This window comes from Magnolia sinica, chromosome 7 (assembly GCF_029962835.1).
Source record: "Magnolia sinica isolate HGM2019 chromosome 7, MsV1, whole genome shotgun sequence".
In the NCBI taxonomy this organism is placed as follows: domain Eukaryota; kingdom Viridiplantae; phylum Streptophyta; class Magnoliopsida; order Magnoliales; family Magnoliaceae; genus Magnolia; species Magnolia sinica.
This window is the reverse complement of record NC_080579.1, coordinates 70,208,533-70,280,621: the sequence shown is the minus strand read 5'-3', so window position 1 is coordinate 70,280,621 and position 72,089 is coordinate 70,208,533. Positions and strand designations below refer to the sequence as shown.

General features: G+C 39.7%; 1 long non-coding RNA gene across 1 annotated transcript; it reads right to left on the bottom strand.

Annotated features, from left to right (window-relative positions):
• Positions 1-32,440: 32,440 nt before the first annotated feature.
• On the bottom strand, positions 32,441-39,686 carry LOC131251433 (uncharacterized). The gene is made up of 7 exons (XR_009173860.1): positions 39,507-39,686; positions 38,893-39,465; positions 35,843-37,186; positions 35,528-35,677; positions 35,163-35,279; positions 34,105-34,224; positions 32,441-32,586 (listed from the first exon to the last, which is right to left on the bottom strand). It is a non-coding gene; the product is annotated as an uncharacterized LOC131251433 (long non-coding RNA).
• Positions 39,687-72,089: the final 32,403 nt, after the last annotated feature.

Genomic DNA, 72,089 nt, shown 5'->3' with positions numbered 1-72,089 from the left:
ATCTTACGAAGTCACTTTCTTTAATAAAATATTTTCCCCCATTAGAAATTAAATCCGAATCTAGTTATCTAGGTTATGAGCAATGTCCCTAAAATATAATGAAGCCCAACTTCCATGATCGATCTATAAGGAGTAATGTTGGTAATTGATGCCAAACACCTTTGCAATGAATTTGACAAAATGAGAAGATTTATTTCATTTCTTTAAGCAAAGGTCCAGTCAGGAAAATAAGGAAAGTTATGGCAGGAATGAACAAAAAATTGAATTTTAGAAACCAATTATTAATAGTTTTATGTGTTACTGTTGATAATAAAATATCCTACTAGACCTAACTTATCTAGGCATCCAAGAGGCTCATAGGTTGGAGGTTTTATCTCTTTTGAGTAGACACATAAGCAAACATAAGCCTCTTCATGACACCCCTTAACCAATCATTATACCTCTTGGCCAATTTCAATTTTTTCAGCACAACTGATAAGTAAATGTAACTTCACTTAATGGTATCACTAAACCCACCACATAAGCACAATCAATCACCACCTAGACATCACATTAGTAGACTTGTCCATTAGTCAACCTAGACACCATCCACACCACTTAGCCCCTATTTAGTGTCATGGTTCATACCATGGATCCATCCAGTTCTAGGTCTTATTGGTAAAATTTAAGGTTTCTCATGCTCCGTGACAACGGGCACGTATAAAGTATAAAAAAAAAAAAAATGTTATTAAGGGCCTGTTTATTTTCTTATATCCACTGTAAATACCATTTATTAGTTACATAATGTAAATGGAGTGAAATGTCATATTTCATTGTTTCTAATTTTAGGTGTTTGAATTTTTATTTATTTTTTAAATAGAAATTATATCATTATTATCTATTCTCACCATTTGATTTTTCTAGACATTTCCAACGAAGGAAAGTTGGAATCCATTTAGTGGTTCAACGGACCCACCATGGTATGCAGATTGTCTATTGACAAGGTCAATTGTGAGGTCTCTATTGAAGGGGCTATGGACCCTACCATGATGTATGCAACTTATCCATGCCATTTAGCCACTTTTCCATATTATTTAATTGTAATAACCTAAAAATATGGTATATCTAAATTGATTGGTGTACCACTTCACTAGAAATCAGTTCGACTTGAACGTCTACCATTGAAAATTTCTTATGGGGCCAGAGAAGTTTTTGATGAAGGTGATAGTCAGTTTTTTCCATCGACCATGTCTGTGTGAACTAAGGAATAGGTTGGATCTCAAACAAATATCATGGGGAGTCCTAAGAAGGAATCAACAATGGGTGTCACTGTCCACGTTGTTATCTTTGGTGGGGTCCACTTGAGCTTTAGATTTGCCTCATTCTTTGACTCATGTAATAAAAAAAATATCTCTAAATAGGGATGTACATCGAGCCGAGTCGAGTCGAGGTGGGTCAAGCTTGGCTTAGCTCGTCCATGCTCTCCTTGAGTTCAAGCTTAAGCTTGGCCTTAAGCTTACAATTGGAGCTTAGCTTATTTGCCAAACCTTTCGAGCAAGCTCGAGGCGAGCTAGTGGATCGAGTTGAGGCGAGCTGACCTCGAGTCAAGTCGAGTCTTCTCCCAACCCACCACCTAACCCGCAACTAACTCAACCTAGCAACACAACCTAACTGACCCAACCCCCAAATCAAATATTCAATTAATAATGTATATATATAATATTAGATAGAGCCAAAGAGGAGAGCTCGAACTTAAGGAGAGAGAGAGAGAGAGAGAGAGAGAGAGAGAGCTTGAGCAAGTGTAGGCTGTATGGCTGAGATAAGTCGGGCAAACTCTAAGTCGAGCTCAGGCGAGTGGCTGAGAGAGACTGTAAATGCTATCTTGTAAATATAGCACCCGAAGTTGTCAAATTTTGTTGTGTCAAACTACTTAGAATCTATATTTTGTTTTGATGAGATGGATAGATCGACTTCATGCATTGTGAGTCATATTCGTCATCGCTAAACTTTTCTACGTATTCAAGTTGAAGAACATTGTCGAAGTTTAGGGATTACAAGTTCAAGTGCAAGAACAAAAGTTCAAGGCTCAAGTTCAAGTTGAAAGCTCATTGTTGCTACTTTAAAGAATTAAGAACTTTAGCCCTAGCTCAAGCTCAAGTTTAAGATTTGGAACACAAGCTTCATGTATTTCAAGTGAATGAGTCACCGAAGTGATCGATGTTTCGATGGTTCAAACTCACAAACAAGGTATGAATGACCCTAGATTGATCATAGGCTAGGTCATATTCATTGCATATTTTATTTGGGTCATTACATAAGTTTATAAGTCATTTCCTCGACTAGTCCTAGTCTTTGTTCGACTAATCCAAGCACTAGCTCGACCAGTCTAAGATTTGTTGTGAATTTTTAGAAATTTCTGTTGGACCCTCGACTAGTCGTGGAGACTGCTCAACCAGTCAAGTGAATAGTGCTCGACTCAAAGTCCTGCAAGATTTTTTGGTCCCACTCGACCAGTCGAATGCATTATTGCTCGACCAGTCAAACAAGCCACTCAAGCAATCGAGTAACGATCTTATCTTATCGTGCTAGAAATTTTAAAATTTGGTTGGCCCTTCGACCAGTCGAACCGACCCTTAGACCAGTCGAGTGAACAGTATTTTCACCTATAAATAGAGGACGAATCTAAGAGTTTTTTATTCATTCCAAGAATAATCAAGCCATCACTCTGAAAGATAAGTTCCTACATTTTTTAAGCTATATTGTGTTCATTTTAAATTTTCTTAAATAGCTTTTTGTATTTGATTTTGTGATCTTCATTCAACTCTATTTCATTAAAGAAGGGAATTTTGATTTTATCCTCTTTGATATTAAAATCAAATCAAGCTAGCCCAGGTTGATTTAATCTAAAAATCATTTAGACTAGAACATTTTCATTTGTGAGACTAGACATTAAACATCTTCATCTACATCAGATTGGTTCATCGGGTTTCATCACAAGGAGAATCTTCAGATAAGTACAATTAAATTTTGTATATCTTTTGTGGTTTGTGAGATTTAGCCAAGAAAATCTCATTTTTGGTTTTGTCTGAGATAAGTTAAAAAATATCAAAGTGTAGGGTTTTTGTAATTGTGTAACCCTTTCTAAAAACACAATTGTGAAGGTTTTAAGGTGAACCTTGGAAAACCTTATTTGATAATGAAAGTCAATATCACGTGGGCAAGGATATTGGGAGTGGAGTAGTTGTGTGGCTATTTTTCAAATAGTTGGTGTACACACATGAACCACTATAATTCTCGGTGTTTGGTGGATACGTGTGGTGATGTATGTGTGGTGCTGAATGTTGTAATTTTCTCTTATGCACTTGTGGTGAATGTTGTAATAATTTAGATTATTTCCTTTGCCTCCTTCTAAGTTTGATTTTTTGATACTTACAAACGCTTTAGAAATTAGGTTGTCCTACCATAAACCTTAGTTTTTGGTGTAAGGTTATCCTTAGAACTCGGTTTGTATCAACCTCCCAATACTTGTGCATTTAAGGTTGCTTATAATGGTGCTATCTATCTTTGTCATTAAGAAACTACGTGATACAGATAATATGAGGGTTAAAGAGCTTGTTGGTTCTTTACAAACCTATGAGTTAAATTTTAAGGCTCTTAAAGATAAGTCCATACCCCTTAATTCTTCTAAAAATATTTCTCAAGATAATGCTGGAAATTCTAATTGTGAAAATTTTGAAGATGATATGACACTATTTAGCCAAGAAGTTTTACAAAATTTTCAAAAGCAAAAGAGAGTATATTTTTAAAAACCTTCTGAAAAGAAAAAGAGTAGATCTAAAAATTGGAAATCTATTAAAGACAGTCAATGCTTTAACTGCCATGAATACGGGCATCTGACATACAAATGTCCAAAGAGGGATAAACCTAAAAAGAAAGGTATGTTGGCTACATGGGATGAATCGTCTTGCTTTGAAGGTTCTTTTGAGTTAGATGATTCTGAACCTGAGTCTACTAATGAGGTTAAGGCAACTCTAGCCAGAGTCACTTTCTCAGACAATTGTAATTCAACTTATGATGAAAATCTAAGAAGCGACCCTGAAAATGATGATAATTTACAAGTTGCCTATAATTCCCTATACAGGGAGAGTTGTAAGAGAGTAGTAAAACTAAAACTTAAAAAAGAAAAATTTTAAAACTAAAAGAAGACTTTGATAATCTAGTTTTAGAAAAATCGCATCTTTCTGATTGTTTTGAAAAAACTAAGTGTGAGTTAGATTTCAAAACATCCCAAATTGAAAATCTAAAATATGAAAATGAAAAACTAAAACTAGAAGTCTCTTCTCTGTTAAGTTTGAAGGATACTTGGAGGTATGCCCAGGGTGATCCTAAACTAGAAAAATTGCTAATTGGATCAAGAAAATGTAGCGATAAATTTGGTATGGGGTATAATAAGAATACAGCTCTTAAATGTAAGTCTACTCCTCATAAGTTTGTTAAAGGGGAGTCCTCTAACTCAAAAGGTAAAAGTCTGAATCAAAATAGTTTTAATTCTAAAACTTTTCTGGCTATGAAACCTAAAAACAACCATATCAATTATAGAAATTAGAATCACAACCACTTAGCTGAGAAATTTGTAGATTTACTCAAGGAGCTTCTAAAATCTAACTCGAATGGTAGAATATATAACAACTACAAGCATAGAAAAACCAACAATGCTCCAAAACCCAAAAAGGTAATGAAATGGGTCCCTGAGGTTGCTTGTCTTGTTACCCACACCGTTTTTAAGGCTTCAAGTCAATTAAAGTGGCACCTAGACAGTGGTTGCTCTAGACACATGACAGTTGAGAAAGATTTGTTCACCAATCTCAAAGATATGACTGATGGTTTAGTCACTTTCGATGATGGTAGCAATTGCAGAATTGTTAGCCAACGTACGGTTCAACTATTTAATCTTCCTCCATTTGAGAATGTTTTGTTTGTAGAGGGCCTTAAACATAATCTCTTAAGCATTTCTCAAATTTGTGATAATAAACATAGCGTCAAATTCACCAATCAAGGGTGTGAGATTTCTAATGAGAATGGTTTTGTGATATTGACTAGTCGCAGAACATCTGAGAACTGTTATATATTTAGTAATTCAAGCTCATCTAAGTTATCGTGTTACATGGTCCAAACCAATGAGACCGATCTATGGCATAAACGACTAGGACATGTACACTACCATAATCTTTATAGACTGAGTAAAGGTGAAGTAATAAGAGGTCTAGGCAAGTTGAAGAAAATGGATAAAATTTATGGCGAATGTTAGATTGGAAAACAAACTAGTGGTGCTCACAAGAAAGTGAACTTCAGTGCCACATCCAAATCCCTTGAATTCCTCCACATGGATCTCATTGGAACTACTAGAACAGAGAGTCGAGATGGTAAGAAATATATACTGGTAATAGTGGATGACTTGACCAGGTTTACATGAGTAGTTTTCATGAGAGAGAAATTTAAAACTCTTGATGAAGTGAAAAAGATACTTAAGCGTATCTAAACTGAGAAGGAATCACATGTTACTAAAATATAAAGTGATCATGGATCCAAATTTGATAATAGCAGTTTCGAGGAGTTTTGTAGCAATCATGGGATATCGCATGAATTTTCTACTCTTAAGACACCTTAACAGAATGGGGTTGTTGAAAGAAAAAATCGTGTGCTTCAAGAGATGACTAATGTTATGTTAAATAGCATAAAACTTCCTAAAAATCTTTGGGTTGAAGCTGTGAACACTGCTTGTTATATTATTAACCGTGTATATACTAGAAATTCAAATAATAAGACTGCATACGAACTGTGGTTCAATAAGAAGCCAACAGTCAAATACTTTTAAGTTTTTGGCAGCAAATGCTATATTTTGCATGACTGAAAAATTTAAAAAAATTCGACACTAAAAGTAACAAGGGTATTTTCCTAGGATATGCACTAAATAGTAGAGCATATCGTGTTCTCAATAAGAAGACCGGTGTAATTCAGGAATCCATTAATGTGGTTATAGATGATCACCTGAATACACCTGTCTCTAGTTCAGAAGATAATGAAGTCTCTTTATTTGATAAACCAGACTCTTCATCTAGTCAAAATGACACTGAACTATGGTTAGTTAAAGACCATCCAACTGATCAAATACTTGGGAACCCTCTCACTAGTGTGCGCACTCATGGGCAACTAGAAAACGTATGTAACTATGTGTGCTTCACTTCCTAGATTAAGCCTGCCAATGTAAAAGAAACACTTACTGATGGAAACTGGATTATAGCTATGTAAGATGAACTTAATCAATATGTAAGAAACAATGTATGGCATTTGGTTCCTAGACCTGATGATAAGCATATAATTGGAACTAAGTGAATCTTTAAAAATAAATCTGATAAATTAGGTAACATTATAAGAAACAAGGCTAGACTGGTTGTACAAGGTTATACTTAGATAGAAGGCATCGATTATGATTAAACCTTTGCCCCAGTGGCTTGTCTTAAATCTATCAGATTGTTCATATCCATTGCTTATTACAAAAATTTCAAAATCTATCAAATGAATGTCAATAGTGCTTTCTTAAACGGGGATGTGCATGAGAAAGTATATGTAGAATAACCTAAGGGTTTTGAAGACCCTAAACATACTGATCATGTTTATCACCTGAAAAAGGCACTCTACGGATTAAAACAAGCTCCCAGGGCATTGTACGAAAAGTTGACTAAGTTTCTACTGAGTCATAATTTTGTAATGGGGAGTGTTGATAAGACACTGTTTGGAAAAAAAACACCATGATCACATTCTAATAGTACAGATATATGTTGATGACATTATTTATGGATCTACTAGTTCTAACATGTTTGTTGAGTTTGCAGAATTGATAAAGTCCAAGTTTGAAATGAGCATGGTAAGAGAATTGAACTACTTTCTAGGTCTGTAAGTGAAACAACTTGCTAATGGGACTTTTATTTCTCAAACCAAGTATGCTCTAAACTTGGTGAAAAAGTTTAAATTTTAGAGCAATAAAACCTTCGATACCCTTATGAGTACGACACTTAAGCTCTTTAAGGATTCAACAGGTAAAAGTGTAGATCCTTAGTTATATCGCAGTATGATAGGTAGTTTATTATATTTAACTATAAGTCGACCTAATATAGCATTCAGCATAGGTGTCACGTCCCAAACTCGGACATCGTGCTCATAAAATTCTCAATCACCGAATCCGGCACCGACAGCCTCCGCAGTACCCCCTTCTCGGCTCTTGACACCCATACATCAGGTTCCGATCCTGGGATCCTAGAAGGAGGATTTCTATAACATAAATCTGTTTCATAATCAGCATAACCAAGATCATAACCCACAAATAATAACCACAGGAACATTATCACAAAAATTCACTAAGAATAAAAACTTTTACAATACAAGGCACACAAAGGGAAAGATACAAGGGCTATAATAAAACTCCAAAAGAAAGCTCTGCGGCATGGTCCTGCTCCTGCTCAGCTACTGCCTAGCGTCACCTGCACGCATCAATTGTGTATAAGCTTATACAAAGCTGAGAGGGTGGTGTAAGTGTGTGTAGGACAGGTGCCAAGTATGCAATATCAGAGTATGTGGAATATGCGAGCAAGACCACGAATACCACCAGCTGTAACAAGGCTATGCAATACAAGGCAAGAATGCCATCAACCATCCTAAGGCTATGCTACACCAAGCATGAATGCTATTAACCATACCAGGGCTATGCGATGTGGGGCCGATATAGCCAAATGCCATATGTAATATGTAATGCAATCATGCCAGTCCTCATATCAAGTTCACATATCAGTACAGTTTCTCTCTGGAAAATCACTGGGGTCAAAGATACTCCACATTGACTATTGCCTCTCTAGTCACTCAGCCCAGCGAGCAGAAGAGACCTCACTACCCGCCTATAGTCTGCTAATAACTACTTGACTCATCGATAGTGGACCCATTTGTGAGCTAGTCAAACTCAGCCTAGCTTACAGCCCCCTCATTCGGGCGAGTAAGGCCACACCCACTTCCAACCGACCATGACACAGTGGGAGACATGGCCTAATGGTATTCAGCACCAATGCTCATATTTTCACTCAGTCTAGACGTTGGAGCATCTTTTGGTATCAAAAAAGTTCTAGGACTTTTACCCAAGGACATCCTACGTGCCCATAGTGCTAAAACCAAGCATTTTTGGTGTCTAAATCTGGTCGTCCACAATGTGCCTGTGGAGGCTACAGCCCTAATGTCGCTAGGGCAAATGATAACCATGTCATGTAAATGTGAGATGCATGAATCATACCAATCAACCATGCATCAGTCTTGCGCATACAGCGCACTCATGTGGGGTAACTCCATCACTCAGGGAGTCCCATAAACAACCTGCCCAATGTCTCATGCCATAATCAATCACTCCTCAACCAAGCATACATATGATGCACATGGGAATAAATCATGAGGATAAACTAATCATAACATGCATTGATGTTATACTCTCCTCTTAACAAGGTCAGGTCTAGGTACTTAAACGATTCTACATGGTATGGAAGAAGCATAACTAATAGTGGGGGCCCAACGGTTTGGGGTAGCCCACAAAGTCTAGATAAGCAATACTACCGGCTTAATAGATGAGAATGGGCCCATCAAAGGGCCTAAATTGTTTCACAATGTGGACATTTAACTACCATTTGTTCCCTAGAAGGTAGCCCAACAAGGAATCTAGCTAAAACAAGGCCCATGGCCCTGATACAACTATGATAAGAAAATGGGCAGTAACCCATGACATCTCATACCACATGATGGGCCTCAAGAAATGGCCCATAGCCTACATATATCCACGTGAGCTCAATGGGGCAAACCATGGCCCAAGTATCATGGCCAACGAATACATGCATTATGATGGGCCTCATGGGTAGCCCACATGCCCAAATACATAGGTAATATCCAAGACTCGCTAAGATAGACCTTATAATTCAGCCCAAGACTGGCAAGATAGATGGACAACAAGGATCCAATTACATACAACATATCAGCCCACGAGGTCTAACACAATGGGTAAGCTGCCCATACACAACATCGGGCTCAAGGCTAGATGTCCAATCCACCTGGGCCTGCTGGACATCCAAAGATCTGAACTGTCTTGGTCCTCAAAAAAACAGCCCAAAGGCGAGCCTCACAAGGCACTAATGGGGCCAAATATCCTCATAAAATACAAGCATGGTGAGTGTGTACAACACTCTCAATCTTGTGGGCCTCACATCTTCACAACATCTAGCTACATGCAGAAATTTCTTTAAGGCCTTGCTGGACATTCAGCTCACCCAACTTCCTGGGCCTGCTGGGATCTAGCAGATGGTAATTCTGAATAAATTAGATACTCCATGATGACCTATACATGTCACATTGGGCCCCACTAGATGGAAGGTGAGAATACAACACATAAATCAAAGTGGGACTGCTGCTGGAATGCAAGTCCAGCAGCACCCCAAACAGTCTGGGCATTCCAATGGGGTTGGACAGCTAGCCCTGCAAACACCCAAGGTAGGCCCCACTTGTGGGCATCCCACCAGCGGGTGGAGCACATCCGAGTGGGTCACACAAAGGGGAGGACGGCGTGGACAATACACATAATCAAGGTGGGCCACATCGGAGGGACGGCTAGCCCCTACTGGACGTCAACCTAGCTGGAACGTCCAGCAGGTGGGCTACTAGCCCAGCCACAGTAACCCCCAAAAATGGGTGGTCCGAAAGGTCCATATACACATGAGGTGGGTCCCGGCAAGGTGGACCACAAGGAAGGTAAAGGGAGAAGCATAAATACATACATATAGGAAATAAAAATTTGGACAACAAGGTTTATAAAATAAAATGTTGCTGGAATTGTTGCTGCCCCTGATTTGTACACCCAATGGAGTGGGCCCAGGCCTGCCCAATCAAGGGGAAAATGGGTGGATTGCATGCACCCATGAATGAACAATAAGTGTGGTCCACATGAGTGGCTCAGCATCCCCAAAATCAAGTTAATATATATGTTTTTCCTTAATGCAGAACTGCTAAACAGTCCAGAAACTTGGACCATCCAGCCCTCTTGGGCCTGCTCCATAAGGCTCTAATCAAGGGTGGATGTAAGGGGTTTCATCACACATCAGGGTAGGGTCCACATCTCAAAGGAATACCCAAAAATCAAGGAGAAAAAAGAGCTATAAACAGGGCTTAAACTTCATACAAAATCATACAACAATGGGCCAGAAATCTTATTGTCCATTCCAGCCCATAATGTAGTTGATTGGGAAATTTATCTCAGATTCAAAAAGGTGGGGTCCACCTAGATGGGTCACACATACTCCAGACCCAAGCCCCATTCAAAACAACCATACAATCAAGCCTAATGGCCATCCAAACCATGCAAACAATGATGGCCCTGGACGTCCAGCAGCTTGGCCCTGGACATCCCTACAGCTGGACGGTCTGGATGCATGGATACATCAGGTGGGCCACACACATCAGAAAACCATAGAAAGGAAAGAGAGAAAAGGAGAGAGAAAGGAGATCTTAGCTATAGAGAGGACTCTGCCACTATAAGTCCTCCTCAAGCAAACATAACCATATGATCAAATGCACATGGGTCTTATGCATGCATGGGCCCTACAATAAAAAATCTGAGGTGGAGATACCATCCCCACCATGGATCTAAGGTCTAGATGACCTAACAAACTATAGATCAAAGGAAAAACATCATGATGTGGTCCATAGAGAATGGCCCCATCATGGCAACATGCATGCACAAAGTGGGCCATTGGCCACAGTCATGGAGTCATGTAGGATCTCCACCATTGATTGGTGGGTCCTACACACTCCCATGAAGGAAAACAAGTTGTAATGAAAGAAAAATAAGAAATCTAGTCCTAGGAGTGCACCCACCTCAAAGCTCTTCCTTCTTCTTCTATCCTTGGGTTCTGTAGCTCCAATGGGGTAGTTTCAATGATGGAGATCGGTGTAGGAGGGTTAGATTGATGGGAATTAAGGGAGAAAGGGGCTGGAGAAATGGGGGAGGGTTGGATGTCCCAACCTCTCAAGCAATGGAGAGAGAGAAGGAAATGAGGGAGAAAGAGAGGGAGATGGAGTATTGTAGAAGTGTCATCATAGCAATGTAAGGTGATCATTCTTTTTGGGAAGAAAACTCATTATGTCTTGTAAGAGAGGGTAGGCTAGGCTATAGGTAATAGGCTAGGTAGATACATGTAATGATGGAACTAGGGTGATGTCACCCATATAGGAAAATGTACACAAGCACCAGGTGGGTCCCACATCATGATCAATGGTCCAAATATTGCCCAGGGTACATCTTTTGATCTACACCTCGGATTGGCACACGAGACGCAATGTTGAAACCGCGGCGACGATGAAGTTGTAAAGGCACAGGTTTCGAGTCTAATCAGTTTGGATTTATAGGGCAGAACTTAGGGATGATCGCAAATGCTACCTATAGGTCGCGAGTTGCTGAAATTCTACTGGAAGGACCACGGGACCTAACGGAATGGAATGGATACTAGGTTATGGGTCTAACAGTAGATATTTGTGCTAGGTATCAATCTGATCCTAAAGAATCTCACCTGATTACTGTCAAGCGTATTTTGAGATATGTCGCAAGTTTGGCCAATCTTGGCCTTTGGTATCCACATGATACTAATGTTTAATTAGTCGGTTATACGGATGCTGATTGGGCTAGTAATATGGATGATCGCAAGTCTACCAGCGGTGGATCTTTTTATGTTGGAAACTGCTTAGTTTCCTGGCATAGTAAGAAACGGAGTTTCGTATCGCTATCCACAGCTGAGGCTAAATATATTACAGCTAGCAATGCGTGCACTCAGCTTGTGTAGATAAAGAGGATGTTAAATGATTACGGATTTATGCAAGATTCTATGGTTCTGTATTGCGATAACTCTAAAGCAATTAACATCTCTAAAAATCCAATCCAGCATTCACGAACTAAGCATATTAACATTAGATATCATTATATTCATGAATTAGTGGAAGATAAGATTATTCCATTGGATTATATTCAAATTGAAAATTAGCTTGCAGACATTTTCATAAAACCACTTGACAGAAACAAGTTGGCTAGATTGAAATTGGATATTGGTATGTGTTATATAATCTGAGTTAATTGTGTTTGCTTGTACGATATTACATGTTATTATTTTTTTCAATTTTTTTTTTAAATCAAAAAACAAAAGTTGTTGAAAATTAGAAATTTTTGAGGTTGCATGACCAATAGATTTCTTTCAGTACATTTCCAGTAGATCGTCACTTGATTTCTAACTTAATGAATATTCCTGTTAATGATGAAAAGATTCCAATTACCACATTGTCTGAGAGATTAAATGAATTTGAAAAACTAATGTTAACCAAAGTTTTATGCAACATGAACTCGGATTGGAATTTCGGTTTTGCGCTCAGTTCCAAAAATATGTTACCCAGATACAGAAATCCTCATCGAATCTTTATTTCAAATGTATATACAAGATCTGGTAACAAGACTGAATTAACTTCTTTCATAGTGCACATTCTTCACTCTATTGTTTCTGGTATTCAAGTGTGTCTTCCATCTCTAATTTATTATATGATAATTCAATTTCGTCTCCATCTAGGCCATAGCGATATACCTTTTGCTTATTTGATGACCGCCCTTGCTATTCATTGTCTTGTGGTCATACCTACTAGAGAAGCTCATATTACCCATCTTCCTTTCAACAATTCCAACATTAACAAGATGAATCTGAAGTTGGCTCCTGGCCAAGTTGATAGGGATGTTGGAGAAGCTGCTAAAGAAGCTAGAGGAAGATGCTTTGCCTCCTGATGATGTGATTATGGATAATATTTTTTATGAATTAGAATCTAGCTCTGAAGCTGATTCTGATTTTTTGTCATCTGATTTTGATGAGCGGTTAAGAACCTTGGAGGAAAAGGTGGAAGGTTTTCATGTGTCCTAAGAGATTCACTTCAAATATATGTGCAAATACCTTTGGCGCATTAACAAGGGACTACATCAAATTAATTCATCTATTCCTGCTCCATCTTTTGGTTCTGACTAGATTTTATTGTCAATACTGAGTTTGTAATAACTCTTATCTTTTCTTATGCTTAGATAGTTCTTGAACATGTGTGTTTTTATGAACATGTTAGTATGCTTAATGATGATATTTGGCTACTAATTTATAAACATGTTTATGCTATTCACTCTCCTATCTCATATTCTTCTCATATCTTCTTACTTAAATCATTTATTTTTTTTTCTTTCCTTTGTCATATTGTGACAAAAAGGGGAGAATGTGGTATGGATATATTTAATGCTATATGATGATTGTTGAGGAGATGTGTGATTGTAGAATATATGGAATTGTAAATATATTTTTTTGGGATATGTATTTGATTAATATAGGTTCTACAAATAACCTCGCCTGGATTGAGGGGAAGTTGTAGTAGCATGACTGGTTCATGATTCTTTAGTCAGTTTTGTCACAAATTTGACAAAGGGGGAGATTGTAAATGTTATCTTGTAAATCTAGCACCCGGAGTTTTCAAATTTTGTTGTGCCAAACTACTTAGAATCTGCATCTTGTTTTGATGAGATGGATAGATCAACTTCATTCATTATGAGTCATATTCATCATCGCCAAACTTTTCTACGTATTTAAGTTAAAGATCGTTGTCGAAGTTCAAGGATTTCAAGTTCAAGTGCAAGAACAAAAGTGCAAGGCTTAAGTTCAAGTTGAAAGCTCATTGTTACTACTTTAAAGAATCAAGAACTCAAGCCCTAGCTTAAGCTCAAGTTCAAGATTTAGAACACAAGCTTCACGTATTTCAAGTGAATGAGTTACCGAAGCGATCAATGTTTCGATAGTTCAAACTCACAAACAAGGTATGGATAACTCTAGATTGATCATAGGCTAGGTCATATTCATTGCATATTTTATTTGGGTCATTACATAAGTTTATAGGTCATTTCCTCAACTAGTCCTAGTCTTTGTTCGACTAGTCCAAGCACTGGCTCGACCAGTCCAAGAAGTTTCTCGACTAGTTCAAGATTTGTTATGAACTTTCAGAATTTTCTATTGGACCCTCGACCAGTCGTGAAGACTACTCGACCAGTCGAGTAAACAATACTCTACCAGTCTAGAAATTTTGAATTTTGATTGGTCCTTTGACAAGTCAAACCGACCCTTAGACCAGTCGCGTGAACAGTATTTTCACCTATAAATAGAGGACGAATCTTAGAGTTTTTCATTCATTCCAAGCATAATCAAGCCATCACTCTGAGAGATAAGTTCCTACATTTTTAAGCTATATTGTGTTCATTTTAAATTTTCTTAAATAGCTTTTTATATTTGATTTTTTTATCTCCATTCAACTTTATTTCATTAAAGAAGGGAATTGTGATTTTATCCTCTTTGAAGATCAAAATCAAATCAATCTAGCCTAGGTTGATTTAATCTAAAAATCATTTAGACCTACAACCCTTTCATTTGTGAGACTGGACATTGAACATCTTCGTCTATATCGGATTAATTCTACCGAGCTCCATCACAAGGAGAATCTTTAGATAAGTACAATTTAATTTTGTGTATCTTTTGTGGTTTGTGAGATTCAGCCAGGAAAATATCATTTTTGGTTTTGTCTGAGATAAGCTAGAAAATCTCAGAGTATGGGGTTTTTGTAATTGTGTAAGCCAATCTAAAAACACAATTGTGAAGGTTTTAAGGTGAACCTTGGAAAACCTTATTTGATAGTGAAAGCCAATATCTCGTGGGAGAGGATGTTGGGAGTGGAGTAGTCGTGTGGCTGTTTTTCAAACAATTGGTGTACACACACGAACTACTATAATTCTTGGTGTTTGGTGGATGCCTATGGTGATTATGTGTGGTGTTGAATGTTGTAATTTCCTTTTATGCACTTATGGTGAATGTTGTAATAATTTAGATTATTTCCTTTGACTCCTTCTAAGTTGAAGTTTTTTATACCTACAAACGTTCTAGAAATCAGTTTGTCTTACCATAAACCTTGGTTTTTTAGTGTAAGGTTGTCCTTAGAACTCAGTTTGTATCAATCTCTCAATACTTGTGTATTTGAGGTTGCTTATAATTGTGGTATCTATCTTTGTTTATCTTTGTAATTTCGTATTTATTTTTTAATTTGGCATATAGTCCTATTCACCCCCCCCCCCCCCCCACCCCCCCCCTCTCTAGGACTTTAAGCTCGGCCTTTTCAGAGAGAGAGAGAGAGAGAGAGAGAGGAGCTCAAGTGCTAAGAGTTAGGTAAGGAAGGAAAAGGGTAAGAAAGGTATGGACGGATAGGGTATGGTTTAAGTTTTATTTTTTAAATTTCTAAATATAATAATATATATAATACATATTCAAGTCGAGCCTAGCTCGAGCTTCGAGCCGAGCCGCGTTCAAGTCAAGTCGAGTCAAGCTCTACTATGTTTAAACTTGGCTTGTTTTCAAAAGAGCTGTCATATGAACCTTGGTTCACCTCGATTTATCATTCGAGTTGAGTCATGTTAAGGTAGATCGAACCAAGCCAAGCGAGCTTTTCGAGCTAGCTTGGCTCGTGTACAGCCCTATCTCTAAATGGATGGACAATGTGGATATAACATATACATCATGGTAGGACACATAGAACTTGGACAACGCGCATCACTATGGGCCCCACTACCAATTTTGATACTACTTCAGTCAACCACGTTCCCACTTTAGATGTGGATTTACCTTTTACGGCTATCTTTCTAGTCAAAAGATTGTTTAGTTTTAAATGGACCACTTTTTGTTATAGTGTGGATTAGATGACATTTCTTTTGCTTTTAGTCGTTATATACTACCTAGTCTATGCCTAATCTTCTTATAAACATACCATATAACAAGCTACAACGCTTGATTCGTTCGAAAATATATACATGAAAGTTACACCATATAACTTCGGTACCTAAAAAATAGAATGGTAGTTAATTCAAGTTATACAAACCCTCAGAAACCCAAAATAGTGAAAAACCCAAAACATAACCAACCACCACCTCTAAGCATAAGTTACCAACACCCATCACCCACTCACATCCGGCCCTACATGGGATGATGGCCCCCTACTGCCAGCTTAATGATAAAACATGAGTCGGGCGATCATACTAACACCAACACACCAATGATCAGTGATCGAACCCAAGCGCTGACAACCCAAAGTTCAAGGCTGCAATGTAGTAACAACTCGGTAAGACCGAGTTCGTACCCATACGGACTTGCAATTTTGTGACTTCTGGATTACTTTAGAACTAGAACTAGGACTAAACTAACTACTGGAATGTACTTTAAGGAATAATTGTGAAAGAAATTATTAATGATAAAATACTAGAGTATCAAAGATCAACTTATGGCTATATCTTAATGTTAATTTACTTGATTCAATTATATAACTCAACTATAATTGAAGTCTCATCCTATCTAGCTGGATAATATAGCAGTTAAATTATCATTCATAAACTTAAAACATATTTGAACTTCGATTGAATTGGTTCCCACATCATGCACCAAAGTATTGATCGATGGAAATTCAAAGCATCTATCATGCCTGTAGTTACAATAGATCAATGGATTTTACATATCAATCCCATGCAAAATATATAAGAAACTATTAATAAATTTTCTAAGCATCCAATGTGCCCGAAGTCGACAATGAATCAAAGTAGAATAGAATATATCTTGATTCAAACTGAAAATTAATGAATTGTTCAACATTCAAATCAAATAACTTGAATCAAGGTAAACTAAGTGTTAAGAATAACTTCAAGCTTCACCTCTTAGCTCTAGCTAAGAGATTAGTCAATTAAAGACATGATTGAACTAACACTCAAAAAGAAAAATAAAAAAACCAATTAGAACCAAAGGATTTAAGAAATTTTTTAATTTTTTTAAAAAGATGATTGCACATAGGCTCCATAAATCCTTGCTCTACACCCTCTATCCCCATTTGTATCTAAGAAAGCCTAAAATATCCATTTAAATAAAAAAAAATGCAACCTACTTGAAATCAACTTCAATTTACGCACTTTGGTTATGCTTCAACTACAACCAAAATTGATTAGGCATTCGGCTACATCGAACATAGCCTTCAATTGGACAGAATTAACTCTCGATTGCAGCTAAAATTTCTTAATTTGAGTCTTAAGTTGTTGTCTTCCTTAGGTCACATCGATTATTACTTTGGTGGCATCAAACTTGGCTTTGGTCAGACTGAATATCGAGCCAAAATCTTTAAAAATCACTGTTTATTATTGTATTGTTCTTTGCACATTCGGTCGGACCGAACCAACCTTAGGTGAGACTGAATAGTCTGTTTATTATATTATTGGGCTTCATGATTTTGCAAGTATTTTTCCTCTCCTTTAACACTTGGTTTTCTTAGATCTTTAGTACTTCAATTCTTCATTAAACACCTCTAAATCCCCAAATATTCACTTGGTCATTCCTTGAACATTAAATCTTCACTTTAATCATCATTTTCATCTTAGCTCTCCAAATCACCTCACAATGGAAAATATACATAATTAGATTGATTAAGCTCATCTATACTTATAAAACTAGTGCATAATCAGGGGAAAATATACAATATTTCATACTCAACAATCAGATTAAGGATGTATTGTACCACTGATTGATCATATTTATCCTCGACCTCTATGTCACTTGTATGATGAGTGCATAGGATTCATGTTTCCTCATTAAGAGGAAGTTTCCGGTTGGAAAATAACTGAGATGATGACGCCTCCCCTTGATCCTATGTTGGAAAAGAATCACCACCATCATCATGTGAAGCGTCATTCCTGTCGTAAGGTGGTAAATCTTTCATTGGTATGTTGGGGTATTGAAACTTCCCTGAGAACGCAACCCATGCTATAAATGTTTCTTTAATATTGTTTTAGCCTCTAAACTTCGTATAATTGTATGCAACAACTTGAGCATAACATTCTTTCCATATATAATCAATGCCCAGGGATCGGCCATTGAAAATAATATATACCTTGCCCATCTACGTCACAATAAAGATTTGAATGATCAAATATAATATGATCATATACAACAAGTTAATCAATGGTAGAGGAAATAGATTGGTAACTTTTCAAATTATTTTCATTGAATTAGTCTACATAAATGGAGAAAATATATGAAAACGAGTTAATAAATATGTGGGGGTTAGTGAACTCACCATTGTGTAGAAGTTTCTTGTCAACAGATATGGAATGCAACACTGCATACTAACAGTAGAATGATGAACAAGTACTACAAATTAAATATAAAAAAACATATATAAATATGTACATTCAGATAGGTGGATACTAAACTCTCCTTTAAGACATACATATCCATGATATGGTCTATATAACTTATGTCTTATACTTCACCCTCTAATGAGTGAATACCAACCTGTCGTTGATGAAAGTTTTATGAAAGCAACATCAACATACATCACCCTTACACATGAATATTTTGCAAAATAAAGTTCAATCAGTTATATGATCAGAGCTTAATATAAAACTGAGTAAGCAAGGATATTATCAACTTGGACAAATATAACAATGATGTAGCAACAGTATAAAAAAAAAAAAAAAAAGAAATCATAATTAATCCTATGTGCATTTCTAAAATATAATAAAATGTAAATTGTGTCAAGAAAGACTATCACCATTGGTTTAATAGTAATGAAAAAATAATTTCTCCATGTACCATACTAGCAATTCATTCAGGCAAACCATTTTCGTGCATCATCAACACCATTATTTTGAACCGCCTCTCCTGTGGGAGATTCAAGAATGCCGCTACGTATGATTCTCTCTCAAAGAATAACCTTGTCACACAGAGCAACATCTGTGGCGATAATTTGTCTATCTCATATAGCGCTAGGATGATCTGTGACATTCGTCCGTAATCTTTACCTTTTTTCATGATAATTGTAGTTTTTTTATTATGTCAACCATGTTGGACATACCATATCGAACAGTATCACTTGGCCTTAAAACCTTTACCTTCTTTTGAGAGTTCACAATATTTTTCATGTTCATTGAGTCATTCATCTTGTTTGTAGGACTATGAGTGGAGAAGTTAACACCATCATGACTTCCGTATGACCAACGAATGTTAGGTGCACTATTGTTGTAGTCATCCAATTATAATTCAATAGTGTATTCGTTCAAGTGAACTATTTGTGAGGCCCAATCATCAGTATCCTTCGACTGGCATGGCATGTTCCCGTAGTACAGTGATGTCCACTAGTGCGATCATTCCCAAATACATAGTCAAGATCATCATATCTCATACAAGGCTTCTCCCATACTTTTACATACAGATGTGATTATAACAATAGAGTGAGATTAAATGTTAGTATTCATTATGACATCTGATTATACAAATAATAGTTTTGAGAATCAAATATTAAATAATAAATCCATACTCATCCGAATGTAATCCTCCCATAATGAGTCTGGAGCAACAACAATCTTTAAATTGTCATCCTACCCAAATTCACTTGTGGCCCGTAGATCTCGTGTCTTAAAGTAATATCTTTTAACTATTATGAGTCAATTTATCACCTTTTCTACAATAAGATAAATTCCAGTCTTCTATAAAATATTATCAACAACGGGTATAAATAACTCCTTAAATACATTGTCACTCTTCCGGCCTGATGCATCGATGTCCAATAACGTGTCTAATAGTCAGTCCATGTCATTTATCCAATGGATTATCCCACTAAATGATCAATTTTCCTCAAATGATTTACTTATGTATTTTTTAGTGTTCTTTTAGGCGTAGATGTAGGTGTCGTTCTAGTTGTTACTTTTTGTGGTAATTTTTTTCAGACTCTTTGTTGGTATGCAAGGTCGGGTTCTCTTCTTCGGTGACATGTCCACCATGGTAACTTCAGATATCTACAAGACGATGATGTAATTGGTTACTACACATCTTCATATGGTAAGATATATGTACGGCCCGTATCCTAGTCCATACCATTCTATAGACCTCCTGGATCCTCCCCATCAAATTCCGACGACCCGAGACCTATAACCGGCGTTTGCACATGACCCTAAGTCGCATCCTGTATATCTGAGTCGACTCGACCCGAGACTTGCACCTTAGCGACCGCACCGTCGTCGTGGTTCCAACGCCGCGTCTCGCGCACCAATGAAATAACTAGACCAGGAGTTGTAGGCCCGCATTTATAGCGAGAAAAACACCGCGTGTTGTAAATCCCAAGAGAATCTCTACAAACCATCACATCAATCAATCAACTACACATCCTATCACAAGTACCAACCCATACCCTACCCATCTCTTTCCCATTCCCAAAGTCAACTCTCTATCTCCACCCATCCCTTTCTTACATCACCCATCCCATCCCTTTTCATCCCATCACCTCTCTCTCCTCTCTCATTTCTCTCTTCACTCTCAAGCAACTAAGAGAGCAACCATCCAAGTAATTCCTAAGGAGACAAGAACCTAAGTGTGGCCCACTCCCTAACACGCAATCTCTCATCCTAACCATCCATACTTCATCATCCTCCATCAAAATCAAAGCCAAGGAGCTAAGGAAGCCAAGGGATTAAGGAGTACAATCGGTAGGTGATTTTAGGATATCCACTGTTGATTTTCATTTAAGGGCCCACTTGTGATGGGACCCATTTTGATGTATGTGTTATAAACAAAGAGGGGCCCATAGTAGCGAGGTCCCTCCACTATGTCGTCTCTCTCTCTCTCTCTCTCTCTCTCTCTCTCTCTCTCTCTCTCTCTTCCATATTCTGTGGCCCACCATGATGAATGTATTTTATCCATGTCGTTCACCGAGTGGGCCCACCTGGCAGTCCGTTTAGACGGGCTTGATTAGAGGAAAACATAAATATCAGCTGATCCAAAACCGTGTGGGCCACTTACATGGGACCCACTAATGTACGTGTGATATCCACCGTCCATTGCTTGGATGGTGGGATCCATCGTGATGTATCTGTTTCATATCCACACCGTCTAGCGTTTCTGGACGGTGGGGACCCACCTCTTGTATGTGATATATACATGTCGCCCGTCCGTTTTTGGGTGTGGGACCCACCCCACATGTGCTGCACTTGTGGGGGTGGGGCCTACCTTGAAATATGTATTGTATTTTCAGTCATCCATTTATGTGGGAGATGGAAATGGATTGGCTGGAACACCTCACACCATCTAGCTAAATAGCTACTGTATTGACATCAGCAATGGGTCTGATCATGAGGTATGTGTTATACCAACCATCCATCCTCATGCACATGGGACCCACACGTGATACAGGTGCCTTAAATCCACATCGTCTAACCATTGCAGGGACGATGGCTCCCACGGTGCTATCAGCTGCTAGATCGACATTAGCAAGTTCTATAACCCACCATAAGGTATGTTTTTATCTAAGCCATCCACTATGGGACCCACTCCACACGTGTTACACGTGTGGAGGTGGGGCCCATAAATGTATGCATTGTATATCACACCGTCCATTCCTAGATGGTGATTGGTGGGAGCGCACCATAATGTATCTGTTCTATCCCTACGGTCCGTCCATGTGGAGCCAAACATGATGTATTTATTCCATCTTGCCATCCATCTAGACGTTCTGCTGGGTGGGGGCCCTCCTTGATATATGTGTTGTACATGCACATTGTCCATCTAGACAGTGCTACGTGGGCCACCCCATGATGTATGTATTGTATATCCAACCATCCATCCATCCCTTGGACGATGAGACACACCATGATGTATGCGTTGTATATCTAGCTAGTGGGGCCTATTTTGTAGTGCATAGGGCCCACCATGATGTGCTTATTGTAAGCACACTACCATTTATTTTCTAGGCTATATGGGCTGCCTCATCAAGCCCACTATGATAAATGCATTACACACACTATCCATCCCTTGTGCCTAGCTCATGGGCCCATGTGTGAGGCCCAAAATGATATATATGATGCCATAAGATGAGGCCCAATGTAATGTAGGAGAGGCCCATGAGTGAGGCCCGATGCGATGAATATGTGGCCCATGAGTGAGGCCCAATGTGATGTATTTGAGGGCCATGAGTGAGGCCCAATGTGGTGTATTTGAGGCCCATGAGTAAGGCCCAATGTGATGTATTTGAGGCCCATGAGTGAGGCCCAGTGTGATGTATGTGAGGCCCAAATAGTGAGGCCCAATGTGATGTATATAAGGCTCATGAGTGAGGCCCAATGTGATGCACGTGAGGCCCTTGTATGTGACCCAATGTGATGTATGTGAGGCCTTTGTGTGAGGCCTGATATGATATATACGAGGCCCATTGTGAAGTTTGATTCCAACATGATGTATGTAATGATGTTTTTGATGCCCATTCATCTTACTAGTTGATTTTAAATGGGTCATGCCTTAGGAGCAATGATGGTTTAATTCCCACATTGTAAGGGCAATGATGGTTAAATGTCCACATCGTAACTCTCCCTAGGGCCCGTTGTTAGGCCCATTCTTACCTCCCCTTAGTGGGCTAACCCAAATCGTTGGGCCCCCATGATCATTAGGCCTATTCTCGATATGAATAGGCCATCTAGGCCCATCCTTGATAAGAGGAGAGTTCATCATCATTAAATAACATGCTTAGTATAGCTTCACGATCCATGCCCATGTGCATCATATGTATGCTTGATATGAGGAGTGGTTGATCATAGCACACGCCATTGGGCAGATTATTATGAGACTCCTTTATAGGCGAAGTTACCCTACATGAGCATGCAGTACGCGTAAGATTGCTGCATGACTGGATAGTATGATTTATGCATCTCGTATTTGTGTGATATGATTTCTGTACGCCCTAACGACATCAAAGTCATAGCCTCCACAAGCATATCGTAGATAACAAGATTGGACACCGAAAATACCGTTACTAGCATCGAGGCACCATAGATGTCCCTGGGTGAAAATCTCTAAATCCGATGGTACTAGAGGATTGACTCCAACGCCAAGATCGAGTGGATACACGAGCGCATGAGGGCTATATACCAGTAAACCGCATCTCCCACTGTGTCGTGGTCAGTTGAAAAGGGGTGTGACCTTACCCACCTGAGTGAGGGGGCAATATCTAGGTTGAGTTTGACCAGCTTAAGGAATGGGTCTGCTATTGATAAGCTACGCCCAATATTGGCAGGTGGATAATGAGGTCTCTTCCACTTACCCAGTTGTGCACTCGGATAAGGGCGGTAAGCTGGCGTAGAGCGTATTGGACCCCGGTGATTGTCCAGAGTGAGATTTGTACTGATATTTGATGCTCTAGCGATAAGCTATATGGTTATGTGGATTCAGATGAGGACTAGCATGCGTGCGTTGCATCTCACATATAACATTCGACTTCATAGGCCTCGCATCGCATGGCCTTGGTATGGCCGACATCATTCATGCCTTATATCGTATGGCCTTAATATGGTCGTAACATTCATGTCTAGCATGGCATAGCCTTAGTACGGCTGATATTATTCATGGACTTACCAGCATATTTCCACATTACTCTGATATCGCATACCTAACAGTTACCTTGTACACACACTTACACCACCCTTTAAGCTTTTTGTAAGATTATGCACAACTGTTGCGTGCAGGTGACGGTAGGACGCCACAGTAACATTGAGATTGGAGCATGCATCGAACTTCTGAAGCTTCCGATTTTGTTATTATATTTCCTTTTATACATTATACCTTAAAGTTTTTTATCATAGTGGATTTTGTAGTGGTGTCTTGGTTATTGTTCGTGGGTTATGCTTATGGTTATGCTTATTATGAATCAAATTCACATTAAAAATCCTCTTTATAGAATCTCAGGATCGAAATCTAGTATATGGGTGCCAAGAGCCGAGAATGAGGTATTACGGAGAATGTCGGTGCCAGATTTGGCGATCGGGAATTTTGTGAGCCAGGTTTCCGAGTTTGGAGCGTGACATATATACAATTTATGAAAATGATCATTACAAGTGAACTGTATGATAAGTTTGATGAAGATTGTACATAGTCTGTAAACAACAATATTTTGGATTAAAAAAAAGTGCTATGAAAGCTAAAAGATACGATAAGATAACCGAGTAACCACATGTAATACAGTTTAACATTTATTCAAATTTAAATTTTGATGACTCACTAAATGTGTATCATTCCACATCCTAGTGGTGATATCGTATTGAAAATTCACCCATGTTTCTCTCTCACATTGTGTTTCATTTATGATGATGCAACTTTCATCGATAGTGTTTATCTCTACCGATGATGGCATCACTACCTCTATGCCATCTTTTGAAGTGACATCCTCATCTATTAGGTCTTCGTCTCCACATACACAGATGAAGTTGTGCAACACACAACAAGAAAGAACAAGTTTTACTTAAGTGTAAATGGGATACTATGGAGTGGTATTTAATATTGAAAACCAAATTAATTTCATAACTCTGAAGCAATGCCCTATAATATTTCGTAATTGAGCATTCCATTAGTTGAATAATTCTTTTTTTGTTCGAAGTATTGTGACCTATTCGATATTCATTTATATGGTAACAGACACCATGATACGATGCTAAAAATCCTGGTGAGTTACCATATCCTACATCTACTACGTAGAATTTACCGATATTATACACAAGTATTTGACAAACATTAATTTTCCATAAATTGAAACATTCTCGTTATCTTATGAATGTATGTGATTGTTACCATTTGGATTTATTAAACGATTGTGTGGTAGGGTCAACGCACTGTGCAAGACATGTGCATCTGAAGCGGATTATTCTCATCTTGCAGAATATATGTGAACTTCATATCAACATCACATACAACCATTACATTATGTGTAATGACTCCTTTTTTATTATGATAAACAACACTCTCTATGGATGGAACATGTGCCAGTATATGTGTTCCATCTATTATGACAACATAGTCCTATGTGGTTATATTTTAAGTAAAATATGGGTATGAATTACAATAATAATAAAACAATCTTATATATAATTTAGGTTATAAGTTGTCTCACCTGCAAATAATTACTCCAATAAGGGTTCGAGCTAATCTCTACTAGAGTTTCAGGTCCTGACTGTTTGACGTAGTTTGGGTAGAGAATTAATGTTACATACAGTATTCTATTTAAATATCAACTTACAATCTAACCCAACCTCACGAAGCGATGGCCTATCACTCAATTACGGGCATTTTATATCTGATGGTATGGAGGAACATTACCATTTACTTTTCCATACTAACATGTTTAGAATCAAATATTGCGTTTCTGTTATGGAGAGTAAAGCACAATTTAAAATAAGTAGCTTTAATTATTCTCAACTAAGATGTGAAATATGAGTCATTGGCACTAACTATACCATCAATGATCCATGCTCGTTCGTACTCTACATGTCATGAAGGACTATGAAATAAATATTTCTTACAATACTCCCTGATAACCATAGTCATCATTATTGCAGCGAGCATAACTGCATATTACCAACTCCTCCTTTGTCCACCATCCCCTCCCTGCCAAATTCATTTCAGGTTGATACGAGTTTATGGTATGAAGTGCGATATTAGATAGGCCTAAGGGTAAGAAGCAAATGATTCAGTTGATTAAACCGAACATTTAAAAATCCTGAAAATATGTTTGGTAGTCAAAGTTAACTATCAGATTGTAATTAAAAGTTCAATGTAAAGTACGATTAATTTGAAAATCTAACATGGCCCCACAAAAATGTAGTTCTTCAAGCTAAATTGTCCTTACATTCGACATGTTCAGATCATTCTAGGATATTATTGTTTCTGTTGTGGTCCAATTAATATATTACATATACTATATTTTTTTTATTATGCATTGTAATAATCTTAATAATTGGCTGGATGAAGTGGATGTATGAAACGACCTAGCTATACGTCCTAGAAGGGGGGGGGGGGGGGGGGGATAAATAGGACTATGCTAAATTATAATTATAACAGCGGAATAAAATAAAGAGATAGCCAAATAAAATAAATCAATTCACAATGCTGAAATAAAATTAACCTCAATAAATAGGTATTGAGAAGTTGATACAAATTCAGTTCTAAGGACAACCTTACACCATAAAAACCAAGGGTTTATGGCAGGACAACCTTATTTTTAGAACATTCCTTTGTATCAAAAAACTCAATCTGAAGAGAAATAAATAAATAGTAAGGAATTGAAATAAATTACAAGATTTAAATCTAAATTATTACAATATTCCACACACTTTCTTGAAATGTAAATTTTATAACATTCACATCCACACATACATCCCACAAACTTGAATGATAAAATATATAAAACTTAAGCAAGCATTCAAACCACAAGATAAAGAATTATAATGGTTTGCCTGTGTGTACATCAACTATTTCACAACAGTCACACAGAATGCTACTCCACTCCTAATATCCTCACACAGGGGATATTAGCGTTCACTAACAAAATAGGTTTCATAGGTTCACCTAAAACCTTCACAATTGTGTCTTTTTAACTTGGCTTACACAATCCAAAAACCCACACTTTCTGAGTTTTCTGGCTCTTCTCAGATAACCACATAATGAGATTTTTCTAGCGAATCTCAAACAAAAACCAAAAGAATATAAATTTTACATAAACGTAAAATACCTGGATTTCTCCTTTCGTAGCAGCCCGGAAGAACCAATCAGAGTAGAAGTTCGAATCAACGTTCAATGTCCAATACTCACTTAAAATGGTTCTAAGTTCTAATTGATTTTAAATTAAATTAAATGGGCTAGCTCTATTTGATTTTGATTCCAATAAGAAGGAATTACAAAATTTCTCTTTTTCAAATTAGATTAGAATGTAGATCAAAATCAAATAAAAATAAGCTAACAAAAGGAAATATTAATTATGCACAAAGTAGCTTAAAATGAACACTAACTTATCTCAGAGTGGAGCCTTGAATTTCTTTGAATTGAGTTATGAAATTTTGAAATTCGTGCTCAATTTATAGAAGTAGAAATCACATCTACGACTGGTCTTAGGGAAACTTTGACTCGTAGCATCAATGACATTTTGAATTTTTAAGCGCGATTTTTGAAAACCGTTCTACAATTGATCGTGAGGTGTCTACGACTGGTCATGGACCACCTACAACCGGTCATGGATGACCCAAGACTAGTCATAGACCGCATGAGTAGGTCGTTGTAGTTTGAGTCGAGGACCCACGACTGGTCAAAGTTCGAGTCATGAACACACCTACGACCGGTCAAAGGACCTATAGGACTAGTCGTGGGCTAACCAAAAAATTCCTAAAATCTTCAACAGCTTAGGACTGGTAGTGGAATTTCTTAGACTGGTCGAACCAGTGCTAGGACTAGTCGAACAAGGTCCAGGACTAGTCTTAGAACAGACCAAATTCATATATAAACATACAATTTGAATTATGTATCCGAAATGACCTACCCTAAGGTCAATCTAAGGTCAATCATACTTAGGACATGAAGTATGGACATTGAAACTCAATTCTATCAAATGATTGTTTACCTTTGAACTTTATAAAGCTTGAGATCTCTACTTGATGTAGCTTGATCTTGAGATCTTCGAAAGCTTGACATCAAACTTCAACTTGAGTTGCTCTTGAGTCTTAAAATGTACTTGAGTCTTGTACTCTTTATTGATGTAGCTCTGAACATTGATGTTTACAGTACATGGCTTGACTTGGCTTGAAGTCGATCATTGTACTTAACTTGAAACACTTGTGAAGCAGTGTCTGGAACATATATAACAACATACAAACACAAGACACAAATAGAGTTTTGGCACAACAAAATTTGACAATCAAAGGAACATGAGACCATAACACTTACAATGTAGCACGTTATTTTAAGTCGGACCCTACAATCACTGTCAGTACCCTCGTGAAGAATGGACATAACTCTATGTACCCCATCTTTATTTTGTAATGTGATCGACATTATGATTTATGTGTTCGGCCCCACCATGATGCAGGTGTTCCAATCACACTGGCTAACCAATTATACAGATCAAATCACGGCTATAGCCTCATAAAATAATGTATATCTAAATACGAAGTGGGCCACATTTTAGGGAGAAAGTGTCGAGTATCCATCTAACCACGTTGGTAGTTGGGTTCTCACTTCACAAAGGTTTATTTATGACTTATTCAACAGGTTAGCTGTGAAATCAACATTACAGTCACCTGGAGGTTTGTAATGGGTGTTAGTGCATTGATTTGTGCATCTTATTTTTCAATCATGTGATTCCATATGTCAAGTAGTCGGTTGACACCTTGGAAGCTGAAGACCAAAAACATAAGAGGACATGAGCATCAATGAGCAAAGAACATGTAAATAAGGTGCCTAAGTGACCCTGACCATTTACTCAAAACAACCCTTGAACTTTTAGATGATCCTAACCTTATTAATTATCTATTAGCCTTAGAAGCTTAATTGGAACATGATAAGTAAGGTTATAAGAGCTACAAATCTGATGTGAAATCAAATGCCCAAAATAGTAGATTTTTGAGTGGTGCTCTATCTCATCGAGTAGTCCTCAAGGGATTTTCGATGGCATTGAAGATCCCCTCGATAGAATCAAGTGAGTGAATCAGATATATCTAATGAGTTTTGATAATTTGATATGAGTTTCTCAATAGAATCGATGAACCTTCGATGATATTGAAGGGTCCACTCGATGTCATCGAAGATCACGCAATAACATCATGTAGCAGTGTGAAAACTGTTCAACAACAATGTAGTTGAAAATTTGATTTTATCGATGCCATCGAAGCCCTTCTTGATGCCATCGATAGATCCGTTATCTTCCCATTTTTCTACCATTAGAGATCAAACTCCTTACAGAGGGCATTAGGTTATTGGGCATTTTAATGGGTTTTTAGTACAACAGAAGCCTAGGTGATTCTATAATCATATCTCTCATCCTAAGCCTCTAAGTCCATGAGATATAAGTTATATTTCTTGTGATTTATCACTTGAAAGAGAATTCCAACTTCAACTTTTAGATGAACTTGATTTTCACCTTGTTCCAAACATTAGACTTAAACTTGTAGTCAAATCATTGTTTAAATCCTCTAGAACACCCATTTAGGTAAATCTTCTAGGATTACAACCTTAGATTAGTTGTAGGAGATTCATCCAACCTCTCATCACCTTATCACCTCAAAGGAACACTACATACAAGTTATGTGATCCTACAGTTGAAGCTTTGGCAAAGCATCAACATCATGATTGGTGGAGCAAATGGGAGCTGATTGAAGCATAGAAGAGCACCAATCAAATTACTTAAGATGACACATCAACGAGGCTCAATTCGATAAGTGTTATTGAGTAAGTCCATGTACACTCCTTATAAAGGATTGAGTGTAAGAGTTTGATTGTCAAACTTGACTAGGTTCTTATGTAGGACCTTAGTTCTTATGTAAGAATTAAATCAAATCCTTATAGGAAACCGAACACGGGCGTGTACGTGTTAGTCTCCGAGAGAACCTCCCATAGGAGTAAACGTGGGTCATTGAATTAAGACCGAGATTGTTGGTTAGCTAATAGAAAACCAACTCAACTCTCTTATCGGGAGTGTACGCTAGTTTCGTATGTAGGACTGTAAATATTAGACATGAACCTGATTTAAAAACTCTGATAGTGAAATCTAGTATACTAATGGGTTGAGTGCGTCCGTCAGGAGTGGAGTAGGGAAACTGAACCACTATACATGCTTGTATTTAAAATCGTCTTTGAGCACTTGTTTAATTATGCTTATGTGATAAATGTTTAATTATATGTATGCATGATTAGATGAATGCTACGAGTTGATACGTAGTACATCTTACACACACATGTATACTATCATTTATAGACTAGTTGCGTGAATGACATATCATTTGTAGTCTATATGATTAGACCCATTATTGGCTTAGAAGCCTTAGTGTTGCATTGTCCTACTTAATTTAATTCTATATTAATTTAAGTAATTATGTGTTTAAAAAAATTTACTTGGTCATCACCACCCCCTTCTAGGACATAGCCTTTTTTCCACAACTCCCCCGAGCTTCCACGGACAGCCCATGGGCTCATCCCGTGCAATTTCAATGAGGGGAACCTTCAATCACTACTACTATAACTATGTTGATGCCTGAGATTTTGATTTGCCTCAAAATTTTGGGATGAAGCTATATTATATTAAAAGGAATAAATGGACAACATTGGAAGAACATCATGGTGGGGCCCATAGAGCACCAATTAGTACCCACCAACCTATGAAATGTGATTACGTACTAAGCCACTTGGTACGTTGTTAACGAACTAAGTAAACACCATTGGCCCCACTATGAATGCATGTGCTTTATCCACACCATCCATCAGTTTTTTTAGATCATTTTAGGGGTTGAGCCCAAAATTAAATTACATCCAAAGATCAAGTGGACTATACCACAAGAAATAATAGGAATAACGATTTCCAACTGTTGAAACCTTCGTAGGGTCCATAATGATGTTTATTTGTCCTCCAATCTATTCATAAGATCACACTAACATAAATAAAGGTAAAACACAAATATCAAATTGATCCAAACTTTTGTGACTGTAAAGAATTTTTCAAGAGTAGATATTCATGTCACACTGTTTCATGTGGTGTGGTCCCCTGAGCTTTGTATATGCTTAATTTTTGGGCTCAAGCCCAAAAATTATTTGGTGAAATAGATGGACGAGGTAAATAAAATACATAATTATCAATGGGCCCCACAGTTTATTCAGTACGCATAACGTACAAAGCTACTCAATACGCAATCTCTCCATCCTACAATGGTAGTGTCACTTGCCAACTCACATTGGATGAAATGAGAGTAGATTGTATGTGTCCCCAAGTAGAGATACCGGTGACAAATCCAATCTATTGATCTGTTGTTAAAGACCACAATATGATGGGATTCCATGCAAGTAGTGTGAAGCCATATGAACGATTTGGAAGGCATATCAAAAACATGGTTGGATCCACAAATGATTAAACTAACCACATTTTCATTTACACCTCATTTATGGTGGCCCACCTAAGCATCGAATCAACCAGTTTTTTTTTTTTTTTTTAAATTATATCCTGTCAACAAATACAGATGGACGAAGTGGATTTTTCATGGATATCTTTGTAGTCCCTAAACAGTATCAAAGAGGGCGATTCTTTGTGTTGGGGACCACATGCAGATTGGAAGAAGTACATCACCATGGGCCCCTCAGAGGTCATAATAGAGACGTAATCCACATAAAAATCCCCCTCTAAGAATGTTTCATGGAAAATCTAAATCATGGATAGATCCAGTAGCATCGACATTTATGAATATATATTTAAAAAACTAACCTTCGAATGCTCGTAACTGTAGCAGCTTCTGACGACGAAATCGTTGGTTTTCCGCTACCAGCTGTCATTGTCGCACTGCTCAAAGGAGAGCTTGCGAACATAATATAACGGAGGTCAATTTGCCTACATGACATTTGCATGCATTGAAAAGTCAGATCGGAAGAGAAGAAAGGCAGTAACAAATCCAAAGGGTACTTGCATCTCAATGCTAAGATATAGAGAAGATACGAGTTGAAATGCTTTGTTAGAGAGATTTTATAATATGCTGGAGGTGCACATTTGAAATTACGGTCCTTATTACCACCATTAACTTTTCAGTTGTCTTTCAACGGTTGCAGAGTCAGTGCTCAAATATTCAATGAATCGTGTATTTTTGGTCAATAGACACTACGCCAAAATAGCGGATTTACGACGGATTAACTAAATAAATGACGGATTTCTTCCCTCCCTCGGTTCGTTGCTGTTTACTAGGTCGTTTTTTTTTTTCGACGAATAAAATCCGTCATTTAATCTGTGACAAATAAGGTCCGTCGCATCATAGCGACAAATAAGATCCGTCGTAAAAAATAAAAAATCTGTCGGTAAATTTCAAAAAATCAGTCGTTGCTAAAAACATTAGCAACGGATAAGGTTCGTCGCTAATATGAATAGGCGACGGACTTCAAATTCGTCGTTATTTTCAACGGTCAGAAATTAGCGACGGATAAGGTCTGTCGCTAATATGAGTAAGCGACGGACCTCAAATCCGTCGTTGATTTTCAAATCCCGTCGCAAAAATATCTGTAAATATAAGAAATTATTGATACATTATTATTATTATTATTTTAATCTTGCACCTGATAGTCATTCAAAAAATAATTCACACTATTATTTGATAAGAATCCTATTCACAAAATTTTTGATAAGAATCCTATTCACAAAATTGGTAACAACTCAATTCAATAAAAGAGGAAATGACCCAAGTGGCCCACACCAACAAAAATTGACTTTAGCCCTCCTAACTAAACACTTCCCCCTCCTAAACTAGGACTCATACAAAAGAAATTACCTGAAACTTCCAACTGTTGGCTATGCCTTGCCTTAAATTGGCTAGTTAGTATCTGCTCTTGTTTAACCTTCTTTTGAGCCCTTCCTACATAATGACCAAATGAAAGTGTAGGAACTGGAAATTCCTATTTCCCAACAATCCGAACTCTTTTACGAGCAGGGATAATGCATCAAGTTCAGCTAAGTTGGACCGTAGGTTATTGTCAAGCCAGTGGACAACTTCTAACCTGTCATGCATGCAACATCCAACTTGTCCAAAAGGTGGGCCTACCATGAGGAGCACCTTGTGCAAAAATCAGCACAATCCATGCATTAGATGAACCCTATATGTATAGATGCCCTGGCCCATAATTCAGGCTGGTCCCACATGCATGTTGATTGTTTGGGACCGCATGAAGAAACTTGATTTATATACGAAAACATCATGTGTTTAGTCAAGCACAAATTGTCTATTTGAAAGAAAAAAAGAGAGAAAATGTACTCATTTAAATAGATGTCCATGGTTTAGATTCCATGTATATGAGAGATTCACGCCAAAGATCCCAACAACCAATGAATAAATAAAGAGGCAAACAGTTCCAAAGCTAAGGAAGAGCTCTAGGTGCAATGAAATAGAAGAAAAGATAAATAGATCTCCAAACATGCATTGCAACTAAAACAAATACTATCAGTAGTAAAATACAAGAATTTGGAGATCAAACTGAAGAAAAGAATCCAATGCATGTGCAGTTCATTACCAATGTCCTTGTAAAATCTCACCTGAATCAGTTGATTTCAATGACTGTCAAGTTGTGGCAGAGGGGAAAAAAAAAAACCACGATTGTCAGTTGCATTAACATCTTCAGTTTTGCTATAACCATTACCATTGGAGTTAGCCATGTATGTTGTAAAAGATACAAAACTTGAAAATGCCCACAGAAGTGCTTAATGCAAGTGCAAGGGATGGTATTAGACTAAAAAAAACCCCAGATAACTTTGGAACTAAAAAATAAGAAAAAAAATAGCAAATTCAATCACATAAACCGAACACTTAACAACCATCCATCACACAAATTGCATTAAAAGAAAAAAAAAAAAAAACATTAAACTATCTATTCATTTCCTACCAAAACATGCCAGGTTGGTATGTGTGCAACAAATTCTCTTTGGTTTATTATCACCACAATCACATCAGAACTTCATGCGTGGGTAGTTACATTTGGCTGGAATTCCCCTAATTGCTGGAATTCTCATCCAGCAAAACTAACATGACCCTATTTGGACAAAAGTTTGCCTAAACTGTATTCTGTTAGTAGTAACCATCTTAATTATTTCACTATTTTACTTTTTACCATGCATTTCATACCTCTCTGCCATGCCAAGCTAGCACATCTTAATTATTTCACTATTTTACTTTTTACAATGCATTTCATAGCCCATTTCTAGTAACCATCTTAATTATTTCACCATTTCACTATTATACCTCTTTGCCATGCCATGCTGGCACATGGATGTATTCTAGTTCACATGTGCTGACCAGTTGGATTAATGGAAGCATTGAATTATAATGTAAGAGAGGAAATATATCTAGAACCTGAGAAAAAAATGGCACCAGCATACCTTGTGCTTGTTTACGAAGAGTTCAAAACGCTCTGTTAAGCAGGGTTTCGATCTGTGCCACTTAGCCAATGGGCTCATTATCTCTAGATGATTTATGATAAAAGTAGGATTTATGCATGTCTCCTCCAAGAAATGCCCCACCAGTTGCCATCCAATCACAGAAGAAAACACAGTTTTATACTGCAACTAATAGCAAGACTAGAAAAGAAAAACCACACAAACACAACACTATATGCTGATTATGCACCAACTAAGGTTCTGCAAAGATTTGGAGCCTGTCCTAATGAAATCTTGTAGCCCCTACCCAATTTATTGAATCAATGGAACTAATGTAGAAATAAATAAAATATTTTTAAAATACTGAAAAAGCTCCTGGATAATATGATCGGCATACATGTAACTTAGTAGAAGTCGGATTCGTCAGTGTCCAACACAGATAACTGGTGTCAGATGCAGTGGCTTTTAGAAGTCAGATTCCTAAGCATGTCCATAGAAAGGTATGCATTTTTAAATGGTATGTATTATATTTTTATAGTATATCATAATTATTTGTGTAAAAATTACAAAAATAAATAATACTAGTAACAACAAAACCAAGAGAAGACCAATTATTTATATATACGAAAGTATCCAAAATTAAAAGATAGGAATAATTAAACATCGAAGAACCTTTTTTTAAATGAACCATGTCCAAAAGTGCTGGACAAGCACAAAAATGCTAACACGGTATAATTTCAAAGAAGTGGTTGTGTCCTGATTGCATATATTTGCTGGTGATCAACCATAGATGGCAGTCCCCTTATACCGGCATTCGCCAGCATCAAGTGGCCAAGTATTGTTCTTGTTTATTTATATTAAATAATATTTTTCTTTACCAAACAATTTTTCAATCATAAACAATTTTCTTCTCTATCAGCACACATTTTCCAATCGTAACACCAGCAAAAAAGGAAAGGGAAAGAAAAGGCACACCACCCATATATCATAAATGAGAAAAGACACAATAAATTTTTTAGAATACCTTGTCTAACAGCCGCGTTGTAGTTTGAGGGGGACACTTGACATCAAATCTTGCGCATGCATCTTGCAGATACGCATTTACTTCTTGACTTGAAAGATCCTTAGGTATATTGAGGTTAGCCACAGTTTCCAACCCTTCTATCATGTCGATCCTTCTGCAGTAATCAAGGGTCAAGACATAATATAATCAGTTTTTCAACTGTTTATGTTATTTTTAAACTTGTAAAGAATGTCAGGTTCCGCCAAATTGTCAGATTTGTTTATATATATATTTTTTGAATCTTACACTTGATGGTTATTCAAACAAGAGATAATTCCTATACAAATGATAAATGTAAATGAAGGCAAGGATGCCCATCGCCAAGAGATGAAAAAGTTTGTCATGTTAGTAGGCCTATAATACCTTGATTTTACAACCTTTGAAATGTCTCCAAAAGAGAGCATGTTTTTTAGGATTTTCGAAAGGGTTTCCATCCCCGGCCGCAGATGAGCATCTTTAATAGGTAAAAAGCTTTTCACCAAGGTTTTAATACCAAATACCTGTGATGCAAAACTAGAGAGAAAAACAATGAAAAGGAACAAAGTGGGGATATTAACAGTGAAAGCAAATCATATGGTAACTGGATTGCAAAAAATCATAAAAATTTTAAAGAAATTGTTGTTGCATGTATTAAGATTCATAACATGAAATAACTAGAGGATAATAAACTAGTCATACCCTAACTGACCTTCAATAAACAAAGTTCACTTTGTTTTTCCTAAGAGATTTTAGTTCCTGGAACAGAGAAATATATCCAAATGAGAAGATCTTGTCAAAATGGGAGAAACATACAATAGCATGCATAAGACGGTTCAGTTTTGTAAAGGCCAAGGAAAGCATATGCTGCCGCACTCTAATATTTTGCTCGTTATAAAACCCACAATTCACCCTCTTTGGTTTCATAAACAGGCATTGCAGTTTGTGCTATGCATCCAAGAGATTGCAGTATAGTAGGCCGATGTGTCTGTCTCCAGTACAGTGATCCAGGACCTATGCTACAGAACAGGGAGGTATATGTAACTACAGCCGAAGGAACCTGAGTAATGTAAAAGAATAACACAATAACAATGAGATGCTCAAGGTTACAACATTTAAAGGACACGTGTCTTGTTAAGATGTGGGCTTTTCAGCCATTGTAAAAGAAAACCAAATAGATCAAATGAATCCAACCAACTACTGCTGATATGAATAGGATGAAACCTGAAATTTGCTTCCAACGTTTCCAAGAAGGGCGGTTGGCACAACTAGAAGCAACAGTATATGAACCACAACATGCTAGACCAAAGATCTGGGAAGTTTGCAGGTACCTGTTCTGAGAATTGGTGCCAGCACACAACGAGCCCAGAAATGGTTTCCAGTGAAGCTGGAGCAACAACAGAACTCGTCATGCAAGTGGGATTCCAAGAATAGGCTTCCTATCACATCAAAGGGGCTAAAAGATCCAGTGGACGATGCTGGATTTGCAGAAGATGGATGGCAGCAATGATAGAGGTGTTAAAAAAGGTTTTGGTGGGAAGGAAGACACTAGAAAAAGATTCTGACACAGAATAAATATCAAGACACAATTGCAGCTTTCATGGCCATCCATATTAAGCACACAGTGACCTTTTCTTTGATTTTACAGTCCTACACATGAATGGTGATCATTGCATATATAGATCCATTTTTTCTACAACCATTATCACTATACAGGAAGAAAAAGGAATAATATCACCACTATATCTGTAAAATATTTTCCATTTTCAGTGTGCTTCTGTCTTCAAAGATGGTTTCTGTTGTGTGCAACTTGATTAGATACAATCTATGTTTTTCACTCTACTGGCTTGTCAGGAGAGAAGATATCTTGCCTTAGGTGTGAGTAGAGTAAAAGAGAGTGGTACCTTGATTAGCTTGTTTCTTGCAACTCGACTGCCTTATGTTTCTTTTCACCTTTGCAACTCTCATATTTGTTGCAACTGCTAGTTCACCATCAGTAGTCTCCCTAACCAAATCTTTCTGCAGTCCTTCCATTTGAAGCAGTGGCTGAAGTTACAAGAAGTAGGACTGATTAGTCTTTCCATGTTTTGAAAAAAAAATTCTTTATTTTTGGAGGCAAAACATGAACTCTGCGCAATATGTTTAGAATGCATCCAAAGTCACACAAGAAAAAGATGTTGAAAACAATACAAATTTGTGACATGTTATCATCATCATCATCATCATCATCATCATCATCTAAGCCTTACCGCAAGTACTTGGGGTCAGCGACACAAATCTTGTTCTGCCATTCCACTTTGTCAGGGACCATAACCTCAGTTAAGTTTGTGACATCTTATGACGTTAAAATTTTAGAATCACACATTGGCTATTATGTTAAGATAGGTTGCACGAATCTATCCAAGAAAACATATGGAAGAAAAGAAAATTAATAGTACACACTTTGTAATCCTCTGTTTACAGAAAACCAAGCATTATTAAGGAAAACCAACTTGCATTTACAAGTAGTGGAATCATATCATTTAGTACTCCAATCCACAACTGTATGGAAGATGGACAGTTAAAAAGAATTGACAAATGGTCCATATTCAAAGTAGACATATCACCCATCTCATGAACACCTACAATCTGATTTTCAGGTTACGATACACACATGGGGGTACCCACCTGATGAATGATCTAGATCCTACAAGCGCCACATGGCACATACAGGGAGGGTAGGATTGAAGATCCTGACGCAAGTTCCCTTCTGATGGTTGAATTAAATATGTGGGTCTTTAACCGAGCGACTAATAATTATTCAACCCTTACACATAAATATTTCATATAATGGAATCAACTAGGCTTGATGACCTATGGTCTAACTGAAGTTGACACTCTTAGAGTGGAATGGCAGAAAATGATTCATGCAGCAGACCCATTAGTTGGAATAAGGCTTAGATGATTATGTAATGAAATCAACAATGCATTTAAGAATACCTCAAAAATGTAGTGAGAAACCTACAACTCATCGCCTACGGAGATACTCATAGTAGGGCCGACTTGATACTCCCACTGCATAAGAAATGAGATTCAAACACCATGATGCATCGAATAAGAAAATAATAATGATAATAATAAAAGCAGAATGAAACATAAGGACGAAACAATATTTACCTGTCCAGGCATGACTTCGCCATTGATTCCACTGATGCTGTTGCAAATAATTTCAACCGAGCATCCAAACACAACTCCAAAGTTAAGACAAGACTTGGACAACAAAGACATCTTACGGAGCATCTTCCATTTTCATATGCTAACCCAACTAGGACGATCGACTATTCCACCCATGTCATATTAGTATTACAGCAGCGCAAACAATTGATTGCATCAAAATTTAAGTAGAAACTTCAGATGATGCAAGCATAAACACCTACGAGCATATTGAGGGAGCAAATGCAGAGCATTTTTTTGCATATACTTTGTTGTCTCTTGGGTACTTTAACCAAACAAACATGGAACCTTACCGCTGTGAAGATGCAACCAAAAAAAAAAAAAAAAAATCAAACAAACAAGGAACCTTACCCATGTGAAGGAACAACAAAAAACCAAGCGTCTACATATGCATGCACCAATGATATACATTGCATCTCTGAAGTATCATTAAAATTTTATGACTTCTATCAGATTTAGGCAGGCTCAGTAACACACTTATTCATATGCATCTAATGATGTACATTGCATCTCTGAAGCTTTTAAACCATCACAAATACCTTTAATCTTTTCTCCATACCCCATTGATAATATTCGTCATCCGTAGAGTTTCGTTAATCACCTGGAAAGACGCTGAATAATGGTAGATGGCCTATAAACCTGATATTTTCTCTTAATAAGAAACAAGTGTCCATAATTAAATCTATGAGAAAATATTCCAAATGAATGCTTGCCTCTAGATAGTGAAACTTACATTTTTGGTAAATGGCAAAGACATGTAATCAGTCAAACATTTGGTATGCACGTCTCCTTTACCATTTCGTTAAACACTTGGTATGCATCACAATTCAAAAGCCTCAAATCCCATTTTTAAAAACAAAAAACCTGAAAGCCATTCTTTACCTTGAATTCCTCAAATTTGGAAATTGACATTAATACATAGAAAGTAAAGGAAAATTTACATTAATAAAAAATAAAAATACATAGAAAATCCTCACAAAGGTTTCTCACCTGCGACTTCAGATTTTTAACAACTTGTTTTGATGCATTTGTAGATGATTTTGGCTGATTTATGGTTGAAATCAAGCAAGATTTCGCAAGTATCTGTGAGGATTAGCATTAATCTCCAACACCTACATGAAACAAATGAAAAAAAAAAAAAAAACCCAGATACTTGGATTCGATGATTGTTGGCTGGATTTCTCGTCTCTGGATAGAATCTGGCGACTAGATTTCATTGGGGCGTGTGGTTGTGATAGGGTTAGGGTTTTGTCTCCCTCCTTTAGATCAAACAAAGAGATAGAGAGAGGTGACCGAAGAGGGAGAGGGAGAGGCGTAGAGGGAGAGGGAGAGGGAGAGGGAGAGGCCTAGAGAGAGGGAGAGGCGCAAAGAGAGAGAGAGAGAGAGGGAAGGAGAGATGGAGGGAGAGGGAGGGAGAGGCACAGAGAGAGAGAGGGAGAGACGCGGTTGAGAGACAGGTTGGTCAGGGCCGGCGCCCTAACCAGTTCTCATTAGAATTTTTTAACGGTGGTGTCACTCTTGCCACAGTTTTCTCTGGTGGGGTCCACTGGAGCTTTGGATGTGACTCATTCTTTGGATCTTACCCTAAAATGATCTCTCCAGATGGATGGACGGCGTGGATACAAACATACATCATGGTGGGGCCCACAGAACTTGGTGACGTCACTTCGTAGCAATCTCCCTACTCAACTTGACAGCAGCCAATACGCAGATAGGGAGAAGAATAGGCTACCCCCCTGACACCAGCCAATGGCTGGTGGTCGATGCTTTGTGGGCCCCACCATGATGTATGTGTTTCATCCATGCCGTCCATCTATTTTTATAGATCATTTTATGTTATGAGAGAAAAAATGAGGTATATTGAAATCTCAAGTGGACCACATTACAGGAAACAAACAGTGTTGAATAGACGGTGACCATTAAAAACGTTTTGGGGGCCATAAAGGTTTTGGATCAAGCTGATATTTATTTTTTCTCTTCGTCTGGGTCTTTATGACCCAATCAACAGATTGGATGCCAAATAAACAGTACAGTGGGCCTTAGGAGGATTTTAATGGTGGATATCCAATCATTATTGTTTTCCTATAGTGTGGTCCACCTGAGATTTATATCCCTATCATTTTTTTCATTTATCCATAAAATGATCTATAAAATTTGATGAATGGAATGGATGAAACAACTACATCATAATGGGGCCCACAGAGCACCGACCACCAGCCACGGGCTGGTGTCGGGGGAGTAGCCAATCCGTCTAAGAGAGAGGGGGCTGGGAGACATCAGCAAGTTCTGTGGGTCCTATCATGAGCTATGTGTTATATCCAAACCGTCCATTCATGTGGCGAGCTCGTCATAAGGCTTGAGACAAAAAATAAGACAGATCTAACTATCAATTGGACCACATGATCGAAAACATGTAGGAGATTGAACATCTACCATTTAAACCCTTTTGGGGGTCATGGAAGTTTTGGATCAATATGAAATTTGTTTTTCCTCTTCATCCAGGTCTTTGTGACCTTATGAATAGATTGGATGGAAAATAAACATTATGGTGGGCCCTACAAAATTTTTTAACGGTGAAAATCATCACCACTGCTGGTATTTGTGGTGTGGTTCATTTAATCTTTGGATATGATTCATTTTTTGGATAATTCTCTAAAATGATTTCAAAAAATGGATGAACGATGTGGGTTGATCCTAAATTTTCGGTAAATCCAAAGCTCAAGTGGACCATGCCACACCAAACAATGTGGAATAATGATTTCTAGGTTGATACCTTCCTTGGGCCCACAGTAATGTTTATTTGCCATCCAACCTGTTCATAATATCAAAAAGATGTGAATGAAGAGAAAACAAAAATATTTGCTCGACCCAAAACTTCTATGGCCTTCAAGAAATTTTCGAAATTTTCAATGGTAGAGGTTCAATCACACTATTTCCAGTGGTGTGGTCCACTTGAGCTTTGGATATGCTTTCTTTTTGTTCTTTAGACCTCAAGTTATTTGTTAACATGGATGAACGGAGTGGATAAATTAAATAAATAATGGTGGACCCCACAGAGTTTACTCAGTATGCTAATGGTACTGAGTAACTCACCTAAATGTAGTGGAAAGGGGTTTCCTTAAAATATTCATAATCATATATTGGGTCTGCCTAAATGTGATTCACATATCTAACCCACTTATTATGTGTCCCACTTGGATGAGGGGTCAGACCAAGTTTCAGCATCCAAAACTAATGTGGCCCCACCAAATGCTTTTATATTTCTTAGGATGTCTTCACATGGTTTTAGATGGTATGGCCCACCTAAGTTTCGTATACGGATGATTTTTGAGATATCTCATAACTTAAAGGGGACACATCAAATGCACAGTGTTGATGTTCAACACACATCATGATGGGGCCCACAAAACTTACAAACATCAATTCTTAGTTTCTCGCAAGGTTAATAAGTTGGGTCACAATTTTGACCAGAATATTTGGCCCATTTTATATGTCTGGTCCATTCACTCTATTTTACTGATCAATACCTTCAATTTGACTAGTTACTCGTCCCGATCAAGCCACATATGAGAAAGATATCGGGCATACAAGATTGATCAACAATTTGAGTGAAATTTGATTTAAACAGCTGAAGTTATTTACTCTTCGGTCTGAACTAATTAAATTGTCCAAAAACGATTAAAGGTTCAATTAGTGGATGTGCCTAATAATTTATTAAAAAATATTTTTTTTTCACAGATAAATTTCAATTTCCATTTAAAAATAACATTTTTTTTTCAAAATGTATATTTTTTTACTCTTAATTTTTTGTTGAAAACTTTTATCAAAATATCATTTTTATTATAAAATATTTCAAAAAAATTAAAATACAAATTCAAAATTTTATTTTTAAAATCTCAAAAACTTTCTCAAATTTTAATTATTTTTTTCTCAAAAATTCCAAAATGCCGATTTTTTTTTCTTCAAAAGCATCATTTTGTTTTCAACATTTCAATTTTCTTTTTTAAAATGATATATATTTTTTCAAAATCTCAGTGTCTTTATAAATAACTTTTTCTTTTAATTTCAAATTTTGAACATTTTCAATTATTTTGCAAAATCACAAATTTTTTCAAGTTCTTTATTTTTCATTTCAAAATGTTTGTTTTTTATTGAAGTATCGATTTTTTTAATATCATTTTATTTTAAAATTTTCAATTCTTTCTAACTTCTCCAATTTTTTTTAAAGCATTTTTTTCAAACTTGTCAATTTATATTAAATTTGTCAATTTTATTTTATTTTTCAAAATACAATTTCTCATTTTCTTTTTCAAAATATTTTCATTTTTCAACATTGTGAAAATTTTCACATTTTAAAAAATCTTTTTAATTTTCTTTTTCAGGATATTATTTTTTTCTCGAAATCAAATTCCTTTTTTTCAAAATTATCAACTTTATTCAATATTCTTTTTTGTTCCCACAAAATTGATTTTTATTAAATCACGATTTTTATTTTTTCAAAATCCAATTTTTCTCAAACATTGTTAAATTTTTTAAACTTCTCAATATTCTTTCTCATGTGATATTACAAATCAATTAAATATTAGTTTTAAATTAAAAAATAAAAATAAAAATTCCACTCATTTGATATAAAAACAAAATAAATTTTCCTTTTGCATTCAATCAATTGTTAAAAAATAATCTTAGATACAAATATGTACAATTAAACCTCTGAATTCTATTAAAAACAATTATTAGACTACAAAAAAAACTTAATTTTCCATCATATTCTTAAAAAAATGAAAAAAAAAATGTCTGAAGGCAAAAGTCAAAAGGTACTAAAAAGCGTCGCCATTTGGTATTTTGGGCGGGAAATTGCAAGTGGACATATTCTGATTTTGCGACGGATTTAGTCCGTCAGTAATTTACGATGGACCAAAATCCCTCATAAATACGTCGTAAATTAGATTTTAGCAACGGATTTTGGTCCGTCGCGAAATTCCATGACGTTTGGACTGGATTTTCGAGAAAGACAGGCTTAGCGATGGACTTTTTCCATTAGCGACAGATTAAATCTGTCAATAAACCAAGAGATTTTTGCGTCCGTCGCAAAAATACGTCACAAATTCACAATTTTGGCTTAGTGAGATACCTTAGCTTTCAAAGGAGTTCCTCCATATTTCACCTTGTGATGATGGAAAATAAAAGTATTCATAGTTGAGAGATACATTGGGTTCCTGTCCTGACCTTAGTGGACTGGAGGAGTTTCAACACATGTTCTTGGGTTTGATATGCATAGGTGGTGAAATCCCACTACGGTATGCTCCTCCGCATTTCATGCATTTCACCGGCAGTGAAAAATGAAAGGCTGAAACTGGTTGAAAATTAAACATATGTAAATACTAATTATGACCCATTTATAGCTTATTTGTAAAAAAATAAGAAAATCAAACAGTTCTATTTTGGGTGTATGCTTTCTACAAATAGTACGTCTCATTTTCGTTGTAGGGTGAAAGCACAACAATACTTCTTACTATCCTCGTAGGGTTTTGAGCCTTGGATTTGGGTGGCAAAATGACCTTAACTAACCAACGTTCCACGTGCATCTTTTGGTAGGAATTTTATTTTCAAAAGATAAAGAGGATTTTGGAGGAAAATGAAAAAAATAAAAAAAATAAAAGAATAGCCCTTTCTCATTTTGAAAGATACGTAGTCATTTTTTATAAACCACTCTAAAACATTTCTCAATTTTAAAAATATTCAATCAATATACTTGGAATTGGTCTTGACACCCGTTTTAGGGATGCATTTAAAAATTGATTTCAAGGCAATTGCCATTGGGTTGATTTTTTAGGCCTTTGTTTTCTATTTCATAATGTGTTGAGCTTCTGAATGCAAACCCACTCCACTACCTCCATATGAAGATCTAGGCCCATTTATTTTTGACTCAGGTTGAATAGTCACATGGAATCAACTAGACTTTTTACTGCCAACCAGTTTGGTAAACTGACATAATGGGAGTTTTGAGAAAAGTGGAGGAAAAGACCAGTCTGAGGATGTGGATGCGACCCTACCTATAGGGCCCACCTCAATGCATGAATTGTTTCCAGCTGATTTAAGGGCATCATCCCAAAAATGATTTAAGGGCATCCATATGTTTTTTCCAACTGATTTAAGGGCATCATCCCAAAAATGAAGAAGATACAAATTTTAGGTGGACCACACCACAGGAAACAATGGTAGTTGAGCGCCCACTATTAAAAACTTCCTAGGGTCCACCGTAATGTTTGTTGACCATTCAACCATTTCATAAGTTCAAGAAGATCTAAATGTAAGGAAAAATAATAATAAAACAAATATCAGCTTGATCTATAACATTTGTAGCCTACAAAAGGTTTTTAATGGTCAATAACAATTGTTTCATTCTTCTTCTTTTTTCTTTTTTTTTTCCTTTTTTTTTTATTTTTTTTTATTTTTATACACACCCCACACACTCACACGAGGAATTTCACCACATATGGATACTCGAACCCTTGACCGGGTATTGAAACTCCTGAGAGTCTACCACCTAAGCAAGAGTAAGGATCTAACAATTGTTTCCTTCTTATGGTGTAGTCTACCTCGAATTTGTATCTGCTTCAATTTTGGATCATACCCTAAAATAAGCTGGCAAAATAGATGAATTGTGCAGATGTACAATGCATGCATCGAGGTGGGCCCTATAGTCAAAGTCACACTGGCATTGCTAGTTCCAGGGTCATCCAAATCATGCTTCACAAGTGATGCCAGGAAGGGCATGATGAGGTTAATCACCGTCTTCCTCAGGGACAACTACTCCGAATCCACGGAGCTCTCTAGATTCCTCACAGAGTTTCTTCAAATCCACAAGGGATAAAATAGAAATAATTTCTAATAAATTCAAAAACAAATTGATTGATGATGTAATACTCGATCCAGCCTATAAGTACGACCGATTAGTTAGTATATGAGACTCACCTTATGAAATAAAACCCGCTAATGTCTGCATGTATAATTCAAATACTTGAAAGAACCCCTTATAGTACACCCCTCATAATGTGACTGTAAATAACCAAAACCGATACCATGATGACCACCCCGTCCATTCCGTACCATTTTCTATGCCTATGTGCACGATAATCGACGCCCTTGGCCAGACCTGGACAAGTCATGCATAGTGCACACCCAATTGACCGAAACCCCAAGACTTCGAAACCTATTTCATATCAACCGCCTCATTGCCACGATCGCGGAGGTACCACCCGTGCATCTGTATGACGCTCCGTTAGTGAGATACGCCACGAAAAATTGTTAGTGTATCATGTGTGCAAGGCACCATATATTGCATTCCACACATGTGCATGTAACGCCTTGAAATTCAGGGGTCGAGCATAACTCAGCTCCCGAGTTTCAAAACATCACTTATACAACATATGCAATGATGGATGTATGTTGTCTGTATGAGTGCATAAAACATGGAGTAGATTAAGTCAAACTGCAAACATAATCCAGGGATAGGTGAAATAAAAAAAAGAGAGAAGAATATATATATATATATATATATATATATATATATATATATATATATATATATATATATATAAGTCCCTGAGATATGTATGCTCTGTCAGGCCATAATTACAAATGTTTTTCAAAATATAAGTATCAAAATGAAATCACCCATTACAAAATAAACCCTGAATCCCCGTAGCTCAGGACACGGCTCACATGAACCCTCCTAAGAACTGCATAAAAGAAAATGCCTCATCGTCATCCTCATACTCCTGCTCTGCCTCAAGGGTCTTATCATCATCTGCATCTAAGACAGAGTCTGGTTGGTATTGAAACACCGTTCCAGAACGTGGGAGTGAGTGATCAACTCAGTGGAACAATAAAGCAAAGGTTAACATGTTATCAATTCAGTCAAGCAGTAATGATAAGGCAATAATGCATGCCCTCGCCTGCACTCCCTCAGCATCTTCATCTTACGGTACGCATGACAACCTCCCGCAGTGCTCCACAACGCCAAGGCACATGCAATGCGGTGCATGAACATGATTACCAAGTTCTTATTAGTCCTTTTCATACAGCAGGATTGGGAAGCTAAGGTACCTTCCTTATATCAATTCCTAAACGGTGATCCATTCTAGGGTCGTCAATCCTAGACAATCTCATACGATATTGTGGTTCTAGGTCGCTACAAAGGGCTCGTCACCAATCAATGCATGCCTATTATACCTTAGTTACTATCCTAAGCCTCGTCGCCTCAATGCAGTATCAAGGTATGCTTGACGTCACTACAAAGGGCTCGTCACCAATCAATGTAGGCCGACAGCACGAATATAGTGTCCCATACCACCATAATCGGCTCACGCGTCAGAATTGCTCACTGGTCACTACGGGGAGGCTCGTCACCCCAGCGTAGGCCGACTTCTTGACCACGGTGTCCCATACCACCATGCTCGGCTCATGAGTCTTAGCGAATCAAGGTACCATAGTTAACGGGATTGCACTGGTAAGTTCGGTACCTTAGATTCAAAAAATAGTGTCCATATATGGTGCACATCCACTAGGACAATCGGGTTACTTGACAAGCTCAACTAGCACAAGCGCATGTTTAGTTGAACGACATGGAGTGTGCAAACACTCCGTGTGGCCAAACCACTACCGACAACCCTAATACGACTCGGGTTCGTCAAACATGTCCTACGTGGTGAAAACAACCTCGGCCACGAACTCAAGGTTTGTTACTGATTCCCTAGACTATTTCATAGTCCCAAACACATTCAAGTATAACAGATATTCATACCAGCAATTGAAAACAGTAATGGATCAACAATTCCAATCATACAAGCATGTGAGCAATTGATGGATTTCAACTTAACATGAATTTACACATAAGTAGCGTCTAAGTTAAGCAGACAAAGAATGTAAATTGCATGGAGGAAATCATACACATCATTAAGATAGTTGAAAATCTCTTCTCAACGCCCATAAAAAGTACAATATATTACACACTTGATCATTCAGACATTTCTACAAACACTTAGACTACATATTCCAACATACATGACGTATGTTGGTGATAGCTCACATTAGGACAATTCCTCTTACCAAGGAGTTGTTACACATACAACTATCACAAACATGCGACAATTAATCATGGCAACCACATGCTCATATTGCATACGTATACGATACTTTCTACATATACATGGAATACACAAATCTCAATATAGTTCATATATATCAGAAACGCAATACAAACATCGCATTTGGCATGTGAAATTTTACCTACAACAATAATAAACCATTAACCGACATTGAAAGCCTTGAAAACCATAACTTTTACGAATATAGTCCGCACCTTAAACCAAAAAGTGCACAACAGATATGATTCAGATGATAAGTCTTCGTCAACGGCGACTAGATAACCTAAGGCATGAATGAAATTAGCTACATCAATACTTAGACTATTCTAAGCTCCAAAACAGGTTAGGGTTTGATTGACTTATCCCAGAATGAACTTAGAATCGCCGGAATAACAATTCAGATGTGATGGTTTAGGTACGCAGAGTAACTGGGAAGAATATCAAGATGATTCACCAACTTCTCTCTCACTCTCTCTTTTCCTCTCTTTCTCTTAGCTAGGGTTTAAAAAATTCGTATGGAGTTTGAGAGTGAGGGTATAAGGTCTCATATAGGCCTAATATTGATGGAAATAGCCCTAGGGCCAAGGTATACTTAGGTTATAACCAAATCGGGTCTATTTCAGTCCAACGAAGCACTTCTAGTAGTCCCTTTTCCATGTGCGGTCGGACTTAAGCTTACTAATATTGGATCTTAAGCAAGTTAAGTTTTCAGTCCGATCGGGTCTCTAGATCGCTCATGGTAGACCAATTTCAATTCAACGGTCACCGAAACTCGATCAGGTCCACTGACACTTTGACATGTATGAGCCATCTTCCCTGATTCGAGGGTAAATTTGGGTTAGATTCTAACAGTCAGAATGCTTAAATTTGGCGTGCAAGTGATACGACTCAGATTTTTTAAATTCATATTTAATTTCTTAATAATTTCACCTTTCTCACACTCCTTACTCCGGACTCAAGCAAATCGTCTCAGGACATCATCTAGACTTAATTTTTGAGGTGATTGTCAAGCCCAACTAGATGATCGTAATTGTCTAAGATCATCACTATCGGACTTTCGACGCGCGGTCCAGGTCCGATGCAAAGTTTCCAAGTACTCCCGAAAGCAACTGGATTTAGCGTTGAATCCTAGATTTCAGGGTAACATAACGCTAACGATTCTATAGGTTTTGGGTCTTATAGATCGAATTTAAAGTGATTGGTGCTAATTTCACAGGCAATCGAGCTAGCGTTAGTTAATTCACATTTAATTTCTAAAGGATTGAGTCCCAAGAGAATCCCGGTTGAGGTGGTGCTCGGGTCTTTGCATGAAATTTTCTGGGATGTTACAATCTACCCCCCTTAAAGAAAAATTTCATCCTCGAAATTAGTACCTTCTCATACTCCTCGAGGATCTGAGGGTAGTTCTTTCTGACCTCAGCTTCAGTCTCCCAAGTAGCCTCTTCTTCATTGTGATGCATCCACAGTACTTTCACAAATGGAATGACCTTGCTATGCAATACCTGCTCCTTCCTGTCTAGGATACGAGTCGGTCGCAGTACATATGTGGCATCCTTGCTCAACTGCACCTGCTCCCAACTGATAATATGCGAAGGATCAGGAACGTATTTCTTCAGTATAGAAATATGAAATACGTTATGCACGCCCGCAAGTGGTGTGGGCAAAGCAAGACGGTACGCTACCGCTCCCACTCGATCTAGTATTTGAAATGGACCAATAAATCTTGGTGTGAGCTTCCCCTTCTTACCAAACCGCAGGACTCCCTTCATAGGGGAGACCTTAAGAAATACATGGTCTCCAATCTCAAACTCAAGCAGTCGCCGCCTCGTATCAGCGTAACTCTTCTGCCTGCTTTGGGCTGTCAGAAGTCGACGCCTAATAATGTCGACTTTCTCTGAAGTCGCCTGAACCAACTCTGGGCCAATCAAACTACGCTCGCCAACTTCTGCCCAGCAATGCGGTGCTGAACTTCAATTTTACACCCATCGCTTCCTGGATACAAGTCCAGAAGATAGATGTGAATCGCGTGTCTCAATCCGACACGATCTCCAAGGGAACTCCATGCAGACGTACAATCTCCTTGATATACAACCTAGCCAACTCGTCTGGAGAGTTTGTGACTCTGATCTGTAAGAAATGAGCCGATTTCATCAATCGGTCGATGATCACCCAAATAGAGTCATGTCCCTTCCTCCTTCTTGGTAGCCCTAAAATAAAATCCATAGAGATGAAGTCTCACTTCCATTCTGCTATGGGCATGGGCTGAAGCAGTCCAGGAGGCCGGCGATGCTCTGCCTTAACCTGCTGGCATGTGAGACAATGAGATACAAACTCAGCAATGTGAACCTTCATGTCTTGATACATCTTCGTGCTACCTGGATGCATTGCAAGCTTTGAATTATGGGCTGACTCGAGAACCTCCCGTCTCAAGTCAGGAACGTCTGGGACACATAGGCGGCCACGATATCCTAGGCCTCCATCGGAACTAACACTCCACTCGAAGTCCTCATCTCTATGAACCCGCTCTCCCATCTTCGCCAATAGCTCATCATCTGCCCGAGTTGCAATGATCCTTTCGTCAATGAGGGGTTGTACTCGAATGTGTACTATAACCTCATATGGCTCTTCCACCATGAGTTTCTGCTCAAAGTCTCGCACAAACTCCATCATGTCCCATTCTGCTATCATTAGCGGAGCCGCAAACTCTATAGTCTTCTTGCGACTTAATGCGTCTGCCACAAGGTTTGCCTTGCCCGGATGGTAAGAAACATCGAACTTAAAGTCCTTCAAAGTTTCCATCCATCAGCGTTGCCTCATATTCAAGTCACGCTGAGTGAAGATATACTTAAGGCTCTTGTGGTCGCAAAAGAGCTCGAACTTCTCTCCGTAGAGGTAATGTCTTCAAAACTTTAGTGCGAAAATGACAGCTGCCAACTTCAGGTCGTGTGTAGGGTAATTTTCTTCGTGTTTCCTCAACTGTCTCGAGGCATATGCAATCACCCTGTCCTCCTGCATAAGGACACAACCCAGACCAATGCGAGAGGTGTCGGTATATATCATATACTTAGCCCCTTGCTCTGGCAATACTAGCACAGGGGCGGACGTTAACTTGTCCTTCAGCTCCTGAAAAGCTATTTCGGCCTTCTCCTTCCATGCAAACTTCAAGTCTTTCCATGTCAACTGAGACAACGGTCTAGCTATCTTTGAGAAGTCTCATATGAAGCGTCGATAATAGCCTGCTAGACCCAAAAAGCTCCTCACCTCAGTAACCGAACTAGGCTGTTTCTAGTTCTGAACTGCAGCTACCTTAGCGAGGTCGACTGCTATCCCTTCATTAGACAACACATGTCATAGGAACTTAACTTCCTCTTTCTAGAAGTCATATTTCTTGAACTGCGCAAAAAGCTGATTCTTCCTGAGAGCATCCATGACCGCTTTTAGGTGTTCCTCGTGCTCTCCCCGACTCGTAGAGTATATCAAAATGTCATCGATAAAGACAATGACGAATCGTAACAAAAACGGCCGAAACACCCTGTTCATCAGATCCATGAACACGACCGGTGCGTTCGTAAGACCGAACGACATCACAAGGAACTCATAATGGCCGAAACTAGTTCTGAATGCAGTCTTCTGCACGTCCTCATCCTTGACGCGCAACTGATGATACCCTGACTGCAGATCAATCTTCGAAAAGTACCGTGCCCCCTTCAACTGATCAAACAGATCATCGATCCTGGGCAAGGGATATTTGTTCTTCACTGTCACCTGATTTAACCTGCGATAATCTATACATAATCGCAAGGAACCATCCTTCTTCTTGGCAAACAGAACAGGTGCTCCCCAAGGGGACACACTAGGTTGAATAAAGCCCAAATTCAACAAACCATCTATCTACTTCCTCAATTCCTCCATTTCACTCGGAGGCATGCGATAGGTGGGCAATGAAATAGGTGTCACACCAGGCATGAGATCGATAGTAAAATCAATCTCGTGCCAAGGGAGTAATTAAGGAATCGTCTCGAATACATCCTCAAAATCCTGAACTACTCGCGTGCTTTCAAGCGCCGAACCAGCAATACTCTCCAACAGAGAAGTATAACAACCAAATCGGAAAGGGTAACTGACCTGAACAGGGAAAGTAAATGTCTCACCCTCAGGTCCATGGACTGTCACCAGTCTAGCTTCACAATCAATCTCTGCTCGCATCTTCGTGAGCCAATCCATGCCCAAAATGACGTCGTAATGATATAGAGGTGCGACAAACAGGTCAACTAGAATCGATCTGCTCCCTAGATTAATCAAACAATCCATACAAACCTTGGTACTATCAGAGGAGGTCCCTGTAGCGGTAGTGAGTGTCACTCCCTTCATAGTAACAGTGCCCAAACTCAGGCGCTTAACTGCCGCATACGATATAATAGAGGTAGTGGACCCAGTATCCACCAACAAGAAGACGGGAATACCTTGGATATGAGTTGTAACCTCAAAGGATCTCGGTGCCAAGTCAGCTCCAGGCGCTTCAGCTATAAGAGCGTGAACTCGAGCCTGCTGTGGGCGATTCGACGGTGGTACCATGGGCCGTTGAGGTGGCTTGAAGCGTGGTACAGAAGGTCTGAAAGATGGGTGAGCTGGCGCTGAACGAAGGGGTGGAGTTGATATGACCTGAGGCATCGGACGACTGATCCTCTGTGGTGGCGTAAATCCACTGTCCCGCATTCGCGTGAAGCAATTACCATCCAAGTGCCCGATTTTTCCATAGTATGTACAGTGCAAATCTGAACGCATCAGCTGAGCCGGAGACGCTGCACGTCTCAGAGGAGAATCTGCCCATGGCCTCTTGCCGAGAAATAGTGTACTCGAAAAGTCAGGTCGTGGTCTGGGAACCATAAGTGCTCGCATACGGGGCAACCTGTCCCCATCCTGCTCAGCTCGCAGGGACATGCTCACCAACTCAGCATAAGAAGAGATGCTAGCACAGCACATCTTCGATCGAATCTCAGGCCTCAGCCCCTTAGAAAAATGCCGCATCTGCATCGGCTAATCACCCAGAAGTAATGAAGCATACCGACTCAGCTTAGTAAACCGATTCTCATACTCTGTCACCGACATCCCACCCTGACGGAGGTGCAGGAACTCACTCTCCTTCTTATGTCGGTAAGTGACCGAGAAATACTTCTCGTGGAAATGAGCCTCAAATGCCTCCCACGTCCACCTAAAACCCTCCGCAACTATGCGGAGAACACTGTCACACCATAAACTGGCCTCCTTCTCAAATATGAAGGAGGCAAGCTCAACCTGCTCAGCCTCATAACAGTGAAGCGGTCTCATCATCTTAGAGATGCGGTCAATCCAATACTCGGCCTCCTCGAATTTATGAGAACCCACGAATGTGGGAGGTCGTAAGAGTTGGAATCGCTCAAATGTGCCGCTAGCATTAGTGTTCCTAGATGGGTGCATAGGTGAAGCAGGTGGAGTCGCCCCCATCGACTGAGCAAAGATACCAGCCATGAAAGACATAAACTGTTGGTGCTGCTGCTGCTGGATCTGCTGCTGCTGCACCAACAACATCATCTGCTTTGGCCTATCAGGAGGCGGAGCGGACGAAGATGATGAGGTGTCGACGCAGATGCACGGTTCTGCTCAGGAACTGAAGGCGTAACTGGAGGAGCCATAGGTGGTATCATAGGAGTCGGCCCAGCAGCGGGGCCAGTAGCTGGCTGAGAGTCCGGCCCAACACCAAAATAAGACAGGCCCGACTGTGGATCCGTCTGGCTATCGCCTAAGGGGGAAACCCCGGCAAGTGACTCGCCCAAAGAAAGACGGGCTGAAGTCTTCGAGCCCTTAGGAGGTATACCCTACATTCAACAGAGGATGCAACCTATGAGATTCAACATCTACATAATCCACTCGCACAACATTTACATCACAACTTAAGGAAAAACAACATGCATTTCATTTAACAAAATTTATCGCAATACAAGAAGTGCAACATTACATGGATCATTTCAAAGAAAGCATGCGAGCTAATACATCTTAAGCTTCAAACAACAAAATAACTTCCAAACTACTACGCCTATAATGGCTACACACAATAACAAGCAACAAAATAGAGCAAGGGATGACTACATCTGCAACTACTCATCAAAATCTAGAGATGGAGGAGGGGCACTCTTATCCTGTAGGCAACACAGGATAGACTTCAGAGTGCGAGACACCTTCTTGAACTTATGTTTCACGAGGCCTCGAAGATCCATAATGTCTTATAGTAGGACAGTCTGTCCCTCCTCAAGTCGAGCTATACGGGCATCCCTGACGACCTGATATGTGCCCTGCTCCGGTGCCGCAAGAGGAGAACTCTCACTCATGTCCTGGGCCTCCACTTCTTCCTCATCCTGCTCTTCTTCTTCTTCTATTTCAGCTCCACCTTCTTCATTACTCTCTTCCTCTTCGCTCTCAGTCTCATCCTCACTTTCTTCAAGTAAGGCTTGTCGTCGACGAGGCCCAATGTCCATCTGATTAAGAGTCGTCTCAGTGATGTAACGGACAGGTACCAGCTTTTTCGCCCCAAGTCTGTAGCCAAACTCATGTGCAAGCTTATAGATGAGTCGGCTAAATGAGAGCGATTCAGTCATTCTATTCGAACGTGCGATAAGGACTATCTGTCGCAAGATGTACGTAGGCACACACAGCTTCTCTCCTTGCCCCACTTGATACAAGAAATCCACCATCAGGCGCATGCACTCACTGCGGTTACTCCACCTAGGATAGATGTTGAATGTGTAGATGTGGTGAAGCAAGCAGAAGTCGTCTGTCATGTTGGTCACTAAGAGACTTCTGTTAGGCTGCCATTCAACCAAACGACCACACAGGAACCGCGTATGGCGATCCCTTTCTTGCGCACTATTCAGATTCTTCTCACTTGCAGGAACCTCGCCGAGCGGCACGTTCAAAAGTCAGGATATCAAAGCAATGTCGACTGTAGCCTCCCGATCTATTCCACAAGGGATCTTGAACTGCAATGGTTCCAGCGACGGTTCTCGAATGTGGGCATAGAAAGCTCGGACAGTACCCACATTCGCGCGGTATTCGCCTTCAAATAGTGGACCCCACATGGCCTCCTCTAAGCGCTCAAATAAGAGATATTCTCCAAATAGTCACGCATTTACATGAGCTTCAAAAAGGACCCTATGGCCCTCATAGACTCCATGAGATAGCTCTGCCAACAAAGTCCTTTCAATAGGAGCATGGGGATCGAGGTCCCGCTTTGTCTGATACTCCCGAGTGGCGGTCGTGCTCGCAGCGGCACCTCTCGGCCTCTGTGAACGACTTGGGCTGTCACGCCCCAAACTCGGAAACCGGGCTCACAAAATTCCCGATCGCCGAATCCGGCGCCGACAGCCTCCGTAGAACCCCATTCTCGGACCCCTGCACCCATTCACCAGGTTCCGATCCTGGGATACTACAATGAGGGTTTCAAATCATTAGTCTGATTCATAATGAGCATAACAAAAGCATAACCCACAAACAATAACCACAAGAACACCACCACAAAATCCACTGTGATCAAAAACTTTTGAGTACAATACGGCAGAAAGGGAAAATACAATGTAATAAAAGAAACAAAACTCCAGAAGCTCGGCTGCACGCTCCAACTACAGCGAGACTATGGCTGCGACTGCGTCCTGGCGTCACCTGCACGCATCAATCGTGCATAAGCTTATGGAAAGCTTAGAGGGTGGTGTAAGTGTGTGCGCAATATAAACGTGCTCAAAATGTAAGGTCAGAGTGATGCGGAATCATGGTGATGAGCACATGAATGCAATCAGCCGTACCAAGGCTATGCGGTGCAAAATATGAATGCTATCGGCCATAACACGACCATGCGATGCAAGATGCAACTCAAGCATGCCAATCCTCAACATGTATCAGTACAGTTCTCATTCTGGATAATCACCGGGGTTCAATACACTCCAAATGGCACTGTCGCTCTCCTAGCCGCACAGTCCAAGTGAGCGTAAGAAACCTCACTATCCGCCTGGTCAATAGTCTGCCAATACCTATCCGGCACGTCGATAGCGGACCCATTCGCGAGTTGGTCAAACTCAGCCTAGTATTGCCCCCTACCCTCGGACGAGTAAGGCCACACCCCTTTCCAACCGACCACGACATAGTGGGAGACGCGGCCTCCTGGTATTCGGCCCTCGTGCGCTCATATATCCACTCGGTCTCGACATTGGAGTCATCCTCTGGTACCATCGGGTTTAGGAATTTTCACCCAGGGACGTCTATGGCGCCCGTATGCTAGAACCAAATATTTCCGGTATCCGACTCAGCCATCCACGATGTGTCTATGGAGGCTATGGCCCTGATGTCGCTAGGGCATACAGTAACTACAATCACACAAATGCAAGTGCATGAGTCACACTATCAGTCATGCAACAGTCCTGTATATACCATGCACTTATATGAGGCAATTCCGCCTATCAGGGAGCCCATAAAAGTCTATCCAAAGGTATATGCTATGATCGGTCACTCCTCACATCAGGCATACATATGGTGCGAATGATCATGAATCATGGATCTATACTAAACATGAATAAAGAGATGGGCTCTAGATATAATGGAGATGGCCCTAGGCGGCCTTCTTACCATAATTTTGGGCCTATCAGTGGGCCTTAGGGAGAGCTATAATGCGGACATTTAACCAACATTATCAATGTGGACGTCAAACCAACACCGCTCCCAAGGAATAGCCTTCCATGAATCACATAAATCTTATTGGGCCTCGTCCCAACGGCCTTAGGTTCATTAAGTGGGCTGCCTCATATGGGCCTTATATAAGTCAAGTGGGCCGCATCAATGGCCTCATGTACATTGCAATGGGTCATACTCCATGGGCCTTTGAAAACATCACAATGGGTCTCGTAACATGGGCCTTATACATATTAGAGTGGGCCTCGACAACGGGCCACCAATACGTCGAATGGGCCTAATCTCATGGGCCTTATATATATATATATATCAAGGTGGGCCTCCCCAACGGCCAGAAATACATCAATATGGCTCCATCACATGGGCCTAGGGCCCACCATAATATTTATTTGAAATCCAACCTATTCATAAGGTCACTTGGACCTTGGGTAAGGCCCACTGAAATGGTCATTTGAAATCCAACTTATTCATAAGGTCACGGGACCAGGGCCCACATTGATGTCTGCTGCCATCCAACCTGCCACAGGGTCACGGAACCCCTTTTTTTTATTATTATTATTATGATTATTTTATTTATTTTATTTTATTTATATTTAAAAAAAAAAAAAAAAAACCGTTCATAGGGTCATGATTTGGGGCCCACTGTGATGTGGTCCACAAATCCAGCCCGTTCATTATGTGTGCCCCACTTGACTGAGGGTACAGACCAAGTTTCAGCCGCATCCGAATTTCAGGTAGGCCCCACCAAGTGCTTTTATATGTTTAGACATGTCTTCATATGATTTTAGATGGTGTGGCCCCCCTGAGTTCCGTATAAGGCTGATTTTCGGGGTGGACGTGTAGACTGAGGGGACCCGTCAAATGCACGGTGCTGATGGTCGAAAGGAACCAATGTGGGGTCCACAACTGGGGTCGTGAGCCCAGCCCGACCGTCCGTCCGTCAGCCGCGGCCAGCGCTGACAGTAGCAGCAGCAGCAGCGCTGCTGCTTCGTTGTTTTTTTTTTTTGAAAAAAGGGTTTTTTTGCGGTTTTTCCTAGGTGGGGCCTGCTTTAGTAAGATCCACACCAACCATTGGATTCCTTGGTCCAAGACCGACCCAAGGAGTCCAATATTCGCCCTATTTTTGGCAAATAGAAGGGTCACGGTGGATTTTAAGGGTAATACCACTAGTTCCCATGGTATGGCCCGCCAGAAAATGGGATCAACTTCATTTTTCGGCTCAACGCCTAAAATGAGTTGAGGAACAACATGGACGGCTTGGATCTTACATATACATCAAGGTGGGGCCTACATGAGTGGCCCACCTCTCCCTTTTATTTATTTATTTATTTATTTTTTAAAACTGTTTGCAACGTCCAGCGTCCAGGGACGCTGGACGATTTACAAATTCTCATCATTGTGGTGGGTCCCACGTAGATATGGCCCACCACTACTTATAATATATCTTATAGTATATATATAAAATACATATTATATTATATATGTTATATGTATATTATATAAAATATACACATATAAATATATACATATATATATAGATGTATTGGACCCATCCAAACAGTGGATGGTGTGGATCATCACTTGTAATAGAGTGGGCCACACCGTCTGATGTAGATGGACGGAGTAGATGTAACACATATTGGTGGGATCCACACCATTACAAAGAAAGAAAGAGAGAGAGATAGAGAGAGAGGTACACGGTGAGATAGAGGAACCCCGCCACTATGGGCCCTCTTGATAAAACCACATACATCCAAATGGGTCCCACCAACAAGTGGACCCTAAAGATCAAGATTTAATGGTGGATCACCCACCTTATCTTCCTTCTCCTTGCTCCCTTGGACTCCTTAGCTCCTTACCTTCACTTTTAACGGAAGTTGATGAAAGGTGAATGGTTGAGATTGGAGATGAGAGGGTGGGCCACACTTGAAGTTGAGGGAGAGTGTTGGATGTGAGAAGTTTCTCATGGGATTTGGAAAAATTGCTAGAGAATGAGAGGGAGAGATAGAAATAATGGATGGAGGGATGGGTGGAGTGATGGTTGTAAGAAAGGAGTGATGAGAGGTATGGTTTAGTTTGAAATTGGTGGAGAAGAGAGATGGTTGTGGTTGAAAATGAGAAAAAGAGGAATGGTGAGGTGAAAAGATGGTGGACTTTTGGAAAAAGAGGGAATGGGTGAAGTACTTTGAGGTATGGTTGCATTTATGGTTAATTAGTGGGACTAATTGTGTAGAGATTCCCTCGAAATCCGCAACGCGCGGTGTTTCTTCGGAATAAATGCAGATTGGCATCTTCTTGCCTGGGTATCGGTTCGGTGCGCAAGTCACGGCGTTGGAACCGCGGCGACGGCGCGATCGCCAAGACATAAGTTTCAGCTCGAGCCGAAGTCGGTGTGCAGAACCTGGCTTCGGATCGCGTGCAAATGTCGGATATGGTGCGAAAGTTACCGGAATTTGACCGGAAGGACCGCGGAAGCCAACGGAATGGTACGGATTAGGACACGGGTCTTACATGGGCGGCTAGGCCCAACTTCATCAACAAGAGCTCTTTTCTTCCCCATGAAAGAGAGAATGGTGAAAATGAAAAATATGGTCGTAATAAGCTCAAATAGGGCCATGGGAAATGAGAGAAAAGAGGAAAATAGAAGGAATGATGGGGCTTCCATGAATTTGAGACTCAAAGTAGGGATTTGATTGCTCAAATGGAAAGAGAAGAAAAGAAAATCAGCAATGGGGGTGGGTTTTGAGATGGGTAGAGTGAGGATGCACGAAAATGGAAGAAGGGGTTTGGAGATGGGTTTTTATGGGGTTTTAAGAGAAACTTCAAGAAAAGGAAAGCATGGGAGGTAGTTAATGAAGGAAAGAGGGTTTGGGAGGAGTTTTATTTAACCAACCATGGAGGAGTGGGCCACACTAGGCCCCAATGGCATCGGCCCGACCGGCCCAGCCCGTTCGGGCCCACTAGGCAGCGAGGGCCTCGCCGGTCTCTGGACTAACCGGTGGGGCGAGGTCCTCTCCCTCCCCAAGCTTAAAAATGATGTGGGTCCCACCCTGGGTCCCCCTGGAATTGCCCAGATTGGGCCCCTAGTCCAATTCGACTCAATTCGGGTTACTTTGAATAGAATCTGATACAGGTTTAAGTTTACCAGGTTTTTAATGGCTGGGATGGGATGATACACGGTTTAAACTCGTCGATGGATGGTCTAAAAGATATTTGGGGTCGTTGTGTGTGATCAAGAGTGTGTACAGACTCGATCTCGGCGCTCGTTTTTAGTAAACTTTCGCCGATAGGTGCAACTAGAAAACCTACACTAATTCTAGATTTATCTCGCACCCTCGTACACTAAGGTGGCGTCAGCATGCGTTGTGTGACCATAACCCAGGTCATGTTTAATCCAAATTATGCTCTAATACCAACTTGTAACGCCCTAAAATTTGGGAGACGAGCATAACTCAGCTCCCGAGTTTCAAAACATCACTTATGCAACATATGCAATGATGGATGTATGTTGTCTGTATGAGTGCATAAAACATGGAGTAGATTAAGCCAAACTTCAAACATAATCCAGGGATAGGTGAAATCTGCAAGCAGAAGACTGAAGAAACATATATATATATATATATATAAGTCCCTGAGATATGTATGATCTATCAGGCCATAATTACAAGTGTTTTCCAAAATATAAGTATCAAAATGAAATCCCCCATTACAAAATAAACCCTAAATCCCCGTAGCTCAGGACATGGCTCACATGAACCCGCCTGAGAACTGCATAAAAGAAAACGCCTCCTCGTCATCCTCATACTCCTGCTCTGCCTCAAGGGTCTCATCATCATCTGCATCTAAGACAGAATCTGATTGGTGTTGAAACACCATCCCAGAATGTGGGAGTGAGTGATCAACTCAGTGGAACAATAAAGTAAAGGTTAACATGTTATTAATTCAGTCAAGCAGTAATGATAAGGCAATACAATCAAACATGTCCTGGTTACTCTTGTTAATGCAAGGATGTATGTAGAAATGATGCATGCCCTCGCTTGCACTCCCTCAGCGTCTTCATCTTATGGTATGCATGACAACCTCCCGCAGTGCTCCATGACGCCAAGGCACATGTAATGCGGTGCATGAATATGATTACCAAGTTCTTATTAGTCCTTTTCATACAGAAGGATTGGGAAGCTAAGGTACCTTCCTTATATCAATTCCCAAACGGTGATCCATTCTAGGGTCGTCAGTCTTAGACAATCTCATACATTATTGTGGTTCTAGGTCGTTGCAAAGGGATCGTCACCAATCAATGCATGCCTATCATATCTTAGTTACTATCCTAAGGCTCGTCGCCTCAATGTAGTATCAAGGTATGCTCGAGGTCACTAGGTCACTACAAAGGGCTCGTCACCCATCAATGTAGGCCGACAACACGAATATAGTGTCCCATACCACCATAATCGGCTCACGAGTCAGAATTGCTCACTGGTCACTACGGGGAGGCTCGTCACCCCAGCGTAGGCCGATTGCAGTATCAAGCAGTTGTTACACATACAACTAGCACAAACATGCGACAATTAATCATGGCAACCACATGCTCATATTGCATACGTATACGATACTTTCTACATATACATGGAATACACAAATCTCAATATAGTTCATATATATCAGAAACGCAATACAAACATCGCATTTGGCATGTGAAATTCCACCCACAACAATAATAAACCATTAACCGACATTGAAAGCCTTGAAAACCATAACCTATATGAATATAGTCTGTACCTTAAACCAGAAAGTGTGCAACAGATCTGATTCAGACGATAAGTCTTCGTCAACGACGACTAGATAACTTAAGGCATGAATGAAATTAGCTATATCAACACTTAGACTATTCTAAGCTCCAAAACAGGTTAGGGTTTGATTGACTTACCCAAGAATGAACTTAGAATTGCTGGAATAACGATTCAGATGAGATGGTTTAGGTACGCAGAGTAACTGGGAAGAATATCAAGATGATTCACCAACTTCTCTCTTTAACTCTCTTTCTCTTAGCTAGGGTTTAGAAAATTCGTATGGAGTTTGAGAGTGAGGGTTTAAGGTCTTATATAGGCCTAATATTAATGGAAATAGCCCCAGGGCCAAGGTATACTTAGGTTATAACCAAATCGGGTCTATTTCGGTCCAACGGAGCACTTCTGGTGGTCTCTTTTTCACGTGCGGTCGGACTTAAGCTCACTAATATTGAATCTTAAGCAAGTTAAGTTTTTAGTCTGATCGGGTCTCCAGATCGCTCATGGCGGACCAATTTCAATTCAATGGTCACCGAAACTCGATCAGGTCCACCGGCACTTTGACATGTATGGGCCATCTTCCCTAATTCGAGGGTAAATTTGGGTCAGATTCTGATGGTCAAAATGCTTTAAATTGGCGCGCAAGTGACACGACTCAGATTTCTTAAATTCATATTTAATTTCTAAATAATTTTGCCTTTCTCACACTCCTTACTCCGGACTCAAGCAAATCATCTCAGGACATCATCTGGACTTGATTTTTGAGGTGATTGTCAAGCCCAACGAGATGATCATAATTGTCTAAGATCATCACTATCAGACTTTCGATGCGCGGTGCAAGTTCGATACAAAGTTTCCAAGTACTCCCGAGAGCAACTGGATTTAGCGTTGAATCCTAGATTTCAGGGTAACATAGCGCTAACGATTCTATAGGTTTTGGGTCTTATAGATCGAATTTAAAGTGATTGGTGCTAATTTCACATGCAATCGAGCTAGCGCTAGTTAATTCACATTTAACTTATAAAGGATTGAGTCCCAAGAGAATCCCGGTTGAGGTGGTGCTCGGGTCTTTGCATGAAATTTTCTGGGATGTTACAGTGCACAACACTTTCCATGCACACATGCACCATGCCACACATGGGTGAGAGAATCTCTACCCATGTGTGTGATGTCACACACCCATACCATCCCTCTCTCATGTGTGTGTCCAAAGTCAACCCTCTCTATACAACACCATATGCATGATGTCATCATGCCATGCCGCCCCATGTCCCTTTAGTACACCATTAAGTCCAAATCATACACAAATTTCCATAATCCTAGCTTAAGCTAACCATAATCACATTAATCTAACCTAATCACATTTTTATCCATTTCTCTACAAATACCCTTCCATCCCTCAACATTTTCACCATTTCCTACCATGAGAGAGAGAGAGAAGGAGGTGTGAACTTGGTGGGCCATCAATTCCATCCCTTCCATCCATCTCAACCATCCATCCCATCAATTCCATCCATCTAGTTCATCAAGGTGAGTACACACACCCCACTCATTCTTATTTTGTTTTCATTGTGTTTATGTATGGTGGAGATGATGTTGATGATAATGATGTGATTAATGGTGTGGATGCATAAGAGAAGACAAATAAGTAAATAAATAAATAATAATTTATTATAGATTTCATGTGGGACCCATTGATAGTGGGCCCCACCAGAATGTTTGCATCCCATCCAAACCCTCCAAGTAAGGCCCATTGGGCTAGCCACACACACAACCTTGCACACACCTTCACATCACACTATAAATAAATAAATAAATAATAGAGAGGGAGAGACGCTGCATCAGATAGCGTCCCACCGGTTTTAAGAAGGGAGGGGTTGTGGGACCACAACAGGCCCCACCCCTGATCCATGTATTTGATCCACACCGTCCATTCAATTTCCCAACTCATTTTAGGCATTGAACCGAAAAATGAAGCTAATTTGAATCTCTGGCAGGCCACATCATAGAAAATAATGATATTTACTGTTAAAATCTGTTAGGGCCCACTGTAATGTTTATGCATGTCAAACCATATTGAATATTGGACTTTTTGGACCCATCACGAACCAAGAGAACCCGACGAACAAAGTAGATCATCTTGATGTGGGCCCCACCTATGAAAAACCGCGAATAAAACAAAAAAAAAAACAACATTGGACACTGTTGCTGTCAATGTCCAGATGACGCTGTACAAACCAGCATCCTACTTCTGGATGCTGGAGGGACGGTGGGTTCCACCACTGGTCCCACCTTAATGTATGTTGAACATCTACACCGTACATTTGATGGTCCCTTTTAAAAATGGGTCACCCCCAAAAATCGGCCGTACATGGAACTCAGGTGGCCCACACCATCTAAAAACATATGAAGCCGGATAAATTAACAAGAATTGTAGCTCTGATCATGAGGTATGTCTTATATCCAAACCATCCATCCATTTGGCAAACTCATCTTAAGGCTTGAGAAGAAAAATAAGACAAATCTAACTATTAAGTGGTCCATACTACAAAAAGCAGCAGGGGATTGAACATCTACCATTGAAACCCTTTTTAGATCATAGAAATATGAAATTTGTTTTTCCTCTTAATTCAGGTCTTTGTGACCTTATGAACAGATTGGATGGAAAATAAATGTTATGGTGGGCCCTGCAAATTATTTAACGGTGAAATCATTATCTCCACCATTATTTGTGGTGCAGTCCAGATAATCATTGGACATGTTTCATTTTTTTTTTGGATAATGCTCTAAAATGATCTCTAAATATAGATGAACAATGTAGATATAATAAATACATTACTTTGGGACCCATGCAACTTTGATCTCCTTGAACCGTTAGTACAACTCGAAGCTTGAGGATATAAAAGCACTTGCTGGGGTCCACTCGAAACTTGGATTCATCTGAAACTTGGAATGACCTCTTAACCAAGTGGGACATACATAATGGATGGGCTGGATTTGTGAACCACGGCTCGGTGGCCCAACAAATGATTATTATGAATGTTTTAATGGAGGGTAAACCTCTCAACTGTTGTAGTGAGGCCCACACAAGTCACTGATTGACTTGATTTTAAGCCTTAGGCCCACCATGAAATGGTGGATCTAACTGATGGGGTAGATGTTCAACACGCACCATGGTGGGCCCACACAACTCGACCTCACGGGGAGTTCCCATGAGCAGGACCACATAGAACCTTTTCCCATATATATATATATATATATATATATATATTGTTGGAAATAAATTTTGGGCCTCTCAATAATTATATGTTCTCCTCATTAAAGCCCAAATCAAAACCCATATAAGCCACCTATGAATACTTCGGTGTGTATTGGATTTCGAGCCACCCTTTATGACAAGAATTTGTGGCCCAATTTCATGGATATCTTAAATAGTCATACTAGGCATCTAAATCGCCCAATACAATGCAATGATAAAATCATGCAGTATGCAATTAGATTGTTGGTAGGGCATTCATACATAAGAAGGGATGTTAATTTATAAAAAGGAGTAAGAACTAAAATTACAATCAAGTACCCTAGTTTAGAAATTACAAGGACTAGAATTCGATTAGTCATGATTAAGCAAGAAGAGAAAAGTATTTTGTAGTCGAAAGTACCAAGATACAAGGCCACAAATTGACAACATCACGCAGGGATTGGTTATCCAGGTATGCGGCTCTTTAATTATCTTGCGCCCTGCATATTGGCATACCTTAAGTTTTAGTTATCCTTGAGTCGCTTATCATTAGCATCACCATGCATTCCATAGCATGATATATGATGAGAAATAGTATCCAAATTCTTTACAAACATCGCGGATTGACCGTACTATGATAAGGATGATGATATTGAATCATGGACACTGGAAGTATGAAAATTGTAGGGGATGATGCGCCCCTTGGGTTGAGAGACCCTAAACCCCAATGGTGCTTAGGGATGCCCACTGTTGGGCCAGGTGGATACATGGGCCATGGATTTGACTCCCACTAACGAGGATAGGTTGAGAAGGGGTATGTTCGACCCGCCTTAGGGCTGAGGTGGCAAACGGGGACCAGTTTGACCCGCCGGCGAGGAGAAGTGCAAACGAGGTCCGCTACTAGTATACGAAATGGAGGTTGTAATCCCATTAGTGGGTAGCGAGGTCGATTGCTAGTGTCTGGTGCATGGGCATCGACCCATGTGGATCCTAAGTTCCAATAGTATATTGATCATAATCGAGACAATGATGTTCAAGAGTAGTGCGGTCAAGTCCGTGGTGAGAGGACTAATGGCAGGTGTTTTTATAGTTAGCATACAATTATTTTATGCATCTCACACATGATCTCCCTCCATCATTCATCAAGACATCGCTCTACATAGATTATCACTTTTGGCGGTTCTTTCATTATATCTTTTATGTTAATTTATCTTGCATACTTATCATGAGGACTTTGCACTTGTTAAGTTATAAGACTTAATTGTCTTTTAACCACTCAGGTAAAGGATCTAAAGAAGAAAAACAAGTAGCGGCCATGAGTTAGTTGCCACATCGAGGGGACTGATTTGACTTTTAAAATTTTGAATTGTATATGAAGTATACATGTATTGCGCAGACAAATGATGTACTTTTGAAATTTTGTAGTACCCAGTTTACTTGTATGTAAATGTTACCTATCTTGTCTCTGATGTTCCTTTTTTGTGAAGAATGAATGGTGAGATTTATCCTTTACATTACCTTACCGGACGCCAAGCTTGGGGCTTAATGTATGGGCATTGGGTACCAATCCTGGAGTTTGGCTTGTCGTGTTCCAGATTCGGTAAATATAGCTGTAGTATAAGACTATTGGTCTAGGGTGTGACAAAGTTGGTATTAGAGCATGTGATAAGGGATTCCTGTGGACAAGTAACCATTTAGGAGAAAGCTAGAATTCTAAAACTTGAAAACTGACTTAACAACTTAGAAACACTAGTTTTCCCCTTAAGGAACTTGGAAAAAAAAGTTACGATCAGGTCTCAAAGATAAGAAGTTAGGAAGATGTGCTTCTTGACCTTAAGAGGCTATTTTAGGTTGAAGCTAACCCAGGCGTCCATTTTCTATTGTAGATCATGGCGCCTAAGAAGCCGCTAAAACTAAAACAATAGTAGAGCACGAGCCATCTAAGAATCACTAGCCAAGGAACCAAATACTCCTTAGGACACCACTTCAATTCAGGAAATCCTTCGTTCCATGGCATCTCTGATGGAATGTTAGGAGAGGAGGTCTGCAGAGGCATCTTCCATATCAGAGCAGTCATCTTTGATTCAGGAATTCTAGGCTTTGTGACCTCGATTTAAAGGGTGGCCGAATCCGCATGAGGCTGACAGATGGAGGACCCAGGTTATTAAGATTTTAGATGTAATGGGGTGTCCTGATTCCCAGAGAGTGTCACTTACTACCTTCACACTCAAGGGAGAAGCAGAGTTATGGTGGCAGTCAGTTAAGAAGGAAGCAAGGTCAAGTATAGTTTAGAGTTGGAGTACGTTCAGTGACAAGTTCGACCAAAAGTATGTTCCTGATAGTATTCGAGAAAATATGGTGTTTGAATTTATATCTCTGGAGCTGTAAGGTCCGTATCCTAGTCCGTACCGTTCCTTAGACTTCTGCAATTCTCCCTGTCGAATTCCGACAACCTGCGATCTGTAATCAGTATTTGCACGCGACCTTGATTCGCATCCCGTATATCTGAGTCAGTTCAACATGAGACTTATACCCTAGTGACCGCACCGTCACCACGGTTCCAACGCCGCGTCTTGCGCGCTGATGCGATACCTAGGCCAGGAGTTGTGGGCCCACGTATATTTTAAGGAAACGTCATGCATTGCGAAACCCAAGAGAATCTCTACCCAAACATCACATCAATCAATCAAAGTACAACCCATCACTCACCCATACCCTCTCCCACCAACTAATAAAGCAACCCATGCTTAGCTCATTTCTCTCATCCTAAAAGTCAATGAGACCCATGCTTTCCATGTCATATCTCTTACACACCACTCCTCTCTCTCTCTCATTTTCTTACTCCATTCCAAGCAATTGCCAAGGAGAGGACGTCCATGCTCTTCTAAGAAAGCTAAGTGTGGCCCACTTCCTACCCCAAGATCTCACCATCCAACCCTTCAATTCTCATCATCCTCCATCAAAGAGGAAGCGTAGGAGCTCAGGAGATCAAGGAGCTAAGAAGAAGTGGAAATTGGTGGGTGATATTAGCATTTCCACCATTAATTTCTATTGGTGAGCCCGCATGTATTGGGAGCCACTTGATGTACGTGTTGTAATGCATGGAAGGGAGGGCTCATAGTGGCAAAGCCCTCCATCGCAAGCCGTCTCTCTCTCTCTCTCTATGTGTGGCTCACCTGATGATACATGTATTTTATCCTGTCGTCCACTAAGTGGGCCCACCTGGCAGTCCATTTGGATGGACCTGATTAAAGGAAAACATAAATATTAGCTTAAATCTCAAGATGGTGGGGCCACACACGTGGACCCCATCCTGATGTATATGGCTACCCACCGTCCAGCAAGTCTGAACAGTGGGAAAATATAAATATCAGCTTGGTGCTTGTGGGCCACACACGTGTGGACCCACTGATGTAAGTGTTTTATCCATATCATCCACCGTCTAGTAATGGACGGTGGGGCCCTGCACATGTGGCATCCACCATCCAACTGCAAGGACGGTGGGACCCACTTTATGTATTTGTTTCATCCAAACCGTCCAATCCTTGGATGGTGGGGATAATCGGATTGGTTGGGGTACCTCACACCAGCTATAAGGCTGTTGTATGATGTCTACAAGTTCTGTGGGCCCCACCGTGAGGCACGTGATTGGCTGGAATACCTCACACCAGCTATCCATCTAGCTGTTGTGTTGACGTCAGCTAAGTTCTGTGGGTCCGACCTTGATGTATGGGTCTTATCCACACTGTCCAGATGGCTGGACGGTGGGACCCACCATTGATGTATATGTTTTATATCCACACCGTCTAGTGGTCTAGACGGTGGGGACCACCTCTGATGTATGTATTATATAATACATACACACTGTCCATCCATTTTTAGGATGGTGGGACCCACCTTATGAATGTGTTGTATATCTAAGCCAACAAGGTCATGGGGCCCGTTGTGATTTATTTATTGTATCCACACCGTCCAGGTCCCTAGATGGTGGGGCCAGCTTTGATGTATGTGTTGTATGCCTACACCATCTGGCCATGAGCGGTGGGCCCACCTGCTACATAAACGTAGGGCCCATCTGCTATGTAATCGCAGGACTCACCATGTTGTACATGTTTCATCCTCGTCATTCGGGTCGGACGGCCCACCATTAATTTATGTGTTGCATATCTATGTTGTCCATCTGATTGAACCCATCTGACATGCGTAGGGCCACCTTGATGTATTTATTTCCCATCTATTTTTGTTGGGCCCACTTGTTGCGCGTATATGAGGCCCATGTAATGCGGCCCGCGTATGAGGCCCATTGTGATGGGTTTGTGGCCTTGGATGAGACCTAATGTGATGACTGAGAGGCCCATATGATGAGGCCTGATGTGATGTATAAGGCCTATGTGATGCGGCCTACTTGATGTATGAAACCCTTGTGTAAGGCCCATTGAGATTGTGTATGAGGCCCATGTGATGCGGCCCATTTATGTATATGAGGCCCATGCGATGCGGCCCACTTGATGTATGTGAGGCTCATGTGATGTAGCCCACTTGATGTATGAGACCCTTATGTAAGGCCCGTTGTGATTGTATGAGGCCCGTTGTGATGTGTATTAGCCCTTGAGATGTGGCCCATTGTGATGTGTATTAGGCCCATGAGATGCGGCCCATTGCGAAGTGTAAGGCCCATGCGATGTGATCCACTTAATGTATATGAGGCCCATGTGATGCGGCCCACTTGATGTATATGAGGCCCATGTGATGCAGCCCACTTGATGTATATGAGGCCCATGTGATGCAGCCCATTGTCATATGTGAGGCCCATATGATGAGGCCCAGTGTGTTGTATGTGAGGCTTATGTGATGAGGCCCATTGTGATATATATGAAGCCTATGTGGTGAGACCCATTGTGATGTATACGAGGCCCGTATGATGAAGCCGTTGAGAAGTATATTAGGCCCTTGCGTGAAGCCCATTGTGATGAATATTGGGTTCTTGCATAAGGCCCATTATGTTGTAGTGAGGCCCTTATGTGAGGCCATGGGCCCCACTATATGTTTGGCCCTATGAAGGCCACTCCTTGGGAGCAATGTTGGTTGAATGTCCACATTGATGGGCAATGATAGTTAAATGTCCACATTGTGACCTTCCCTTATACCTTGTTAGGCCCATTCTTGATATGAGTAGGCCATCTAGGCCCATCCTTGATATGAGGAGAATACATCACCATTATATAACATGCTTAGTATAGCTCCACGATCCATACCCATACGCATCATATGTATGCTTAATATGAGGCGTGATTGATCATAGCATATGCCATTGGGCAGATTATTATGGGACTCCCTAAGAGACGGAGTTGCCCCACATGATTGCGGGGTACCCGTAGGATTGTTGCATGACTGATAGCATGATTCATGCATCTTGCATTTATGTGATATGACTACTGTATGCCCTAGCGATATCAGGGTCGTAGCCTTCACAGGCATATCATGGATGGCCAGATGAGACATGAAAAATCTTTTTCTACATGGGGTGTTATAGATGTCCCTTGGTAAACCGTCTTGGTACCAGAGGACGCTCCAACATCGAGACAGGATGGAAAACAAGAACACCTGGATGCCGAATACCAGTAGGCGGCGCTCCCATCGATCGTAGTCAGTTGGAAGGGGGTGTGGCCATACCCGCCCGAGGGTAGGAGGCATAGCTAGGCTGAGTTTGACCATCTCATAAATGGGTCCGCTATCGACGTGCCGGGTAGATATTGGCTGACTACTGGCCAGGTGGATAGTGAGGTCTCTTCCACTTGCATGGTTGAGTGTCCAATGGGCGTGATCTAGTGTAGAGTGTACTAGACCCTGGTAATGATCATAAAGATGTACAGTATTGATATGTAGACTTACTGAGTAGGAGTTAAATACTCAGCATTTGACTCACTCATTCATTCATTCACTATCCACTCGAGCTAGTGGTGCGTAACCAAATCATTATGTGTACCTTCGCAACGACTAGGATTTTGGTTGGGGCACACGACTAACCTGAGACCAGGATTTACCACATTGAGACTAGCTATCCAAATTTAGGTATTGGGACTGGTTTGGATAGAAGTCTCCTGTGATGAACCCTACAGCTTGCAATACCACGTTCTATCATCCCGACTACACACTCCAGGTTCGTCATTCCTTTGCATTACATGTTACATTACACCCTCAGTATATGACATTTTGGTTACTATGATTCTGCATTTTATGGCCTAGATATGTCATTGGCCTATTATATTTTTACATCGCATAGCCTAGATAAGGCTGATGGTATTTATGGACTTGAAAGCATATTTCTGCATTACTCTGATATTGCATACTTGGCACTTACCTTGCGCACACAGTTACACTACCCTCTAAGCTTTTTATAAACTTATACACAATAGATGCATGTAGGTGGTGTTAGGTCACAACAACGTTGAGCTTGAAGCGTGCAGTTGTCTTCTGAAACTTGATTTTTGATATTTGTATTTCCCTTTCACCTTTGTATTCAACTGTTTATATTAGTGGATATGTGATGGTGATGTTGTCTTTGTGATTTGGGTAAACTTGTGGTTATGCTCCTTTATTAATAAAAGAAATTCATGTTGAAAATCGTCCTTATAGAATCCTAAGATCGGAATCTAGCGTATGGGCACTGAAAGCCGAGAATGGGGAACTACGGAGGCTATCGGCACCGGATTCGGTGATCGGGAATTCTGTGAGCCCGATTTTTGAGTTTGGGGCATGACAAGAGTAAGGAGCTTTATCTGTGGCCCAGTAGAAGGCTAGATTTGTTAAGTTATCTCATTTCGCATTGAATTTAATTTTGACCTCCAGTATAAAAGCTCGTAAATTTGAGAAGGGACTTCGTCCTAGCTTGAGGAGTAGGGTAGTACCTTTGCAACTCCCTATGTTTAAGGAGGTGATGGACCGAGCTAAGATCATAGAAGCGGATTTCAAAGAGATGAACAAGACTTGTGATCAACCACTTCGTAGACAAGATAATAGGAACAAGAGGAAGGGAGGCCTAACCTAGCAGGTCCGTCCATCAAAAAGGCTTGCTAGGCAAGTATCAACCATTTAGGAAGCCCAATGAGATTCGCATCGATTAGCATTCCGAGGCAGCCTCAACAACGCTAGCAGCAGCAGCCACCGCAAGGTCGAGATCGCTCTCAGTAGTACCAGAGACCGCCCTAGAGATAACAGGGAGGATTTGCAGTGACTGCCAACCTCACGTATATGTTATTCAGTAGACTAATCCTCAATCATCAGCAACGATACTTGAGGGTACGACTACTCTCTTCTCATCATTTGCACACACCTTATTTGGCTCAGACACCTCCCATTCATTCATATCATAATCACTCGTAAACACGTTAGGGTTAGAGTCAGAAAGGGTAATAGAAGAGTTATCAGTAGCCACACCATTAGGTGAGCATTCTAACCTAAGCTTTATCTGCAAGAATTACCCAGTGATGATTGGAGATCACATCCTACCCACCGATTTATTTGTTATGAAGATGTCGAAGCTGCATGTTATTTTGAGTATGGATTGGATGGCCGCATATCATGCCTCATTAGATTGTTTCGAAAGGACCATCACCTTCTCTATAATCAGCCAACCATAGTTCCAGTTCAGGATTCTGCCAGCAGAGCATACATGGACATCCTTGGCTTGCCTAGTAGAAGAAGAAAGGACCCTAAGGATTGAGGAGATCCCAATCGTATGCCAGTATCTCGATGTCTTTCGAGACATCACGGGCCTACCTCCTCGAAGGGCAGTGGAATTCTGTATTGACATGATGTCATGTACCTCACCCATCTCAAAGGCGCCGTATTGC